Here is a 72089-nt window from a genome sequence, read left to right as displayed (position 1 = left end):
AGCTTCTGAATAGATAAGTTGGTGGACAAATATTGGTGGACAAATATTGACAAATATTGTGCTGTATTGCTTGATTCTCAAAAAAAAAAAAAAAAAAAAAACCATGTTTACACACTATTTTTTTTTCTAATTGGGGGTGTTTGTATTTTTTGTTTCTAAAAAAACCAACCAAACGGATTTTTGAGAATTTTTTTTGAAAAGTGATCTTGGAAAAAGACAACCAAACACATTTCTGAGATTTTTTTTGGGAAAATCTGTTTGGTTTGATTACTCCTAGAAATGTGTTTGTAGAGAATATTTTAGAAAATTGTTTCTGAAACACAAACCAAACAAGCCCTAAGTTTCCTTGGAATGATTAAAATGTGGGGGGTGCTTGGAGGATTTTACCAAAGTAACTGTCACGACCCAAACCCGCCTCTAAAAGTTTGGTCCATGACCGGCCTGTACATAGGCCTCAAAACAGAATTTGAGAATCATATTTAATCACATATGGGGCCTTAAGCAGAAGCAATGTCAATAAAAGATAATATCCATTGAGCTTGTGCATACATGTTGGTTTAATTGAATTTAAGCATTTAAATACATTCCCATAGTTACATATACAATCACAAAATTATGCAGATCTCACATACACTTATATAAGACTCCAAAAATTGCATAACTCTCAGTAATCAAAATTAAGGCCTCAATATGGAGGCGTACCCCAGGCGGCTTGGCAAATAGGTTGACCCCAATACAATTCTAGTGGCAATCCCCGATGGCTCACCTACATAAACATACATAAAAACAGAGTGAGCAAGGCTCAGTGAATAATAGTACGTGATAATCCAATAAATAACTTGAATCACAAGGTATATAAATGCAGAGAACTTATCGTTAATCTTATCTTGTGGTTGCTTTCAGAACGGGCATAGGCCCAGTTTTTAATCAGAACGACTTTAGCCCTTGAATAGAGTGGCGTTGAGCCCTTATCAGAATGGCATATAGCCCTTATCCTTTTACGTATGTATGAACTTAAGAGGTGGCTCGTCCGGATTCTAGAGATGACTTGTATGGCAACACTTAGTTCCGTGCAGCACTTTGTTTTATACTAACAGATCATACAGAATGGCCACAGGCCCAAATGTCACAAATTGGCCATAGGCCTTACAGATGTTACAGAACGGCTATCAGCCTCATAACTTTCACAGAACGGCCATAGGCCTCATAACTTTCACATCGGCTTTAAGCCTGGTTCACGTATGTATGGACTCAAGAGGTGGCTCGTACGGATTCTAGAGGTAACTCGCATCGCAGCACTTAGTTCTGTACAACACTTTGTTCCATACCAGGAAACAATTATATCATTAGGTCTTAATCATCCATATATTGTCATAACATAGCATAACTGGAACGGATGAACAGAAACAGAAACAGAAATAATCTCAGATTCTTAAGAATACCATTATGCAATAGTACACATAAGTTTCCCATGGTTTGGTTACAAATTGATACAGGTGTCTTGCGTGTAACAGAATAATAATAATAATAACCATTAACAGAGGGCACATATATCATTACGGTACGCTTAATAAGAACAGAACAATTCACATTCTAACGTGGGTCACATAGTGATGTTAAACATTTGCATTCATGTCATAGGTTCTTAACGACCTTGGGTCCATATGTAACACAACAGAATAATCTCATATTCATACAGATACCTTGGCTCAAGGAAAAACATAAGTTTCATTTATTCGTTAAGAAACGACGTAGTTTGCTTACGAGTAACAAAATGTTAATATCAATTATTAATAGCACACCTAATGTACTACACAGTACTACTACTCACAGTGGTAGGTCTTTGATAGCGGTGGAACGATGTCCTCGTCTTGACCTACAAACACAATGCACATAGCAGATTATGAGGATAAAACCAATCTCTTTCTTATTCCTTAATCAATAGCCATGGTGGTTCTAAACTCATTAGTCCTCCATAGGTTATAATCCATGCCTCAGAAGATAGGAGGAATAGATAGGCAAATAGTTTAAGTGAAGAAATGGTACAAAACTGGTAGATAGAAAGTGAGCAACTCTCACTAATTTGGGCATAACTATTTCTGTACTTAGAATTTGGGAGTGAGATTACTACCAATGGAAACTAGACTTCCGGGGCTCGATTTAGGCTCAAGAATCACTCAAAACGGAGTCCGGATACAAAAGATATGCTTGTTCAAAGTTATCTAATAAATGCTGAAACAGGGGTGGCCGCTCGTGCGGCCCAATTCCGCTCGAGTGGAAGAACCCGGCCGCTCGAGCACCTAAAAGAAGAATGAAAACCCCTTTTTTCCCTTCATGTCCGCTCGTGCGGTTTGGGCAAAAACAAACAGTCCGAAAATGATTTTTGCTCCAACACTTGATCTATCCATTTTTTTAGCTTGATTTCAAGTCTAATTACTCAAAAACATGTATAATTCCTTCCAAAACATAATCAACTAACATCATCAAATAGAATCTTATCTTTTCTACATATACAACCTTCCATTATATATGCCCAAATCATGTAAATATAATCCTTCTATTCAACCCAATCCATTCCTTACATATCAAATTTCCACATTAAACCTTGATTTCATGTAGTAGATGGATTCTCTACAAGGATAGTAGTTAGAGCCACATACCTTACCCCAAATCCTTGTTCTTCCCTTTAAGCTCTTCAACTTTCCCAAGCTTCTTGGTTGATCTCTTCCCTCTCTCTTCTATTTTCTTCAATAATCTTCAAATCCCCCATGGGTGTTGAGTTGCCTCTCCTTCTCTCTCTCACGACTCACTCTTTCTCTCCCTTAGATATTTTTTGACCCAAAGTGATGAGTTCAACAACTCATATATCTATGCATATATAATACACACATAAGTTCACCATAAAGGAGGAAACCAAACGTGCCCTTACGAATCGCACAAAATCAATTTTCAATTAAACTTCTTAGATTACTCTAAAAATCATGCTGATCATAAATATGTTCTCTGTTCTAGTTTCTGAAGCCTCTAAGGCCTTCAATTTGCGGTATAAAGTTAACCACCCAAACGTGCATTAACGAATCAGACAAATTAGATTTTCAAAAATTCCCGTTAACATATCCAAGTACTCAATTTTGATTTCTAAACCTATATAGGTCGGTAATTTCAATTTTAAATCCGTAACTCAACAGATAATGCTTCAATTCCAAAAGATATAATTAATTAAAACGCCTCATCCCATAGTTAAATACAGATGATTTCTTTTATGCATTTTGGGGTCATTACATTCTCTCCACCTTAAGAAGTTTGGTCCTCCAAACTTGATTTACCTTAACACAAGTCAAGATTCATCCTGGATATACAACATTTCAATAATTTAGGCATTCACAATCCTATATAGTTAATTTCAATGGAGTTTGCTCCCAAAATCACAAGTAATTCATTGTTCTGACTAATTGGTAACCCAATTGATAATAATACCTAATAACATCAAAACATTGTCTCATTATTCATAATCCTGGTACATTTCAATTTATTGATTCAAAGGTCATACCTTCCAAATACTATAACAACTTAAGGACATTGAGAAATGGGTTCACTCAAGTCTTCGATTACCTGTGAGTCATAAACTCTCATACATAGTTCAAACTTTTTAGGTTCATAAACATTTCTTAAAGGTTAACTATCCTAATTCCTCAAAGGTTAAGGAAACATTTCCTACATAATCATGTTTCAAAGGCACACGCTTCTTACAATAATTAAACCTAGAATAACAAATAAGTTCTAAATCAACGACTTCGTGGCTCTTTACTCATTATCAGAATTAGACTTATCCGTTCAAATCAGATTTCTACCAGACTCTAACTAACAACTCAAATCCCATATCAAGGAACTACATGTTAGAGTAAATTAGTAGTAAAATCAAATACGGATCACACCTTAATGGTCACAATTCCCAAATTACAGTAAGTCATAATCATTTAAAATCATGTTTGCTTGGAAGATCTAAAGCCAGCATTATGACATCAAGCACATAATACATTTACCATAAAGCTATTATATTCTTGTTCCATATTTAGTAAAATGTTCCTATCATGGACAAAAACATTTTCCAAAAATATATAATACATAGTTCTTCAAACCTTTCATAATTACACACAATACGTTGTTTAGAGACATGACTCAGAAACTTATCAGACCGTTCAAAGATTATCAGAGGATGGTATAATTCCCAATAGTATTGAACTTATTTAAACTTTGACAGAACAATCTTATATTAGATAAGACAGAATGACTTCAGGTTCAACATATTATTCACAGAGAATTCTTTAAGCATGCCACAACAAATTATCGTCCATGTATAGCAAAATATCTTTTTCAAAAAACTTGTCATATCCTGAACAATCGGAGTTTCATAGTATCTCTAGCCATTTTGGGTGAAATTATTCGGAAAACTCATCATATCATAAACGTGACGGAGGTTCATAGCATATTTTAGCATTTCAGAAAATACTTATCATATAGCATAACCATTTTCAAAATCATTCATACAGAAGTATCTTTACAAAGACATTACTCACTTAGGTCCATGGTCAACTCGCACAAAGTCACACTTTATTCGTCTATGTCGGAAATACTGAATTTAATTGATGGTATGACATCTCTAAATAACACAGATCACATAAGTTTCATTCCAACGAGCACTTATTTTCATATCACAATAAAGGGACAAGCCTTGAATTAATTCTCATACAAATATTTCATCCTTATTCAATAATAGTGAGGTTATGATAACAATACGTTAGGTTCAGAACGAAAACGCATTAGAACAAAGCTAAGTTTTTCAGACAAATGACAGCCCACAAAAGAAACACAATTTTCCTTTTATTCACATTCATTCGCAAGAATATATATATATTCAATCTAAAAGGAGGAACAAAACCTCACTTATCATCCCATAGAAAGATTCACAACACAACCTACTTTTCGCCAATGATCCACTTCAATAACTCAGCAACATATCATCTCACTACGTTAACAATATCCATTCATATTCTTACTCGTGGTAGGGCAACATAAGCAACACCCCATTCTTACTACCTTTCCCTCAAGGCAGTAAATAGAAATTGGCTTAATACATAATATCATACCAAGTCATTTACCTCTATGATTCGAGATTTCAGATAATATTTGCCTTCGCCAGTATACATATCTCAAGTTCCTTAACATACACTCTATCTCTACAAATTAACATAGTCAACACCACCAACATTCTAGTCAAAATTCCAATTTCCCTGCATCACTAAACTTCTATAAAATTCCACCGAATACTATGTGATCACAGATCATAATACTTATATTTATTAACATTCCATTTCATCCCTAAGGGTCATAAGATGCAGATGGTTAACACATTGCATATCATTCATTAATTACTCCATAACACATAGTTTCACATTTTTAATCATAACACACACAAGTATACAAAAAAAAAAAAAAAAAAATGCGGATGGGGCAGTTCCTTTATTTCTGCTTCTTATATCAAGTCATTCTCTAATTCTCAAATCCCATACTCGTTATTGATCATCGCATTTCTCAATTGTCACAATTCCATACACTTTATTCATCAACCACACCTCAGTTTCCCTAAAATTTCTTATGGTTAATTTCATATATAATCCATATCGAAACTACATTTAGACTTTATTCACATCATGTTTCCACAAACATGCTTATACTGACCAATTTTAACGTCCTAGGCACATCAATAGTCCACATCTTTCATCGCTTTAGCCTCAACGTCATACTCATTACACAAACTCATTTTCATTTCATAACAACGATCAAATCCTCTTTAGTGACAAAACTCAGTCTATGAAATAACACATGGATTTCCTTCTATTACTTAAAGTCTCTAAGAATTCTTATTCTAAATCTCAATACTTAACTTACTGCACGAGCACACACATATCTTCTAAAATGCACATCACATCCTTTCGTTACTAGATGCATGCAACTTAAATGCATTCTAGACACTCTAATGCTCAATGGACACGTGTGTGAGATCTTAACTCGTGCTCTGATACCACCTGTCACGACCCAAACCCGCCCCTAAAAGTTTGGTCCATGATCAGCCTGTACATAGGCCTCAAAACAGAATTTGAGAATCATATTTAATCACATATGGGGCCTTAAGCGGAAGCAATATCAATAAAAAATAACATCCATTGAGCTTGTGCATACATGATGGTTTAATTGAATTTAAGCATTTAAATACATTCCCATAGTTACATATACAATCACAAAATTATGCAGATCTCACACACACTTATATAAGACTCCAAAAATTGCATAACTCTCAGTAATCAAATTAAGGCCTCAATACGAAGGCATACCCCAGACGGCTTGGCAAATAGGTTGACCCCAATACAATTCTAGTGTCAATCCTCGATGGCTCACCTACATAAACATACATAAAAACAGAGTGAGCAAGGCTCAGTGAATAATAGTACGTGATAATCCAATAAATAACTTGAATCACAAGGTATATAAATGCAGAGAACTTATCGTTAATCTTATCTTGTGGTTGCTTTCAGAACGGGCATAGGCCCAGTTTTTAATCAGAACGGCTTTAGCCCTTGAACAGAGTGGCATTGAGCCCTTATCAAAATGGCATATAGCCCTTATCAGAATGGCATTAAGCCCTTATCAGAATGGCATTAAGTCCTTTTACGTATGTATGAACTCAAGAGGTGGCTCGCCCGGATTCTACAGATGACTCGCATGGCAGCACTTAGTTCCGTGCAGCACTTTGTTTCATACTAACAGATCATACAGAATGGCCACAGGCCTAGATGTCACAAATTGGCCATAGGCCTTACAGATGTTACAGAACGGCTATCAGCCTCATAACTTTCACAGAATGGCCATAGGCCTCATAACTTTCACATCGGCTTTAAGCCTGGTTCACGTATGTATGGACTTAAAAGGTGGCTCGTACGGATTCTAGAGGTGACTCGCATTGTAGCACTTAGTTCCGTACAGCACTTTGTTCTATATCAGGAAACAATTATATCATTAGGTCTTAATCATCCATATATTGTCATAACATAGCATAACCGGAACGGATGAACAGAAACAGAAATAGAAATAATCTCAGATTCTTAAGAATACCATTATGCAATAATGCACATAAGTTTCCCATGGTTTGGTTACAAATTGATACAGGTGTCATGCGTGTAACAGAATAATAATAATAATAACCATTAACAGAGGGCACATATATCATTACGGTACGCTTAATAAGAACAGAACAATTCACATTCTAACGTGGGTCACCTAGTGATGTTAAACATTTGCATTCATGTCATAGGTTCTTAACGACCTTGGGTCCATATGTAACACAACAGAATAATCTCAGATTCATACAAATACCTTGGCTCAAGGAAAAACATAAGTTTCATTTATTCGTTAAGAAACGACGTAGTTTGCTTACGAGTAACAAAATGTTAATATCAATTATTAATAGCACACCCAATGTACTACACAGTACTACTACTCACAGTGGTAGGTCTCTGATAGCGGTGGAACGATGTCCTCGTCTTGACCTACAAACACAATGCACATAGCAGATTATGAGGATAAAACCAATCTCTTTCTTATTTCTTAATCAATAGACATGGTGGTTCTAAACTCATTAGTCCTCCATAGGTTATAATCCATGACTCAGAAGATAGGATGAATCGATAGGAAAATAGTTTAAGTGAAGAAATGGTACAAAACTGGTAGATAGAAAGTGAGAAACTCTCACTAATTTGGGCATAACTATTTTTGTACTTAGAATTTGGGAGTGAGACCACTACCAATGGAAACTAGACTTCCGGGGCTCTATTTTAGGCTTAAGAATCACTCAAAACGGAGTCCGAATGCAAAAGATATGCTTGTTCAAAGTTACCTAATAAATGTTGAAACATGGGTGGCCGCTCGTGCGCCGGCCCAATTCCGCTCGAGCGGAAGAACCCGGCCGCTTGAGCGCCCAAAAGCAGAATGAAAACCCCTTTTTCCCCTTCATGTCCGCTCGTGCGGTGCCCATGGCTGCTCGTGCGGTCTGGGCAAAAACAAACAGTTCGAAAATGGTTTTTGCTCCAACACTTGATCTATCCATTTTTTTAGCTTGATTTCAAGTCTAATTACTCAAAAACATGTATAATTCCTTCCAAAACATAATCAACTAACATCATCAAATAGAATCTCATCTTTTCTACATATAAAACCTTCCATTATATATGCCCAAATCATGTAAATATAATCCTTCTATTCAACCCAATCCATTCCTTACATATCAAATTTCCACATTAAAACTTGATTTCATGTAGTAGATGGATTCTCTACAAGGATAGTAGTTAAAGCCACATACCTTACCCCAAATCCTTGTTCTTCCCTTTAAGCTCTTTAACTTTCCCAAGCTTCTTGGTTGATCTCTTCCCTCTCTCTTCTATTTTCTTCAATAATCTTCAAATCCCCCATGGGTGTTGAGTTGCCTCTCCTTCTCTCTTTCACGATTCACTCTTTCTCTCCCTTAGATATTTTTTGACCCAAAGTGATGAGTTCAACAACTCATATATCTATGCATATATAATACACACATAAGTTCACCATAAAGGGGGAAACCAAACGTGCCCTTACGAATCGCACAAAATCAATTTTCAATTAAACTTCTTAGATTACTCTAAAAATTATGCTGATCATAAATATGTTCTCTGTTCTGCTTTCTGAAGCCTCTAAGGCCTTCAATTTGCGGTATAAAGTTAACCATCCAAATGTGCATTAACGAATCAGACAAATTAGATTTCCAAAAATTCCTGTTAACATATCCAAGTACTCAATTTTGATTTCTAAACCCATATAGGTCGGTAATTTCAATTTTAAATCCGTAACTCAATAGATAATGCTTCAATTCCAAAAGATATAATTAATTAAAACGCCTCATCCCATAGTTAAATACAAATGATTTCTTTGACGCATTTTGGGGTCATTACATTCTCTCCACCTTAAGAAGTTTGGTCCTCCAAACTTGATTTACCTTAACACGAGTCAAGATTCATCCTGGATATACAACATTTCAATAATTTAGGCATTCACAATCCTATATAGTTAATTTCAATGGAGTTTGCTCCCAAAATCACAAGTAATTCATCGTTACTGACTAATTGGTAACCCAATTGATAATAATACCTAATAACATCAAAGTATTGCCCCATTATTCACAATCTTGGTACATTTCAATTTATTGATTCAAAGGTCATACCTTCCAAATACTATAACAACTTAAGGACATTGAGAAATGGGTTCACTCAAGTCTTCGATTACCTGTGAGTTATAAACTCTCATACATAGTTCAAACTTTTTAGGTTCACAAACATTTCTCAAAGGTTAACTATCCTAATTCCTCAAAGGTTAAGGAAACATTTCCTACATAATCATGTTTCAAAGGCACATGCTTCTTACAACAATTAAACCTAGAACAACAAATAAGTTCTAAATCAACGACTTCAATGCGCCTGGGTCGAAGAGGATGAGGATTGGCGGGAGGTTACCCCCATGGCGGAGGAGTCCGGGGAGAAGGGAGTGGGGGTGACCTCAGAAATGGTGGTTGCCCCAGAAGTGCAAGGGGACGAAGGTCATGGGGCCAAGAGGAAGAAACGCACATGAGTGCTATGCCCAAGATACAAGTGGAGAGTGGGTCAGCCGACCTTGAGGAGGTGATGGTGCAACAGCCTAAGGGGGGACCTGCGCCCTAAAGAGAGGTGGTCAGGCTGAAGCATGCCATCTATTACGCCCCCGCAGTGGCTCGGCGACTGGAGGGAGAAGAAGGCCCCGCTAGGACAGCGGCGGATCTTCTCTTGAGGGTAGTGGACGAAGCAGCCGTGCGTTCTTCCACCAGGTTTAATGAGGCTGAGCTGCTAAGGGGGCTGTGCTCTGCCCAAATGGAGGTGACCACTTTAGCAGGGGCTTTGCTGAGAAAGGCGGCGGCTGCAAAAGGTGAAGTGAAGCCTCTGAAGGCCAAGTTGGAGGAGGCGAAGGCCCAACTTGAGAGTTTGAGGAGTGAAACTGTGGAGTGGAGAAGCACCGCACGAAGCGTTTGCGATAGGGGGTTGGAAGATGCTCAAAAGGCGAAGAAGATGGAGGTGTTGGCGATCGTGCAGCGCAATGTTGCCGCTCGAGTCCATGCTGAGCTGCTCGCGGTTAAGTTGGAGCTAGAGGACGAACTCCTCAAGGTAGTGTCGCTCGAGTTCCAGCTGGCTGGCGAGCAGAAGAAGCTGGGGGATGCTCAAAATTCTTGCACGGTCACCATCGAGCGGTTTGAAGAGGCTATGACCAGCAATGAAGAATTACGTGCCCAGCAAATCAAAGAAAATGATGAAGCAGACCTGAAGATTACTGGGCTGCAGAAGGAGCTAGAAGATGAGCGCGTTAGGGCAATGGAGGAGAAGGCGAGGTTGGAGAAGTAGTTGGAGGAAGAAAAAACTAAGGTAGCCTCTAAAAGGGCAGCATACCCCGACCTGTACGTCGTAGCAGTGGAGCAGTTCAAGGGGTCTGCTGACTTCCAGATGGCGATCGATGCCGCGGTCGCCAGCAACTTGGCGAGAGAGGGAACTGGGGAGGTTGGCCCGTCGGGAGCGACTGCTGGGGGCAGGAGTGAAGCAGAAGTGATCCAGAGCTTCCAGCGGTCGGACTTCTACAAGCACGAAATGACTGAGTTCTGGGACAGCGGGTGGAAGATGTTCAAGTGTAAAGCAGAAGAGCTATTCCCAGACTTAGACTTGAGCAGTGTCAAGATTGACGATGATGACGTGGCCCAGACCCCCCTAGATGAGGGCGTTGAAGAAGAAGACCTTGTATCAAGTGAGGAGGAATGATGGGCGCAGACAAAATTTGTACTTAGAGTTTTTTTTTTTTTTTTTTTGAATGACTGTAATAAACTTATGTACAAGTTTGTGAATAAATAAAATTTTGAGTCTCGTTTTCATGCTATTGCTTTTGTTTGTGCATCTGAAATGAATGAGAATGGTGACTTGTATAAAGCTTGTGTATAAATCATTGTGAAGTGCAAAATGTGAGGAAAACTCAATGTAAAGTAAAGTTTAAATGTAAGGCAACCTGAAGAATGTTAAAAATGAAGGTCAGCTTGTAAGAATGTTAAAAATTTAAAGTTTCAAATCATGACCCAAAAGTGGAGTCAGTCTGGCTTGTAAGGGTCCCCAAGAGTGAAGTTTTTAAATGATGGTGTAAGGGTGTTGATAAATGAAAGATTAGTTTGGAATTTGACTAAGTAAAGAATGTTGTAAAAACATAGACTTGGAATTTTGACTAAGTGTGGCCAGTATGCCATAACCGTGAAGTTTGCATGACTGGCCTTGACCGAGCTTTACATCCGTGCGCAGTTTGGGAGAAGTTTTGATTAACTGACCCTCCTAGTAATTCAGTAGCTTTAAGTAACTCAGTCTGGCCGAGCTCTTCGGGCTCAGTCTAGCTGAGGCCTTAAGGAACTCAAGCTGGCTGAGCTCATCATGCTTGGTCTGGCTGAGGCTTGTTATGCTCAGTCTAGCTAAGGCTTTGCATGCTCGGTCTGACCGAGGCTTTTATGCTCAGTCTGGCTGAGGCTTGTCATGGTCAGTCTGGCTGATTCTTTGCATACTCGGTCTGGTCGAGGCTTTTATGCTCAGTCTGGCTGAGGCTTGTCATGCTCAGTTTGGCTGAGGCTTTTATGCTCAGTCTGATTAAGGCTTGTCATGCTCAGTCTGGCCGAGGCTTTGTATGCTCGGTCTGGCCGAGCTCTTCGTGCTCAGTCTGGCTGAGGCTTTTTGTTACTCAGTCTGGCTGAGGCTGCAATCAAAGTGCTATTGGAATACCATAGGTAACAGAGATACAAGCTTGCTGTCATACAAAATGTAGCCCATTGGATCATAAATTTACACCATATGAGGAGAAAATGAGAACATTCAAGTGTGCAGATTGTCAAAAAGAACATACAACAATTGGACAATACAAAAGTATAGCTTTTATTCAAAATAGCGCTTCAAATGCTCAGCGTTCCAAGGATGGGGGAGGTCTCGACGTTCCATGTCCTGAAGTCGGTAAGTGCTCGAACGTGGTCTGGCTTTCACAATATAAGGCCCCTCCCACTTGGCTGCCAGTTTGCCCTTAGTTGGATTTTTGGTGGCAAGGGTTACTTCTCGCAAAACAAGGTCCCCCACGGTAAATTCCCTCGGTCTGACCTTGCGATTGTAGTTTGTTTTCATTTTTTGTTGGTAGGAGGCCCGTCTGACAGCGGTGGTTTCTCAGAGTTCTTCGATCAGATCTAGGTTTGCCCGACGCAGCTCTTCAGTTAGTTCTGGATCTGGATGTAGAACCTTTGGAGTGGGCAGACCGATTTCCACTGGGATGACTGCCTTAGCGCCATATGTTAAGCGAAAGAGGGTCTCCCCAGTGGGAGTTCGGGCAGTAGTGCGGTAGGCCCAAAGCACATTCGGTAATTTCTCAGCCCAGAGTCCCTTAGGGGCTTCCAGTTAGTTTTGATGATCTTCAGAAGAGAACGGTTGGTGACCTCAACTTGGCCATTGGCTTGGGGATGGCCTGGAGAGGAGAAGCATGGATGGATTTGGAGTTCTGCGCAAAATTTCCTGAACTTGGCATTGTCAAATTGTTTACCGTTGTCGGAGACGATGGCTTGAGGAATGCCAAATCTGCAGACGATTGACTGCCAGATGAATCTGGTTGTGTTTCGCTCGGTAATTGTGGCAAGGGGTTCTGCTTTCACCTATTTAGTGAAGTAATCGATGGCGACAATGGCGAATTTGGTTTGGCCTCGGCCAGTGGGCAATGGGCCGACTAGGTCGATTCCCTATTTGGCGAATGGGTAGGGACTGCAGAGTGTGATCAATTCTGTAGGAGGACCATGGGGGATGTTGGCAAAGCGTTGGCACTTATCACATTTGAGCACGAAGTCTGTCGCATCTTGATTGAGAGTGGGCCAGAAATAGCCAGTGCGAAGTATTTTGTGGGCTAAGGACTTGCCACCCGAATGATTGCCACATACGCCCTCATGGATTTCTCTCATCACGTAAGTCGCCTGAGCAGGGTTGAGGCATCTGAGGTATGGGCATGAAAAGCCCCTTTTGTACAAAAGACCACCGACAAGAATGTAATTGGACGACCGGACCCTGACTTTGGCGGCCTGCTATTTGTCATCTGGTAGTTCTTCCGTTGTCAGAAATAGAAAGATGTCGGATGCCCAGGGGATAGGTTCATTTTGGAGGAAGCAGACCACTTGCTGGTCGGGGGATATGGCAGGGTGGGTCAGGTATTCGAGGCGAACACTATGGTTGAGATCTGACTGGTCTGCAGAGGCTAATTGAGCCATCTCATCTGCCTTGGAGTTTTTTGCCCGAGGGATATGTTGGATATGGAAAGTATTGAAGAGGCGAGCAAGGGGGAGTGCAAGATCCCTCCCGTAATTTGTCCGACAATAAGCTCGGAGTCACTAAACACTCGGATATGGTTGACACCAATGTCTCTGGCTAGACGGAGACCTGCTATCAATGCCTCATACTCGACCTCATTATTGCTCGCATCGAACAGGAAGCGGAGAGCACATTTGAAATAACCACCATTAGGGGCAGTGAGGATGAGACTAGCCCCACTGCCTTCTTTGCGGGATGATCCGTCGACGTTGAGGGTCCAAGAGTGGGGTTCTTCTAGCTCGGTAGGGGTCGGTGGGGGTGGAGCAGTTGTGGTTAGGGTGAGGTTAGTGAATTCCAGGATGAAGTTGGCAACAGTCTGTCCCTTAATTGATGTCCGAGTCCGGTAGGAGATATCAAACTAACTGAGTTCGACGGACCATTGCATAAGCCTGTCGGAAAGCTCTGGTTGCTGCATTATCTTCTTCAACGGTTGGTCAATGAGGACCACTATGGAATGGGCTTGGAAGTAAGGGCGGAGTCGTCTAGACGCGGTGACTAAGGCCAAGAACATTTTTTCTAACAATGAGTATTCTGTTCTGCCCCCCGAAGAGCTCGACTGATGTAGTAGACCAGTCGCTAGATAGATCTGTCTTCCCTGACGAGTGCTGCATTGACTGCAGTGTGTGACACGGCTAGATAGAGGAAAAGGGGTTTACCCGTGATGGCTTGAGAAAGTAGAGGGGGTTAGCCATACACTGTTTTAATTGTTGAAAGGCCTCTTCAGATTCTGCCGTCCACTCAAAAGTGTGCCGAAGGACTTTGAAGAAGGGGAGGCACTTGTTCGTTGCTCGGGAAATGAAGCGGTTGAGGGCGACAACTCAGCCAGTAAGCCTCTGAACCTCCTTAACTGTTCTGGGTGACTGCATTTCGATTAGGGCCTTGATCTTTGCGGGGTTAGCTCGATGCCCCGCTGACTGACCATGAACCCAAAAACTTTCCAGATCCTACGCCGAAGGCACATTTTTCCGGATTGAGCTTCATCTGGTACTTGCATAGAGTGGCAAAGGTTTCTCGCAAGTCAGCCAGATGATCGGTGGAGAGCTTGCTCTTGACCAGCATGTCATCGACATATACTTCCATGTTCCGGCCTATCTAATGATGGAAGACGGCATTGACCAACCGTTGGTAAGTGGCCCCGACATTCTTTAACCCAAATGGCATTACACGGTAATGGTAGGTGCCTCAGTCAGTGATGGAGGAAGTGTGCTCCTAGTCAGATGGGTGCATCAAGATTTGGTTGTATCTAAAGAAGGCATCCATGAAACTGAGCATTTGATGACCGACCGTGGCGTCGACCAGCAGATCTATGCGAGGGAGAGGGTAGCTGTCCTTGGGGCAAGCTCGGTTAAGGTCAGAGTAGTCGACACAGAGTCGCCATTTACCATTGTTTTTATGAACCAGAACCACATTCGACAGCCATCTGGGGTAGTCCACATTAGTGATAAACTGTGCCTCAAGGAGTTTGTCTACTTCAAAAGCAATAAGGTTATTGCGTTTCGGGTGAAAAATGCGCTGCTTCTGGCGGATAGGTCAGAAATGGGGCTCAACATTGAGACGGTAGCTGATGGAGGAGGGATCAATACCCGGCATATCAGAGTGAGTCTGGGTAAACACGTCGTTGTGCTCAATCAGGAGGGCGGTGAGGTCGGTCTTGGCCTGGGAGGGCAATTGGCTGCCAATCTTGGCCGTTTTTGTCGGATTGGTGGGGTCGATGGAGACCTCGATAAGCTCTTTCACTAGTTCCCCTCTAACCAGCTCATCCTCGTCCCTGACGCCAAGTCCTTCAATGATCATGGTTTCCTTAAGCTTAACTTCTTTAAGTGAGGCCACATAGCATTCTCTGGCTACAATTTGCTCTCCTCTGACTGTGTCGACTCCCAGATCAATAGGGAACTTGACGGTAAGATGAAAGGTGGAGGTGATGGCTTGGAAGGTGTTTAGGGCGGTGCGGCCAATGATAATGTTGTAAGCAGAGGGGCAGTCGACAACGAGGAAGGTGAGCAGCGTTGTGGTCTGCCTGGGGTACTCGCCAATTGTGATAGGAAGATCGATGGAGTTGATGGAGGTCACCCGGTCGCCAGTGAAACTGACCAAAGGGGTTTGGAGGGGAGACAGATTTTCTTCCCCAATCTTGAGCTGGTGGAAGCAATTGAGGAAGATGATGTCTGAAGAACTACCGTTGTCGACGAGAACCTGTCTGGCCTTGTAATTGGAGAGGAGGGCGGAAATGACGAGAGGGTCGTCATGAGGATAATGGAAGCCTGTGCAGTCGGCGTCCGTAAAGGTGATAGGCTCGGTCCACTGCCTGGGGTGTTTGAAGGGTCAATCCAATGTGACAACTTCTTTGTTTGAGCCTTGCCTTATTTTCCTGAGTTCTACCCGCTGAGCTGAGCGGGATGGTCCTCCGAACGCAAGCTCGCCGGAAATAACTTTGATTTCTCCAACAGGTAGGGCGGGATTACCTTGTGCCCGAGGTTGCTGTGGAGGTGATCATGGCCTTGGTTAGGTTGGGCTAGCTGCTGGGGAGGGGTGCGTCGGCGGTTGTTTCTGATGGGCTCAGCCCTTTGCCTCTGCTGAGGACGGGTATCCGTGAACCAGCTAAGACATCCCTGACGTATTAAGGTCTCGACCTGATCTTTGAGGTTAACACAGTCATCGGTATTATGGCCATGGTCTTGATGAAAACGGCAATATTTGGGCTGGTCTTTCTGATTAGAGGGGGTTCGTGATGGTTGGGGCCATTTGAGAGGGTAATCCCGCTGGATCTGATTGATGACTTGTTCCATGGGGAAATTAAGGGGTGTGTACCGCTCGAACCGAACGGGCGATCGAGCTGGTGCCGACCGGTCAGCTCGGGGGGGTCGGTTAGTATAATGCGGAGTTTGTACAATGCGGAGTTTGGTTATTGTACAGGGTGTTTCTGGCTTCTGAGTCTTTTCGCTTTTCTCGGGAGGTCGGGTTTTTTGTTATAGGGTCTTGGCGAGCAGCTAGGGAATCTTCTGCGTTCATGTAATTTTGGGCTTTGGAGAGTAGGGCTGCCATGGAGGTTGGGGGGTTTTTTGAAAGGGAGAAAAGAAAATCAGATGACCGTAGGCCAGCCATGAAAGCCGTAAGATGACTTTGTCATCATTTTTTGCTACCTGCAAGGCTTCGGTGTTGAAGCGGGTAACGAAACTGCGCAGCGACTCCCTCTCGGTCTGGCGGATATTGAGGAGTTGGGTTGCTGGACGTCGCTGGCGCTGGGCTCCTATGAAATGGCTGAGGATGGAGTCACTAAGGTGTTAGAAAGTGGAGATGGAGTCTGCTGAGAGTTGACTAAACCAAAGTCGAGCCGACCCCTTGAATGTTACGGGGAAAGCCTGACACATGATTTCGCCAGGGAATTCATGGAGGATCATGAGGGTTCTGTAGGTCTCCAAGTGATCGATTGGATTTGTTGTACCGTCGAAAGAGTCGATGATGGGCATTTTGAACTTAAGAGGGGGAGGTTTATCTCTGATGGAGGCAACAAACGGGGAGTTGGTTGTGGTAGATGGTTTATGTTGTATGTTCTGCATGACCCCTTGGAGTTGGAGCTTCATGGCTCGGAGTTCCACGTCCCAGAGAGGGATGTTGTCACCACCGGAGGGCAGCGGGGGCTGGACGCTGCTGGTCTCTCCTTCAGGGATTGGTTCTGGGATCGATGGTGGTGGGCCCCGGGGTGGCCGGTTTATACCTGGGGGAGGGGGTTACAAGCCTTCCCAGTTGGGTGGATTAGGCTGCCGGATAGTATGGCTCAGGGCTCGTTCTTGGTTGGGAGGAATATCTGGAGGTGGTGGAGGGGGCACAAGAAGGTTTCTTTGGAGTAGAGCATTAATCGGGGCTTGGTTTTGCTCGGCCATGCAGTTAATGCTGTTGGTAAGCTCGATGAAATATTATGGTGGGTTATTTGGATTGGGGGGGTCAGTCTGATGGTCGACAGCATTATGGTGAGAAACCATGGATCTAGTCGTGACCATACACTTTGATGGGTAGTAGGAAAGTGTTATTGGGACAGGGTCTCCGGCGACAATGAGCACAACTGGCGCGCGGAGCAAAGCTTTCCCACAGACGGCGCCAACTTGTGATATAGTTTGTGATGGTAGAACGGGCCGGACTGATCCACGCTCCTTAAGCGTATGTCCGAATGACCAAGTCCACCTGAAGACCTGTACAAGAGTTCAACGGGGAACGGAGAGTCCCCCAGCGAACCCTCCGACGAGTAAGTTAGAGAGAAAAGTGGAGTGTAGAGATGGAATAGAGATAGAAAAGGTTAACCTTCTACATGTCTTCGACGTCTGCTTATATCCTTTGGTAATCATTACGTTGTCTCTTCTGACTTGTCACCTTGGCCGAAAGTCTATGCTGTAGCTTACCTTGTTTAGGGTGAGGGCGTGTTGTCCAGACGGAGAGGGGTTATCGTAATAAATGCTGTAAGAGGGGCCTCATTAATGGCGATGTGCAGCGGCAATAACTTTACAGATCTTTGTCTGTTGATGTGGCTTGCCCTTTTCTCCCTATGTGTCTTGATGTCATTGGTTCTAATTGCTACATGAAGCTTCGACAGTGCTAGGCTTCAGCATTTGAGATATGTGTTGGGCCCTAAATGATGGGCTCTAATCATTATGGGCTTACCCATGTCAGTTTGTAACCGTACATTATTTAAGTTATTTTGACTACGTATTATTACTTTAATGTTGGAGGTATTGGTTATTTATGAAATTACGGTGGATGATTTGGTTGGTGTTTAGTTTTTTTGTTTCACTCATAGGATTTGGATAATGGAATATTGATTGGGGTTTAGTCCTAATTTAATATTTAATTGCTCGAATTTTGGGGCGTGACACAAACGGCAGAACAGTTCAAGGCATCACGTCCACTGATTAGCTAGTAAGCCCGATAGGCTTTCACTAAGGAAGGTTCAAAACCGAAAGCTACCTATCCCGATGCAGGGTATTTCCTTAATGTACTCTTTCTTTGTTTGCATGTTGTTGCATGTCCCTTCCGTAAATTTCATACATGTGGGGGATTGTTGGAAAATTTGAATTACAATTTACTTCAATGGTTGTGTCTCTTGACATGGAAAGGTGTGTCCTTTTGAAGGGTCACAACCTTTCTAAAGAGTCATGAAAGAATCTATAAATTCTATCCCCCTCACTTCAATTTGAGATAAAGAATTGCTATTTTCCTCTTCACTTTGCATCAATTCTTCATATTTTCTAAGTCTAATTTTCCTATAAAGAGAGTACATGCATAACAAAGTTCGCTAGGCTTGCAATAGTAGTGCTGCTAGTCCAAGACATTAATCATTGTATCCTGGGAGATAGACGTCCATTGAATCCTAAGCACCGGTGGGAGGACGAATCTGTCTTAAGGAAAGAGTGTCACACACTCGACTCGATTAGGTTTTATCGATTTATATGCTGTAAGTTTTGTTACCCTTTATGTCAATTTATTTCATTTTTGGTTTTGCCAAAAAAAATCGTTTACATATTTTTAAATTATATTTTTCATATAGTTTGGTACTATTTTTCTAACATAAATTACATTCACTCTTATATGCTGTTTGTTTGAGTGAAAAATATTTTTTAAAAAATACATTTTATATTTTTGGTATTTGATACAATAGAAAACAAAAGTCAATGGAAAACAAGGAGATTTGAATAGAAAATATTTTTTACTTTTAAAATGCGAAAAATATTTTTTGAACTAAAATTTTACTAATGTGATACTATCATCGACACTCTCACCTCCATTAACACATCACCATCATCACCATCACCGTTGCTACCGCCCTACCACCATGTTACCATCTCCATCTCCACCTCCACCTCCACCTCCACCTCCACCTCTACCTCCATCTTCGTTTCTTCACCACTGCCACTAAACAGAGAAAAATATTTTTTGAAAAACAAAACTTGTAAAAAAATAAACGGAGCCTTAGTATAAACTCGACTATATAAAAGTTAGAATTTGAATCACATTTTTTTTTCTATATATATATATATATATTTGGTTTGTATCATTTTTTCAACCCACAATTCACAGAAATTAATTGGGTGGGTGGTTAAGCTTTGAATGGGGTTACTAGCTAGCCGTTTGCAGAGCACCTACCCCATAACCACACCCGGGTTGGTTCGGTTTTTTTATTTTTTAATTATTTTAATTTGATTAAAAAAAATTTATATTTTAGATGATAGTTTTAATTTTTTTTATAATTAATTTGATAATTATGAGAGAAAGAATAAAATAATTAAGATATAAATATAACATTTTAACTTATTAATTTTTTAAACTTATTTTATCTTTATTAATTATTTTAACTAAAAAAACCACCCACTCAACTTCAAACATCGGCAACAGAACAGACATCCCAATGAAGAATGTTGTGCAGAAAGTAAAATGGAGTTTTCAATTCATAGCCAAGCCAAGCCAAGCAGATGAAGCAATGAACTCTCTTAAGCAGGGTCGACCCTACCTTTACAAAATACTATAGACTATTTGTATCTCATCATAAATTACAAATGGTTGGTGATATTTATTGCATGAATAATACTATAGGTACTAATTAGTATATTAACTAGTATATTAATTGATGATGTGTCATAATTTAAAAGATTTTTGATATTTATAATGTGATTAATGAGTATGGTTAATAATAATGTCATAATTAGTGTTGGTATACTAATTAGTATACTAATTGGTGCATATAGCACCATCATTATTGTTGGAACAATCTTTTGTGTAAATAAAATAAATTGAAATAATTCAAACACAATAAAATAAAACTTACAGAATTTATTTTGTTGAACCGAATTTAAAAATCAAAAGACCAAGTCGAGTGTGTGACATTCTGTCCTTAAGACAGATTCACCCCGCTACGGTGCTTACGGTTGTGTGGTGTCTATCTCCCAAGATACAATGATCTTAACCAATTTGTAGTAGCACTCCAAAACAAATTGTTCGACTAACCAAACCTGTGTTCTAACTCTCTGAATATTTATTCTAAAACTAAAATGAAGAATAATGCACCAAAGATAAAAACTAGACAGCAAGAAAATATTTTAGACTAAATTTTTCTGGGCCGCAAGACTGCTGGAAAATGGCTGGTATTAATTGGCAAATAAATTTGTCCGATCAGGTGTGTAAACAGCCTGTACAGATATGAAACTGTTCTGTACAGATTCAAAATGTAAACTGGACAGATCTTGAATCTGTCCGAATTTCTTCATACCTCTAGACAGAATTATGGATGTTTTTATCAACCCCAATCTGTAGAATCAAGTCTACAATATATAGACCCGAATAGGTACAAATTTGAAGTGAACATGTGTGTTTTGAATTGAACAGATATAAGTTTAAATTCAAACAGATTTGCAAACTGTTTCAACAGATTAATTGCTGGACAGTTACACCCGGAACTGCTGGGCAGTTTCTGGACGTTAACTAACTGAAAAAACAGTTTTAATCTGTTGAGGAATTTCGGACAGAAGTTAGACAAAAATTAGAATTCAAATTTGAATTAAATTCCCGCAATATTTTTTTGAAAAAAATTCAAATGAATTTTGTCCAAAAAATTAATACAAGAACTGACCCGACCCACAACTGTGCCTGGATGGTGGTGGTGGCGCGCGCGTGTGGTGGTTTTGGCTAAGGTTTACTTTGTCCATAACTCCTCCCTTCTACAAACTTGGGGTGTCCCTTGGGGCCCACCCAAGTGTTGTAGGCTAGAGCTTATAAACTCAACAAAACTCTCTTAAAGTTTCAATGTGGGACAAGCCTCACAAGGAAACCCACATTACAAACTTTAAATGTTCATTCCACGAACCCGAAAACGACGTCATGTTCTCATTCACTCATAAATGGTTTTGACGAACCGTCTTCACTGTGTGACTTGCCACGCGGCAAGGAACACTTCACCTCTTCGGACCTACACCAAAAGACGTTTAGGGCCCACTCAATTTTAGGCTCAAAATTAACTCAAAATAAGCCTTATAAACACTATTTTTCCAACAGCTATATCATATTGTTTAAAATTGTTAAAGATGTGCATGATTCATTTGTTCTTTTGTAATTTTTTTTATTACGAAGTGACATAATTAACTTTATATAATGATGCAATAATTGTTGCAGTGCAGTCCTTTTTAGGGTTGGTGCAATTTAGATATGCCCCAACCAGGAAGAAGTCCGATTCCTTTGAACCAATAAACATGCAAAGTATTAGTGAACGCTCATAAAGCATCACAAATTTGTTCATACTGGCAACTTTAGTTGGAAGACTTTTTTTTTTTAAACAAATCAACAATTAATTCATATCATTGTAGATGATGTTAAAGAGTGAGGAGTCTTAAGGCTTATTTTAAGAAGTTAGTTAAAAGTTGATTTTTTTTTTATTTTATTTAATTTTTTTAAAAAAAAAATGTATAAAAAAATAAAAAAATAATGTAGGAAAAAATAATCTAAGGCCCTTCTCCCATTTTTAGTAATAGAAGAGATCTACAATAATATTTTGTGATGTGTAAAGTCCCTTAACCCCACACCTTTATATCACAAAGAAATTTGACTCTCACAACCATGACACTCAATTTCCGACAAAGATAGACCGGTATTTCTCTCAACATGAACAATACAGGAAGGGAGCCATAAAAGGTGGAGATTGGTCATCCATGGCGAGTGTGGGCATCATCCTCTGCAACTACTCATGAACCACTACTCCCACTCTCCATTTTCAAACCCCCAAACCAATATCAACCCCATTCCAACAACTTGTACTCAACTCTCCTTCTATACCCATATCGCTTCGGAAGATGACCGGAGGCTTGTCTGTGGTGACCCGAGTAGGTCCTGGCACTGGCACCTATATTTTTGCATTCGTCCTCCCTCTCGCTCTCTCTCGTCGTCGTCGTCACTGTCATCACTACCTTCTGAATCGCCGATAAGCTCGATCGCGATTTCCTCCAGGAGGTTTTTTTATTCTTTTTCTTCTTCTTCCTCCTATCCATTTCATATCCTTTTTTTTGTGTGTGTTTATTTCAACAATTAGAATGTTCTCCTTGGTTTTTTTGTTAATTGGTTCAAATAAATTTTGAATACTTTGGTTGATTTAATGGTCAATTGACGAGTGTCGCTATGTTGTTGATTTAATGGTCATCAGTTTGTGCCCTTTGTAGAATAAAGGATGAATCTTTAAATCACATAATGTTACATTGCTCATTTGTTTGGAAACTCTGGTCTAGCATCATCAAATGGTGGGAAGTGCAATAGGTTGTACCAGGTACAGTGGAAAGCTTGCTTCATTGGTGAAGTGGATGGAAGTTTAAAAAATGGGAACTGTAAAAATGGAAAGCTATACCAGCAGCAACTTTTTGGTCTGTGTGGAAACACAAAAATGAAGTTATTTTCAGTGAGGTCCAGCCTAATCTTGAAGAACTTTGTGACCTCATTAAGGTAAGAGTGCCCATGTGGATGAAGTCAAATTTGATGGGAAAAGATTATTTAATTAACTAGTTTGTATCAAATTTGGAGAGTGAGAAGTCCAGAGAAATTTGGAGAGAATTTATCTAGAGAGTGGGATGTCCAGAGAAATTTGGAGAGAATTTCTTTGGGGAGTGGGAAATTCAGAGAAATTTGGGGAGAATTTCTCTGGAGAGTGGGATGTCTAGAGAAATTTGGAGAGAATTTCTCTAGACCACTATAATGGTGAATTTCTCTGGTTTGAACCAGAATATCTAGCATTGTATACACCTTAGAACCATACAAAGACTGCAAACATAATGACTCTTGTACTTAGCTTGTAGAAACCATATATTGTAATAAGCAGGGCACATTTGGTTGCTGCAGATTCTTCTTACCATAACATGTATGGGAACTCATTGAAAAAGGTAATTTGTTCTTAATGTCGTCACTGTCTCTTTTTATTGAAAATTCTTGTTATGATTTTTAACAAATTGAGATAATTACATGCTTTAACAAGTGAAACTTTAGGGGAATTTGAGCTTGCCCTTTTGATAATCCAACAGTGTGCACATAATCCTGCAAAGTACTTTGCAAAGGTATTCATCCAATCTTAAGTTTTTCTTTTCTTATTAATGTAATTAGGACTTCTTAGGATGCATATATATATGGCTGTATGTAATAGTTTTAGGGACTAGACTATCATTTGAGTCTTGAACAATTGGTTTTTGAGATATTGACTTGAGATTGTGACTTCCTAATTTCTTTGTTCTTCAACAATACTTCTATGCAACGCCATTACTACATAATGTTTTATCAATTTCTCTGATTTAAACAAAATTTCTCTGGTTTGGACAAAATTTCTCTAAAACCAGAATTTCTTTGGTATGAACAGAATTTCTCTGGAACCAGAATTTCTCTAGAACCAAAATTTCTCTATGGAAGTCCAGAGAAATTCTTTGGATCAAATTTTCTCTAGTTTAATTTGAGGGACCTTAGACATTATGAAATTATTGAATGTCCTTTATGCTATAAAATCTTAATACTAGGGACCCTAAAAAAAATTCCCAATAATGTTACTCAAAATAAGTTAAAAATCAAAATTAAATTTTACCTAAATTTCTAAATTAGGCCTAAATATTTTTCAAATATGCATAAAGAATTATTAAAAATATTTTGATAACAAAACTAACACAAAATGGTAAACTTGTATATTTTCCAAAATAGTACACAAAATGGACAGGTTCATCTGAAAGCTTTTAATGGGGGGTTTTAATGGTGTACTATGTCTGGGCGGTGCACCTACCCCTCACTTCTGTCTCATTGGCTGCCAGCATCAACTCTTAAATTAGGAAAGAGAAGCAGAGGCAATGAACCCTCAAAGCAACATTAAAAATATTAGGAGAATTGAGACGATGAGTCACATTAAAAATTAGAAGTCTACATTCTCATTTCTTAAAACACAATTTCAGTTGATTTTAGTTGTGGGTGCACTATCCCACCTTCACTATATAAATGGATTAAATGAACCACTCACTCAACTTCATTTTGTAATGTTTAATAAATTAATTTTTATCTTTTCAAATTTGATTATTTTTCCATATTTTTTGACATGTTATTACTGGATTCATAGAATGAATTTTTTTTTTTGTTCAACAGTAAAAGGTATCCAAATTAATCCATTTTCTGATCCGATCAAAAGCAGGCTATTCATGCCAAAACTAAAAAGTTCACAATAATTTTTTTTCTTATGACCTGACCCAAGAGTTGAATTATGAACAATTATACAGAGAGTATAACCGCCAACCATTCAAGACAAACCTTACTGTTAGATTGAATTCTATTTTGTACAAAAATTATTCTTCCTTTTGTTATGCACTTTTACCTCACTGCCATCTACATATATTCTTAAGACTTATTAGATCCATCCAAATCTATTTCGTTAATTTAAATCATTAATTTTGTAAAATTAAAAAAACAGAACATTTATATAAACAAATAAGTTGATCAAATATATACAATTATATTTATATTTTTAAAAATAAATATGATCTAATCAAATAACTATCAATTTTGAATTGATCTGATTTTTTTATATAGATTATGTGCTTGGCAAATTCGCAAAATAAATTATTTGGCAAAATAAGTTTACAATAGACCCATCAAACCTCAACAACATCTTTTATTGGATTATCAAGCGAAACCAACTGGAGAAGTTCAACTTTAATTATAATTGTTGAACTCATTACAAACATGATGACAATGATGGTCTAGTCAAAAGCAAAGAAACATGTAGATATCTCTACTAAATTATTTTATTTATTTATTTATTATTAATCAATCGGTAGATTTGTGGGAATTTGTGAAGGCCCATATTATTTGGGCTACATCATACTGCAATCATCGGCGATAGACTGGTAGGTAGTAAAAGGCCTCATACTTACCCAAAGTCTCAACAAAAAAAATTACAAAATAATACTAAACAAATAAAAAAATTTATGCATAATTTTTATATAAAATAATTTCACTTATTATGAACATTTCACTTAAAAATAGAACACTACTGAAAATTAATTTATTTATAATAATGACATTACTACATTACTTTCATCAAATTTTATGTACGAATACAATTTTTCAACAGAGGTGTGATTGATAAAAAAAAATTACTAGTAGTGAGTAATTTACCCTAATTTCGGTTTGGCAAATATTTTTTAGTTTTGCTAGTGGGGCTTACTTATTTGGTTATTATTATTATTATTATTTATTTATTTATTCATTTATTTTAGTAATACAACAAAGTGAGAGAGTAAACTGGTCAGATTTAGATCTCATTTGACAATTTGATTTTTTTTTTAGTTAAAACAATTAAGAAATCACTTAAAAAGTGAAAAAAAAAACATTTCAATAATTTATAATTTGCGATACAACTAAAAAAAATCATTCTTAAACACTAAATTTTTTCCATTTCGTAAAAAATTCAAAAAAAAAAACATTAAAAAAGTAATTGCAAAGGAGGCCTTAATATATATATATATATATATTTATTGTCTTCTCAATAATTATTACAAAATTAGTTTATGCATTTTTAACTATTATTAAAAATAACTAAATAAGAATTTACCAAACAGAGAGCAATGAATGATTAATGGCCAAGGACCATAACTTAAGAAGTAGAAAAATTATTAGGTAAATACCACGTGTCTCCTACCTTACCAATCACCAAATGTTACACCTCTTATTATTTTTTCATATTCTAACACAAAATCGTACTTATTTTTTTCACCGATCATAATACTAATATTCTAGATAACACTCCTATTTAAATTTAATCATATATCAGAACCACCTAATAACTTTTTAAAAACGTAATGGTTAGGTGCCGTTTGGTAACACTACGTTTTCAGTTTTCTGTTTATATTTACAAAAATTTTAAAAATTCAAATAAAAACTTGTTTGGTAAAATTTTTGATTTATAAATCAGTGGTCTCAGTTTATAAATTTGGCCAAAAAATGAATACACAAAAAATGTGTTTCCATTTTGAGTTTTCAGTTTTTTTTTTAACCACCCAACACTATCCACCACCCGCCACCATTTTCCACCATCGTCTTCCGCCACCACCACCCACCCCCAACCCCCACCACCACCTGCCACCACCACTTACCGCCCACCTGCCACCACCACCCACCTGCCATCCACTCGCCACCACCACCCACCTACCCACTCCTTGTCACCACCACCACCACCATCCACCTGCCATCCACCACCCACCACCCGCTACTACCATCCACCGCCCGCCACCACCAGCCGCTACCTACTTGCCATCACCACTCACTACCCACCTGCCATCACCATCCACCACCTACCACCACCAGCTACCCACCACCACCAGCCACCTGTCACCCACTCACTCGCCCCCACTACCCACCCGCCACCTACCTGCCACCACCACTCACCACCACCACTCACTCGCTACCACCTACCACCCACCACCATCACCCACTCACCCACCCACCCACCACCACCCCCACCACCCGCCACCCACTTGCCACCATCACCAACCACCTGCCGCCACCACCACCCACCACCACCCGCTATCTGCCACCAACCACCCGCCGCCGTCGTCACCACCACCAACCACCCGCCGCCACCACCACCACCATTACCCACTCGCTACCACCCACCACCCGCCACCGTCACCCACCCAACCACCATCACCACCCGCCACCACCCACCACCACCAGGTATCCACCACCCACCGTCACCACTTTCCACCACCCGCCACCGCCACCACCCACCCGCCACCACCAGCTACCCACCACCCATCGTCTTTCGCCGCCACTTGCCACCACCGTCTTTCACCGCCATTTGCCACTACTTGCCATTTTTCACTCTTTTTTATATTTTTTAAATTTTGTAAACATTTTGTCAATTACCAAACGCGTTTGTAGTTTATGTTTTTTTAAAAATAAACAAAAAATAAACAAAAACCAATTTATAAAATTTTTATAAATATAAACTGAATATGTAAACGTTACCAAACACACTCTTATTGATTCTTTTAAAGTGATGGAGGAAGTGTTGAGTGGAAAATGTTGCTTTAAAGTTGTCTTCTGAACCAATTAAGTTGATGGTAAGTAATAAGACTGTTAGAAACTTTATTACTCTATTTTTTTAGTAAGTAGAGGACAGACTGTTAGGTGGTTTTAAAAAAAAAAAATTAAAAAAAAAAAAAACTATATTAGTTGAAACGAAAATGTTGAAATGAACGGGTTGGGTTACCCAAAAAAAAAAAAAAATTGAAATACGTAACATATAAACCGATTATGGAGAGTTTAACCTTAGATAACTGCTCTTGCGATCATTTTCATTCAAAATAAAATAAAATAAAATAAATAATTTTAATTTTATTAATTTAAACTTTATATTTCTAATTATATTTCAATGTGACTGTTCTATCAGGAGCCATTAACATTTTGGATGGGAAAAAAGATCACATCCCTATAGTTTTACCTACCTTTCACATTTGTCTCTCTAATTTCGAGGAACGCTTTTGTATGTGAAATATTAAGTGATTGCAACATTTGCCCTATACTAAAACAAAATAAAAAATATTAGTTGGAATTATGAAAATCAAAATAAAATTTTGCTAAACCTATAAAGATCAATGGTGCCTTTCAAAAACTTAAAAAATAATTAATTAGAGAAAATCAAAATTTTGATCAAGAATAGAAAAATAAAATAAAATAAAGAAGGATATATAATTAATTCCCCTCTCATGTTGCAGGCTCACATCACTCGTAGCCATCTTATATGATCCACTCAAATTGTTGTTGTGGCTGCCTCTTGGTGTTTGTTCAGGCACGTTATTCCCAACTACCCCTTCTTTTGGTCACATATATATAGACACACCTTACCAATAATTTTATTTCAAGCTCAAATATCTACTACTCCTCTTCCTAGCTAGCACATACCACACTAGCATCAGCCACCACCCTAAACATTTTTCTGGCAAAAAATGGTCACTGTCGAGGATGTTTGGAGGGCACAACGGGCCCGAGGCCCGGCGACAGTTTTGGCGATTGGAACGGCAACCCCACCAAACTGCGTTGATCAGAGTACGTACCCGGATTACTACTTTCGGATTACTAATAGCGAGCATAAGGTGGAGTTGAAAGAAAAGTTCAAGCGCATGTGTAAGAAATTTTTTATCTATATGCTTTTGGTCAATTTTTATTTTTCATGCTGATTATTAGAGTTGTACATAACAGCACATGATGTTAATTTGATTATGTGCATGAAAAGGATTTAGAAAGTTCATAATGGTGTCTTACATCATTGCTTGGTCTGTAATTGAATGGTGATTTTAATTTAACAGAAGATCTAGGAGTTAATTAAAAATGTTGTAAATCAAGTTCCTATGGTTTATTTTTAATCACTTAAATCTAACAACATTATCAAGAAATAAAAGAGAATACAAGTAAAAAAATCACAAATTTACAATCCAAATATTTTTCCTCTGTTAATTTTTTTTTGATATTTTGTGATGTCTATTTTACAGGCGACAAATCAATGATTAAAAAACGTTACATGTACTTAACAGAGGAAATTTTGAAAGAAAATCCTCTAGTGTGCGAGTACATGGCACCTTCGCTTGATGCTAGGCAGGACATGGTTGTGGTTGAAGTGCCAAAGCTAGGAAAAGAGGCTGCAACTAAGGCAATCAAAGAATGGGGTCAACCAAAATCCAAAATTACCCATTTGGTCTTTTGCACCACCAGTGGTGTGGACATGCCCGGTGCCGACTACCAGCTCACCAAGCTCCTCGGCCTTCGCCCATCAGTCAAGCGACTCATGATGTATCAACAAGGTTGCTTTGCTGGTGGCACGGTTCTTCGCTTAGCCAAGGATTTGGCCGAGAACAACAAAGGTGCCCGCGTTTTAGTCGTGTGCTCTGAGATCACTGCGGTCACCTTCCGTGGGCCTAGTGATACCCATCTCGATAGCCTCGTAGGCCAATCCCTATTTGGTGATGGAGCAGCCGCCATTATTATTGGGTCAGACCCAATTCCAGAGGTTGAGAAACCACTGTTTGAGTTGGTTTCAGCGGCCCAAACCATTCTCCCTAGTAGTGACGGTGCCATCGACGGACACCTCCGTGAAGTGGGCCTTACATTTCATCTCCTCAAGGATGTTCCAAGGCTCATCTCTATGAACGTTGAAAAGAGCCTGGTGGAAGCATTCCAGCCTTTGGGCATTTCTGATTGGAATTCCCTTTTTTGGATTGCACACCCTGGTGGGCCTGCTATTTTGGACCAGGTAGAGTTAAAATTGGGCCTTAAGGAAGAGAAGCTACGGGCCACAAGGCACGTGCTAAGCGAGTATGGTAACATGTCAAGCGCGTGCGTGCTATTCATACTAGATGAGATGAGGAAGAAATCAGCTGAAGAAGGGCTCAAGACCACTGGCGAAGGGCTTGAGTGGGGTGTGCTATTTGGGTTCGGACCTGGGCTCACCGTTGAGACTGTGGTGCTCCACAGTTTGTGCACTTAAAACTTAAAAGGGCTACTTAAAGTATAAGCATTGTTTCTTGTTTTTCTTTTAATTTGTGGTTGTGTTGTTGAATGGCTTTGTTTGGTCATACTCTGTTTGCATTTTAAAGTAAGAAATGCGAATGAAAGTTATGTAGTGACTTTTAAAAGAAATAAAATTTTCTTTATCAAAGAATTTTGGGTGTTGGTAATATTTTTGTTTTCTCTTTTTGTTTTTGTTTTTTTTTAATAGCCTTTTTGGTAATTTGCATCAATGTTTTGAAAAACGGACTGGTAAGCGAATCGGAAAAAAAAGGGGTGCACGGGTCACCGGTTCAATCGTTAGGTCAAAGCGACCGAGCCGTGACGTTATAATTAATATTATATAATTAAAAATATAATTTTAAATTATAAACAAATAAAAATATATATAAATACTCAAATAAAAATAAAAATTGTTACATAGTATTTATTAATAATATTTAATAAAGTCATAATTGATAAGAAAAAGTCACTTGTTTTAAATAAATTAATTTTTTTTAATATTCCTCCAAACAAATTGATTGAACGCTAGATTTAATTTTGGAAGGAAATGAAATTTTCAACTCTCTCTCCAATCAATATGATTCAAATAATTTGATTGAATCCCATATAGAATTTTGTAGGTTCTTTTGGAAAAATATTTTCTTATAAATAGCAATAGACTTTTATAATTTCTTCAAGTTTCAATGGGATTCCTTCTCATAAGAGGAGACTCTTGAAATAAGGATTTTTAGTCAAAATTTTGAAATATATATAAGAAAGAAAGAAAAGAAGAAAAATAAACTGGTTGAACAAGCGGTTCTACCAGTTTTGACAATCTAGGCCGGTTTTTAGCATTGTTCGGTTTTAAGGGTTCTTCCGGACCGGAACTAGGCTCGGGTCTCGGTTCAACCGGCCCGACCGGCTGGTCCAGTCCAGGTTTTAAATCATTGATCTGCATTTGTGTTTTTGATTCTTCTAAATTCAAAGATGATGAATTGGGTCGACAAAATCAAATGATATATAATAATAGTTTCTGGTTTGAGTGATTGTGTATTCTTTCTTGAAATATTTAGTTTTCTTTATTACACAATTGACTTCTGTAATGGAAGAAAGAGGGGTAAAAAAAAAATGAAATAGAGAGGCGGAGAGTCGGCTAATGTTTTAGAGAAAGAAATAGAGAATTAATCCATTTAAGGACAATTTTGTCTTGTGTTTGTATATAAAAGATTCTTGTACTAAAAAATGGGCAGACTCGGCAGACTCTTCCCCAGAAAATATGTGTATAGTTAAGATTGAATTCATGCATTCTGAATTTGGATTATATATTGATAATTTTGAGTAAAATTTTAAATCAAAATTCTGAATTTGTCTTGAAGCAACCATTCAATTTGTGGCAGTAACACTAGGACAAAAATAAAATAGAAAATGAAAGGAGTTGACTCACATGATTTGACTAGAGGATATTGTTTGAATTTGTAGAGTTCGTCATAAATCACGCTTTAATGATTCAAATCGTTTATTTATTAGGTCCTTTGTGTATATACTCTATAAAATAAAAAGAAATACGTCGATCTCATAATCGTAATTTTTCAAATTGAATAGCTTACAATTACTAAATAGACTAAATTTTTGTGTGTAAATAATAAGGTATTACAAAATAAACGATTCAAATTATTAAAATAAAACTCGTGGTGGGTTTCCCAAGTCTAGACAACACCCTCCCATCTAGGTCATGGACCAAAGGGAAGCCTAGCTCAAAATGAAAAAAATACATTTCAATTGGATGATGGAAAAATAATTTTGTTTTTATAGTGGTACAAGTTATTAATGTATTACTATATGGTATAATTTATTTATTTATTTTTTTATATTTGGTGTAATTTTTTTTATGTGTCAGACTTACACAAATAAAAATTCTTACATGTTCTACAATTATTTCAATCTGTCCCACTTACTAATAAATTTTCCAAAAAAACAAAAAATGTCATTTACATTTTCGTTGTTTGTGGGTCAGTGATAGATCCTCTCAAACACCTCACATTCAAAATGGTTGATTTATATTAGAGAGGGTCTACAAATTTTATAAAAAATAATTAAACATTTGTAAATATTTCTCATCCAATGGTAAGATTTATTCATACTATAAGTTCACAATAATTTTTTTAAATATACATTATTGATTTGATAGTGTAGTCGCTTTCTGATTTTGTTTTTCTATTAAGGGCCTATACATAATTTTGTTACAAGCCCACATATCTACTAGTACTTAGGCCTTATTTGTCATCTCTTAAAACATTCAGAAAGTCAAAAAATCACTATCCTATTTAAGTCACATCACATCTGTATCACATCACTTCAAACTCAACCCATATTTTATAAAAAGTCAAAAAGTACACTTATTTAGAACATCTCAAACAACCCCTTAGTAGTCCTTGCTAGCACATAACATACCACATAAGCTCCGGCCACCATCCTACATTTTTTGCTAGCAAAATGGTCACCATTCACGACATCCAGAGGGCAGTGGGCTGAGGGCACAGCGACAGGTATGGCGATGGAACCGTGACTCCACCAAGCTACATTGATCAGAGCATGTACCCTGATTACTACTATCGGATCAGGAACAGTGAGCATAAGACCAAGCTCACACAAAAGTTCAAGCGCATTTATTTATTTTATTTGCAGGTCCTAAATCATCTCTTGGTCTGTAATTGAATGGTGTATAATTTTAGAGAAGATCTAGAAAGGAATTAATTGATTAAAGATGTTCTAAATCATGCAGCTCATGCATGTTCTTCCAAATATAACCTTGTATATATATGTCAATACTTTACTGTATATTAACTCATTTTATGGGATTTTTTTGGAATTTCTTTTTACATTCCTAGGGACAAATAATTACACTAGGACTCTAAAAATGTCACAAATAATCTACAGTTGAGACAATTGCCAACTAACAGTCCAATGATTGGTTTTCTATGTTAATTTTCCATTATAACAGATGACAAATCTATGATTAAGAAGTGTTACACATGGCACCTTCACTTGATGTTAGGCAGGACATGGCTGTGGTTGAAGTAACAAAGCTAGGAAAAGAGGCTGCAACTAAGAAAATGGAAGAATGGGGTCAACCAAAGTCCAAAATTACCCACTTGGTCTTTTGCACCACCAGTGTTGTTGACATGCCCAGTGCTGACTACCAGCTCACACTATTAAAAAAAGTACTTTTTGTGACAGCTACAAGCCGTCGCAAACAATAAAAAAAAGTCGCAAAAGACTTTTTGCGATAGCCTATGCGACGGCAAATGAGGGTCGCAAATGTGGGGGTAACAAATACTTTTTGCGACCGCAAAACAACAGTCGCAAACTATTTGCGACCACCTAACATACTTATAGCGACAAATATTTTGCCGTCGTTAAAGAGTTTAAAAAATGCCTACAATGTATTAGTGACCATCTTCTTTCTGTCGCCAAAAAAAAAAAAAACCTACAATCATATATATATATAGATATATATTCAAATATTATATACAATAAATGTAAAGACATTTGCAAAAATCTCAACATTCATGCATTATTTTTCATTTCTTCCTTTAATAAAATCTCAACATTCATGCATTAACACTTCTTCTACACTTTCCTCGAAACTATCACAAACCTCAAAATATACTTTCCATTAAACCAAAGAACTAAACAATAAAAAAGAATTGAAAGTGAATTAAATACACATCCATGCTTCCTAGGTCCACACAATATTCTTTTCTTTTTTTAACCTAAATGATGTGTAAAAAAAAAAAAAAAAGAACTATTCTACTCTTACTTGCGTGTCTTCTTCTTTTCCATGTAACACATAACAGTGCTGCTCCTACTAGTTGGGAATGAACTTTTAGGACACAATGGAGGCGGCTCTCCCATGAGAACCATTCGAGAAGCACCAGCCTTAATGATCTGCAGCACTACTCTCCACGCTAAGACCAGAAAATGAGATGCTGGAATGGGCATGCGTTGCAAAGCAAAGATTTGGATCAGTTTTAGAGCTTATCACGGAATCAGCAGATGCCGGATTGCTGATAGCTGGCTGCATTGACTTAACTAGTCCAATTGATGACCTCTGGGGAAAACAAGCAACATTTGATGATAAGTGCATTTTAAATCAGATGTAAACTCACAAATAACAAGGGGTTTCAATAGTACTTCAATGAGAGAAAGCATAAGCGTTTATTTAGAAACTCCAGTAGAAACATTTGATGACATACATGCAAGTGTGAAATGTTTGCTAGAACGTGATTAACAGGTGTTGAAAGGAGAGGAGATGTGTTTACGTTAGTTTGGCAAGCAATAATCATGTCAGAAATTCAAGAAGCATGGCTATGATTAAAAACATGTCATATAACATTTCAAGAAGAAAGGTCCAAAGCTCAAAGCCAATGAGTAACGTTGAGAGGGCAAATAATGATGGTACTGTTTGGCTGACTAGAATGATTAAGATTGTCAGGACCAACAAAATATATGAAGAATGGAAGAGCAAAATCTTCACAACTATGCTATAAAACAAAGGTGTTGCAAGAACTATCACTAGATCATATGCAAAAGTCCTACTATGAGAATTCAGAAGAGAATGATAAACTAAGAGCAAGGTATGCAACCATGGAACTATAAAAGCAATTGGGTTACACCAACAAGGTGATCATATTTGTCTACTTGGGTAATTGACACAGGAGCTTAAGAGAAATCGGAAAAGCCCTTGCTTGACATGTATGCTGAATGAAATCACCAAATTAACATCTGATTGCCATAATATAGGAACCCTTTTAGAAAGAGAGACAGTTTGGCTCAGGCCCAATAAACAAAACACACACAATTTGTCTATATATATACATGGCTTTGATGACTCTGTTAATATGCTCAGAGAGACCGACATTATGCATTCCATCCTAAAAACTTCTTTTCACCCCAAATTTATCCTACAAGGAATTTAAATATATCTGGCATATCTAAGTTACTAAATATATCTGGCATGTTTAAATACATCGATGAATTTCAAAGATGAAACAAGATTTAAAACACAAAACAGAAATGATGTCATGTACACCTACCCTATGAGCTTCAAGAACCTTTGTCAGATAAGATAGCAATGAACTAAGAATCCATAAAGTTAGTCCCTTAGAACTGAAAATATCTACACCAGGACACCTGTTATTTGACCCTCACTTCCAAAAGACAGAATTGCAATATCACTATAAATTTGTCAGAGGCTCACGTACAGACTAACTGAAGGTGTAAATCCCAACAACAATTACACTACCCACTAAGAGAAGAGGCTTAATACGGATTCTCCTCACAAGTTACACGTCCAAGGCATGTACCAATCTTCAGACAAGTAGAAAGCAAACAGGTCAGAATTGACTACGAAGCAATATTAGAAAAATTGACCACTGAATTTTTACAAGTTCAGCAAAGTGATAAAATAGGGGGTAAGGTCTAAAAAGATTAATGTTATCAAGGACACAACCAGATTTAAATATATCAGAAGAGGATTAAGCATGCTCAATTTAATAAAGGTAAGTTACAAAGAACAATACTAAGCTGAGAGTATTAAAGGGCCTGTGTATCCCAGCACATGAGAAAGAAATAAAAGATGACTACCATGCTTTGGTCACGCCCACATGAAATTTATGAAATATGAAAAATCAATTTTGCAACTGAACATAATCATGCCCTGAAACAAATGAGGCTTGGACTATGGAGTTACAATTGAAATAAAGAAAAACATTAATAAATTTTAAAAAATTTGTTCAGAATAAAAAGAGATGACAAGTACCAAAAAATAATTGATAATGTAATACCTCTATAGCACTTTTTCCTTTTAGTACTCGTTCTTTATCAATGCCCCAAGATAGGCATTCAGTATTTCTCCTTCCTTCACGGTCTGTAAAAAATATATCTGGATTCTCTTTCCCAATCTCCATTGATTGTCCCTTCCATAGATTAGTTGAGATAAAAAGCAAAAAGGTTAACGAGTCCACATCTAAAAGAGAGATTTTTCAGGGGATTATCATGGATTGCAGTGAAATCATGAAAAATTATAATGTAAAGCATCTTCAAGCTCGATGTACTCCAAATACGAGAAATTGCAGTAAAGTTACATAGTGGCAGGCTTTAGTCATAATAGTAGATTATTAAATCCAAATTTGTATGTTCAAAAATTTGCAAGAATGGAATTCCTCGTACAATAATGAATTCAAACAATGAAGCAAAATCTTGAATGACCTGCAATTTTCAGTTGGAACTCTTGGATCATGGTAAATAGTGACCAAATTGAACTGTAGTAGTAAATTTTACCTAGCAAAAGAAATTGATCCAAATAAAAAATCACTCTACTGAGTGCGGAGGAAAGGACAGAGAAGAGTGCGCAAAGCCCTCACGAATGTATCAACTGAGATAAGAAAATACAAACCAACATCGATCCAAGTAAAAAATTGATGAACAAATTAACTTTTTTGTGTATTTCCTATGCATACTAATATTCAATACTCCATGCATTTAGCTATATGAATCGAATTCAAATTCAAAAGTGAGAAAGATATCAGTAGCAAGTAATTCATCATTTAATTAAGATCTAAATTACTTTTGAGCTTCATCAAACTTAAATTGATATTGAAAACTATAGAGAGAGCTTGAAAATGCATTGCACTAGATCTGGTACATATATACATGTACCAATTAGTTTTGTTTTAGGAGAATTTGATCAAATGATCAAAAATCTAAAATAAATAACAAATAAATGTAGTTGTTTTTTGTTAGCATGACCAATTCAAAAGTCCAAATCTTAGATTTAATTTAACATAGCAAAAAATATGATCAAATTTTCAGCACGTATTAATTCAACTAAACATTTCAAATACATATATATATATATACAAGTTTTCTTCCAATTGAGTATCAGTTGATCTACAAAATCATCAAACGTGTTTTGGCTACCTTAACCTCAATGCAAATGCCAATCTTAAAAACTTCACAAAATCGAAATTGAAAATCAATGTACATTCTTCGTGTGCATCATCAAGCCATTGCAAGTGTAGATCCCAACATCTTGAAGCTTCTTCACATCTGCGGCATTGATTCCATGAGCAATCACTGCAAAATCACATGGATACAAACAAAAATAAATTATAAATTAAACTTCGATTAAGTTAAAACAGAACACACGCCAATCCAATTTCTATACATGTAGAACCATAGAAATCCATCACCGATCATGACTATCGAACTTACAGTAAAGATATATAGATGAAAATTAAAAACAGATCAGAAAAATATGTGAATCTCGATATAAATCAAAGTTACTCAACAATGAATGAACACACACACATATATATATATATATATATATATATATACACACACACATGAAAATATAGCAAAAGGATTGATTCGAACCAAAGCTTCGTAGCTGAGAGAGAGTTAGATCAATCATGAGTTCAAATCACTCCAAAATCTATACACAGGTATTTGAAATAGAAATAAATAAGAGAAGAATAGAATTAAATCAAAGCGATTCAATCAAATAACAAGAGTTTAAACTCATTCAAATTGATTTCACACATAGGGCCAGAGTATAATACCGTGAGATTACAGCTAAACACACAGATTTCCACACACACACACACACACACACACACAGACTAGGCGCGTAGACGGTAATCGGCGCGAGTCATATCACGATCGACATAGAGCATCGCATAGAGAGCGTAAACTATTCCAGGAATGTAGCCTAAGATCGTCAATACCAAGCATATGAAGAACTCTACCTGCAATCCACAATATATATACATATATAAATATACAAATATGTATGTATATATAGAGAGAGAAAGGAGAGAGAGAGAGATTCATACCACTAGAGTTACGACCATGGTGAGCAAAGAGAGCGAGAGAGACAGAGAGCGCGAGAGAGACCTCTCTGTTTATCATCGTCGTGAAAATGACAGTGAAAGGGGCTTAGGCATAGGTGAGTGTAATAAAAGGGCAAAATAAATTGGGGTCAGTGAAGGGAATAAAAAATAGGGGTAAAATATGCCTTTTGGCACAGATCATTTCCGAAAATTCTTTCTTTTTGCGACGGCTAAATAGTGGGTCGCAAAAAACTAGACGCAAAAAGTCATTTTTTTAGTAGTGTCACCAAGCTCCTTGGCCTTAGCCTATCAATCAAGCGGGCTCATGATGTACTGCTATGTCGGTGGCATGGTGCTCCGCCTAGCTAATGACCTTGTTAAGGTGCTCGGGTCTTGGTCGTGTGCTCTAAGATCACTGTAACCACCTTTCATGGGCCTAGTGACATCCATCTCGACAACCTTGTGGGCCAAGCCCTAATTAGTGATGGTGCAGCTGCAGTTATAGTTGGGTCAGGCCCGATGCCTGAGGTTGAGAAACTGTTATTCGAGTTAGCCTCAGTGGCCCAAACCATTCTCCCTCATAGCGTCTGCGCCATCAACAGACAACTTCTAGAAATGGGCATTTCATTTCACATACATAAGGATGTTCCAGGGCTTATCTCTAGGAACATATAGAAGAGCTTCGAGAGGGATTCTATTTAAACCTAAAATATGTTTCCGTACGTCTAATTTAAATTTATAAATTTTAATTTCTATTATATCTTAATATGAATTTACTAATAAAGACAACACATATTAAATCCTAAAATAATTTTTTTTTCCATGATACACCCTAATCAGTTATTCCTATTCAAATCTCTGTATCTTTTTTCCCAAGAGATCAAAGTTATTTCTTCTTCTTCTTCTCCTTCTCCTTCTTCTTCTTCTTCTTTATCCTCCCTCCAAAACTCCAATCCACCCTACCAAAACTCACCGTCATCATCAACATCATTGTTTTTTTATTATTTTGAAATCTTAAACCCTAAACCTTATAAGAAAGTTTGAACAAAATCAAATAATGGATGAGAGTAATAATCAAAATAGTTTTTTGAAGCAACCCATCAAAAATGAGCTAAGTATTCATATAGAGGGGTTTCACAATTTTTATAGAGCATCATCAATTATTTTTTATATCCTTTTTTTTTTTGACAAAAATTAAAGGGCTCAATAGTTAGATTAACAATAACTTATTATTGGAGTTGTTTTTATTTTGTCATTTAAATAGTATATTATTTCAAAACTACTATTTCTTGTTAGTGTCTGATGCTTATGTGCTTATAAGTTTGGTTTTTACTTTTCCAAAAGCATTTTTGTGGATAATTTATAATGTAATTTTTTTCCTGTATCGGAAAGTTTTATAATGCTTATGTAAAAATTTGATTTTTTCTGTATTTATAATGCTTATGTGCTTATAAGTTTGGTTTTTTTTCCCTGCATTTGAGAATTATTTTCTGCATTGAAATTTTTTTGAAATAATTTAGTTTTTTTAGTTTGTTTATTATTTATTATTTAGGTTTACCTTGAGGATAATTTGGAAAAAAAATAATAGGGTATAATGAGAGTAAAATAAAATTTTAAATAATCAAATAAAATACACTTAAAAATTTGGAGTACTTAATAATTTTTTTTGGGTGTAAATAGAATCCCCGCTTCGTGGGAGGCATTCCAATCCCTGGGCATCTCTGATTGGAACTCTATTTTTTGGATTGCACATCTAGCGGGCCTGCTATTTTGGACCAAGTGGAATTGAAGTTGAGCCTTAAGGCCGAGAAACTACGGGCCACGAGGCAGCGAGTAACATGCAAAAGCGCAAGTGTGCTATTCAGACTGGATGGATGACATGAGGAAGAAAGAAGTCAGATGAAGATGGGCTCAAGACCACCGGTGAAGGGCTTGAGTGGGGTATGCTATTTGGGTTGGGGCCTGGGCTCACTGTTGAGATTGTTGTGCTCAACTGTTTGTGCACTTAAAAGTTAAAAAGGTTGCTTAAATTAAAGTAATGATTCATCCACATAATTTTTTTTATCTAAATCACTCTTGAATGGGTTTCTTTCCGGTGAGAGTCTGGTTTATTACCAGTAATAGTCTCATTCAGGAAAATTTGGACGAAAAATTTGTATAAATGAATCATTAATGCTTAAATTATAATCATTGTTTTTCCTTCTTTTTTTCTTTTTTATTGGTGCAAATTTTTGGTTGTGTTATGGAATCCTTTTTTGTTTTTTTTTTTGTTTTTTTTGGGTTTCCTAAGTGGTGTCTGGGGGCAGTTTAACACGTACCTCGACTAATCTCATCTCGCGGTGAGAGCCTGCACCTAGTCACGAGATGTTGCAACTGTCGAGACTCAAATTGAAAAGCAAATTCAATCAAATTCGAGAATCTTATCCAGCGGTGAACAAATCACTAGGCCACAGGCTCGCGGTTTTGTTTGGTTTCACTTTATTGTTTGCATTTTAAAGTAAGAAATGAAATTTGTGCGTTGGGAACCTTAATGATTATTGAAGGTTGATATATTCTTTGCAATTATTGGAGGTTGCAATTTGCGTAAATGTTATGACTTTGATTATGTATATCTAAGTACTGCTTTTTAAAAAATAAAAAATAAAAATTATGTATATATAAGTGCAGATTATTACCAAATAAAAAAAAAAAAGGGATGAGTTGAAGGTTGAGCAAATGAATTATTGTTTTACAAACACAAACTAAGTTATCGAAAAAAAATCAAATTTTTGTCCGGTTGTAGTTTTTAGAAATTATTTTTAGATAGATTTTTGTTTGTCTTTATTGAAATTTTTTTATATTTTAGTAATTTTTTTTTTTTTAGATATATCAAAATTAGATGCATCCAAAAAGTTAAAAAAAAATTACTAAAAATAAACGAAAACTCTAAAAAAATACACACAGATTTTTGTTCGAATTTTTATTTGTTTTAATTAAAAATAACAAGAATTCATTTAAAAATAATTTTAAAAAAAATCAAACTAAGGATTTTAGCAACTTAAAAAAAATATAAATAAAAAATGGTTTGATATGATTTCATGTCATCAAGTGAATTATATTTCTTATTTATGAAAGACGTTTTAGCTCCATACACAAACTTCATATTTCTTTTTATATTTTTTGCCCACTTTGCTTTTCTCTCTCCATTCACTCACTTTTTTTTGTCTTCTCACTTTTCATCTTTTTGCTCTTCACTCCTCTGTTTCTTGATCAGACGACTTGTTTTTTTTTCTTTCAGAGTACAGAAACAATCTTATCAAAATAAACCGACAAATTAAGAAATAATTGCATGATTTCTCAGCCACTAATCTAAATATTCTAAACTAATTAATCTTGGGAAGAAACCAAACTCGATAGTAATCTTAAAAATTTTATTAAAATTAATTACTATCTAAGATTTAACAAGTTTTAAATATATATATACATACATATATATATATATAGCCTCTATCAAAAACAAGAAAAAAGTAGAAGGTTATTTTATTTTATTTGACTTTGGTTATATATTATTGGGCAAATTACATATACCCCTCTAGGCGTAGCAAAATTACAGATACCCTCCGAGGTTTGAGAAATTATAGATATTTTTCTGAAGGTACTATTTGCATAACAAATTAGAGGGCAAATTGTTATGAAAATATAAATCTCTAGGGGCAATTTGTTATGAAAATATAAACTTCAGGGGGATATCTGTAATTTTCAAAACCTCAAGGGTGTCTATAATTTAGGTAAATCTTGAGGGAGATATATGTAATTTGCCCTATATTATACAAGATGATAAAATTTAGTTACTATTTGACATAAATTTAGATAAGTGTATTTATTTGAATCATATTATCTCTTTATTTTTATCTTTTTTGCATATTTTTTCGTAAAAAGTCAAAAAGTATATTTATTTAGATCACTTCAAATAATCCCTTAATAAATTACATTTTTATTTTGATCCTTCTAATTTTGCATATATGATTTTTTGTTTTTGAAATATTAAAAGATTACATTGAAATGGAAATCAAAGTGTATAATTATAATTGATGAAATTATAGTTATGGAGACAAAAAAAAAAAAAAAAAATCACAAAAATTATATAGAGCAATGGTATAATTTAACTTTCAAAAAATTATTTAAATAGTTAATTAGTGAAAATAAATATTTTATCAAGAATAGAAAGAAGAAAAAAAAGGGTGTAACTAATTCCCTCTGTTCCCAGTAGAAATGGCGTGATTGTTGTACAGAAGTTATTTGTAACAACCCTCGCTTCAACTTAGTCGTACTTGCATACATTTAGGTATGATCTTATTTTGTTATGCGCATTTGCAAATCTTGTCTTGTTTTGATTGAGTGTTTCTTGCATACTTTGTTCTTGCCTGGTGTGTTGCTGAGGTCATCTTAAGCCTAGACACCTTGGAACCTTTCTACACTTAGAACTGTCTTGTAACCACTTCGATTGACCTCCATCTTCACCCTGGCATATTGGCCGAGATGTCATTATCTAGGCCGATGTGTTCATCACCAAGGCCGACATGTGTACTATCTAGGCCGAGATGTTACATTTGCACCTAAGTGACCTTGTCCTGGAGTGGTATGACCTAGACCAAGGTGTGGCACATCTAGGCCAAGGTGTGGCACAACTTAGTCAAGTGTTGTCCTTCCTAACCGAGGTCATTGTCACCTTAGTTGCCGAAGCTTTGTCCCTAGCCGATGTCATCACTTGCCGGAGTGCCTTACCGAGTAGCTTGTTAGGTACACTTTGTCATGGTCTTGTCTTGTCAAGTCAGTCACCTTTTTGAGTAGAGTCAATCAGCCGATGCCACGTATCTCAGCAGAGGGTTAAGTTAGTGGCTGTCGAGAAAAACATATCATTTTGTATCAAATCTTGTGTTTTAGAGAGAGAGGCTCTAGGAAGGAGAAGGAGAAGTTTGAGTGAGAAAGAAAGAACTCCCAAGCTTGATCATTGGAGCTTGAACCGTTAGATTCGAGTTTTGAGGTTAGAATCTTAACCTACTCTTGTTGTTCTTATTGATCATCTAGCTGCATTGCACGATCAAACCTGTTCTGCACGCCATGCATTGATTTAAAGTTGGTTTAGAAAGAGAAGATGGTTTTCATGTGTTCTTGAAGAAAAGCCTTGTTTGATCCGAAAGTTGCATTAAGGTTTATGTTTTTGTGTTTGTTTTCATAAAGATCTTTGAATATGGGTACCCAGGTCCATGATTCCGGATTCTTAGCATGAAATCTCAGATTTTGTAATGGCAAGTTTAATCTTTGCATTCATCTTCCTCATGTTCATGATCATCATGTTCGTCATGTTCTTCAAGGGAGGGAAACCCAGATTTTCCCGACTTCATTTCCTTGACTGTGGCCATCGAGGCCACACCTCGGCAAGGAAGTGTAGGACCTCGGCCTAGACCTGGTAGTTGCCCAGCTTGTTTTCCAGCGATAAGAAACTGTGTTTTGATTTGATTCGACTTAGTTTTTGAAGAATGCCGAGGTCATTTGCATGCATGCTGTTTTGAGAAGTGCATTCAATAGACTTTGCCATGTGTTTGTAGGACTGGGACTTGCCTTGACCCCGACGTTTGAAGAACTATGTGAGTGGTATTTTTAATAAAGCTATGTTATCAATGTTTTGATGAACCTTGCTTTGCTTTGTTTTGATAAGTATTTGCTAAGCATGAATGATTGTCCCTATTTTGTATATCAAGCATTATCTTGTTTCGATGATCTTTCCGAAAAATCCCTTGTGCTGGAGGACTCTAAACTTTCGCAGCACATCTTGTTTTGAAAGTCCCTTGTGCTGGAGGACTCTAAACTTTTGTAGCACATCTTGTTTTGAAAGTCTCTTATGCTAGAGGACTATAAACTTTCGTAGTACTCTCGTGTTAGGAGGCTACGAGCCTTTGTAACATAGGTCCTTTGTGCTAGAGGACTCTAAACTTTTGTAGCACCCTTGTTTGAGGTATCTCCTTTGCTTTGTTTTGTTTTGCCACTGACGGTTTACCGCGTGGGTTTGTTTGTCCGGAAGGTTAGCACTTGTAATATGTTGATGCTAGTAAGCATCCCTTGAAGCTTTAAAGATTTGTTAGATGGACGAGATCCATCTCTTGTTATATAGAGTTTTGATATGTATTGTTTTGAAAGGACTTCGGCTATTATTCATGCAAACCCCTTTATTATTCATACCATTCACTGAGTATCCAAGCTCACCCTCTCTATATATATGTAGGTGATGAGCAAGACGGCGGTGACGCCTAGATGTGATTCGCGAGCTTGTTTTGGATTTTTGTCATGCCGGCTTGACTTGTAACTATGTCGGCAGTCTTGAAAATCATGCTTCTCGGCTTGTAATATTTGTATTTCGTACACGTCGGCTTGAGAAGCCTTTTGATCAAGATGTGTGTTTTGTATGCATGTTACGTCGGCAACGAGGATGTCGGCAATCTGGCAGATTGTGTTCCTTGACCTGTAGTCGTATATTTCGTTTATGTCGGCTTGTGAAGCCCTTTGTTAAGATGTAATATGAATTTTTGCACCTTGCTTTAATTGTATTCAAGTTGTATGCCATTCCATTGGACCTATGCACTTCCATTGGACCTATGCACTGCTCTTATGGACCACTTGTATTTGTAAATTATTGCTTCCGCACTGGTTAACCCCATATGTAACACTCTGATTGTGTGTGAATTTTGAAAGTTGGCCTTCGGTAATCTCGGATTACTGGCTATCACGGCACCAAACTACTAGGGGCGGTTTGGGGTCGTGACATTATTGGTTCGGTGGGACTCATTTCATATCTTAATTCGATAATTTGATTTCGTTTATTTTTTATAACACATTAAATATCAATAATTTTTTTATATATTTAATTAACAATAATCACACTTAACAATTAATATTTATCTTTTTAAATACATGATTTGATGATAAAAAAAAAAGAGAAAAAGAATCAACTTAATTTTTATAAATATATTATATTTGGTGTATTTAAACAAATAAATGACTTCAATTATGAAAAAAAAAAATATTGGGATCTCTAAATATTTTAATGGCCAAGGACCATAAATAAATTAAGAAGTAGAAAAATTATTTGGTAGATACTACGTGTCTCCTGCTTTACCAATGACCAAATGCTATACTTCTTTTATTTTCTTATATTCTAAACACAAAGTTGTACCTATTTTTTTCACCGATCATAATACTCTTAGATAACACTCCTTTTTAAATTTAATCATACCTCATAATCACCTAATAACTTTTTAAAAACGTAATAGTTATTGATGCTTTTAAAGTGATGGAGGAAGTGTTGAGTTCAAAATATTGATTTAAATTTGTCTTCTGAACCAATTAAGTTGATGGCAAGCAATAGGACTGTTAGAAACCTTACTATGCCTCCGTTTGGTATATATTTTTTTAGTAAGTAGAGGATGAACTGTTAGGTGGTTTTTTAAAATATAAATGGAAAAAAAAAAAAACTATATTAGTTGAAACGAACGGGTTGGTTTACAAAAAAAAAATTGAAATAGGTAACATAGAAATTGGTTATGGAGAACTTAGATCACTACTCTTGCGATCATTCTCATTCAAAAAAATAAATTAAATTAAATTAAACTGTTGATCTCTCTATTTTAGTGCGTTTTCACTTTGATAATAATAATTTTAATTTTATTAATTCAAATGTTAATGTGTATGTGGTATTCCTAAATATATTAGGTATTGATTTCCTAAATATATTTAGGAATGACTATAGTTAGGTTTTTAGTAAGATACTCTTTCTCATAATTAGATTTCTAGTAGGATACTATTTCTCAGTTTATATATACAGGCCTTCTATTATATATAAAATATTCAACTCTACAATTCATTCAATATAATACATATTGTTTTCTATCTCTCTTTATTATTCTAACATTAAAATCTAGATTTCTAAATATATTTCAATGTGATTGTTCCATCAAGAGTCATTAACATTTTGCATGGAAAAAAGATCACATGCAACTCATTGAGCAATTTAGCAATTCTTGCTAAAAACGAAAAAAAAAAAGATTAATAAATTACACTGATGATTCTTATAGCAACAAAGTTTTGATCGAGAATAGAAAAATAAAATAAAATAAAAAAGAATAATTAATTCCCCTCTCATGTTGCAGGCTCACATCACACGTAGCCATTTTATATGATCCACTAAATTGTTGTTGTGGCTGCCTCTTAGTGTTTGTTCAGGCACGTTATTCCCAACTACCCCTTCTTTTGGTCACATATATATAAACACACCCCGCCGTAATTTTATTTCAAGCTCAAATATCTGCTACTCCTCTTCCTAGCTAGCACATGCCACACTAGCTCCAGCCACCACCCTAAACATTTTTCCAACAAGAATGGTCACTGTCGAGGATGTTTGGAGGGCACAACGGGCCCAAGGCCCGGCGACAGTTTTGGCGATTGGAACGGCAACCCCATCAAACTGCGTTGATCAGAGCACGTACCCGGATTACTACTTTCGGATTACGAATAGTGAGCATAAGGTGGAGTTGAGAGAAAAGTTCAAGCGCATGTGTAAGAATTTTTTTATCTATATGCTTTTGGTCAATTTTTAATTTTCATGCTGATTATTAGAGTTGTACATAGCAACACACGATGTTGTTTTGATTATGTGCATGAAAAGGATTTAGAAAGTTCATAATGGTGTCTTACATCATTGCTTGGTCTGTAATTGAATGGTGATTTTAATTTTACAGAAGATCAAGGAGTTAATTAAAAATGTTGCAAATCAAGTTCCTACGGTTTATTTTTAATCACTTAAATCTAAAAACAAAATTAAGAAATAAAAGAGAATACAAGTAAAAAAATCACAAATTGACAATCCAAATATTTTTCCTCCGTTAATTTTCTTTTGATATTTTGTGATGTCTATTTTACAGGCAACAAATCTATGATTAAAAAACGTTACATGTACTTAACAGAGGAAATTTTGAAAGAAAATCCTCAAGTGTGTGAGTGCATGGCACCTTCACTTGATGCTAGGCAGGACTTGGTTGTGGTTGAAGTGCCAAAGCTAGGAAAAGAGGCTGCAACTAAGGCAATCAAAGAATGGGGTCAACCAAAATCCAAAATTACCCACTTGGTCTTTTGCACCAGCACTGGTGTGGACATGCCCGGTGCCGACTACCAGCTCACCAAGCTCCTCGACCTTCGCCCATCGGTCAAGAGGCTCATGATATACCAACAAGGTTGCTTTGCCGGTGGCACGGTTCTTCGCCTAGCCAAGGATTTGGCCGAGAACAATAAAGGTGCCCGGGTTTTAGTTGTGTGCTCTGAGATCACTGCGGTCACATTCCGTGGGCCTAGTGATGCCCATCTCGATAGCCTCGTAGGCCAAGCCCTAACTGGTGATGGAGCAGCCGCCATTATAATTGGGTCAGACCCAATTCCAGATGTTGAGAAACCGTTATTTGAGTTGGTCTCAACGGCCCAAACCATTCTCCCTGATAGTGACGGTGCCATCAACGGACACCTCCGTGAAGCGGGCCTTACATTTCATCTAGTCAAGGATGTTCCAGGGCTTATCTCCAAGAACATTGAAAAGAGCCTGGTGGAAGCATTCCAGCCTTTGGGCATTTATGATTGGAATTCCCTTTTTTGGATTGCACACCCTGGTGGGCCTGCTATTTTGGACCAAGTAGAGTTAAAATTGGGCCTTAAGGAAGAGAAGCTACGGGCCACGAGGCACGTGCTAAGCGAGTACGGTAACATGTCAAGCCCATGCGTGCTATTCATACTAGATGAGATAAGGAAGAAATCAACTGAAGAAGGGCTCAAGACCACTGGTGAAGGGCTCGAGTGGGGTGTGCTATTTGGGTTCGGTCCTGGGCTCACTGTTGAGACTGTGGTGCTCCATAGTGTGTGCACTTAAAACTTAAAAGGGTTGCTTAAAGTGTAAGCATTGTTTCTTGTTTTTCTTTTAATTCGTGGTTGTGTTGTTGAATGGCTTTGTTTGGTCCTACTCTATTGTTTGCATTTTAGAGTAAGAAATGCGAATGAAAGTTATGTAGTGACTTGTAATATAAATAAACGTTTTTTATCAAAGAATTTTGGGTGTTGGTAATATTTTTGTTTTTTCTAAAGGGATCAAGTCACTGCTGGTTATATAAGCAAGGCACCCTCGTGGGTCGAAGGTAAGTTCTTTCTTGTGAGTTTAAGCATAATTTGCTATATTTGAGAGATATTGATTATTGACTTGATCGTCAGAGTGCCCCCGGGTGGATGAACTATCGTCGGATTCTCATCTTCTTGTTGCAAGTTATTGGGCTTAATTTATTCTTTCGGTACTCTCCAGCTGAGTTTCCCGTTTGGTTGTGTGGTCAAAAATCAACACCCACAATTTGGCACCATCTGTGGGAACTTAAGGAGAACAAATGGCCAACAACGGGTAGAAAGAAAAGATTGGGGATGACATCCACAGCGAGAGTGGTGAACATACAAATCCTAACATCGGGGGGGGGGGGGAGGGAACCATGATGAAGGATCACAGGATCTGAATCCTGGCGAGAAGGACGTCGACAAAGAGGGTAATGTCCAGAAAAAAGTTAACTGAGATGAGTATTACAACGAAAACGATCTCCAAGTTTGGAAGAATAGATGGTTGAGGAAAGATGGCGAGATGAAAGGAATGGTAAACAAGTTGGCAGATCTACAGTCGGTTGTCAACTTCATGATGCAAAACAACGTGATGTAATCCCGTTACAGGACACGCCGGTACTAGCAGCCAAGACTGACGCCCAGAAAGGGGGACAAAAAACAGTCCCAGTAGTCCCACAGTATGGTAAGGAAAAAGAGCGCTCATATCGGCCTTCACGAGATGTCAAGCAAACAGAGTCAGTGAGAGGTAGTCGTAGAAGACAGCACGAACCAAGGGCACCTATGTCAAAGAACCTCGGCATATCCAGGGGAAGGGCCTCTGCTTTGATATAATGAATAAAGAGAAGTCCAAGAGGACGCACAATGACGCCGGGAGCAGTGCGCCGAAAAGGCTAAAATCTGTCGATACCCAAGCCCCAGGCCAAACGAAAGAGGATTTGAGAGACTACCTTCAGAGGAAGCGACTCAACGTCAAGCTCACATCCTCCGTTAAGCCGAGAACTCTATTCTCAATGGAGTTAGATAGGTTTGAGGCCCTAAAGAGATTTCACATGATGGTAAGTCTGATCTGAACTTTCATGTCGGCTTATATTTAAATTCAATGGCTTTGTATAGCGGGAATGAGTAGTTGCTGTGCAAAATGTCCCCTCATCCTTTGGAAAAATTACATCAGATTGGTTTCGCAAGTTGCCAAAAGGAACTGTGAAGAGTTGGGAAGGCCTAGCCAAGATGTTTGTGGCCAGGTTTATTACCAACAAGTTGCAGCTACTAAGGGTAGACTCTCTGCTAGCTTTGAGCATTAGCGAGGGTGAAAGCCTTAGGGCTTACACCAAGAGATATTACGAGGTGTTCAACCGAATTCCTACTTGTAACCAGGAGCTAGCGGTCGTGTTTTTTAAGAACGACCTAGATGATGAATGCCCTCTTCAGAAATCATTGGCAAAAACTTTACCAAAAAATATGGATGGCACAGATCGAGAAGTATGCTAGAGTAGAAAAGGACACGTAGGGGGCAAAGACACCAAAGCAGGAGAAGATAAACAGCTCGCCGAAGCAAGGCCGAGGTAACACTGGTTTTAACAAGTAAGAGATAGGGTTGAGGGCTGCACAAGTAGTCACCACTATATTCAAGATCCCAGTCTACAAAATTCTAGAAAGGATCAAGAACCAATCGGTATTACAGAGTGCCGGAATAGATCCTTGGCTTGTTTATAAGAAGGAGCCTTGGGAAGCATTGTGCTTACCATAATTAGGATGGGCACTTAACTCAAGGATGTTGGGCTCTGAAGACACACTTGGAGGATTTGGTCAGACAAGGTCACCTAAGAGACCTAGTAGATGAGGCCAGAACAAGGGAAGAGCAAGCAAGGCTACCCCAAGCACAGACAGCTCCACCTCTACCACCGCCACTACAGCAAGCAGATAGACCTTGAGTGATCAATGTGATTCACACAAAGGTCAATGAGAATGATGTATATGGGAAAACTTAGAGGGTAAGACACCTACAGAATGTGTATCAGGTCCAGCAAAAGAAGCCTAGGACAAATGAGTACTAGGGACCAATGGTTTCTTTTACTGAGGTAGACCTGGATATGGTGTAGCATCCACACAACAATGCCTTGGTGATAACACTGAAGATTGGAGAGTGCCAGGTGAGGCGCATACTGGTTGATCAACGTAGATTTTGTGACATCATGTATGTGAGATATTACAAGGAGCTTGGCCTTCACCCAGATGATCTGGAACAATCCAACAGTCCAATGGTTGGATACAACAGAACGCCGACATGGCTGCTAGGAGTCACGAATTTAGAGATGCAGGCAGGCACCAAGAAGGTAAGCATGGAATTTACACTAATTGGCACCCCTTCCCCTTACAATGTTATCTTAGGTAGGCCATGGTTACATGCAATGAGGGTTATTCCCTTAACATTGCATCAGCTGTTGCGATTCCTAACCGAACATAAGATTGAGGAGATCAGGTGCAGGCCAAAAATTGCTCCATGGCAGCAATGAAGTCAACCTGTAATGTGTGAGAAGCAGAGACAATAGAAATTGACAACAAAGACATGAAAGTCCTAGATGATGTCGGCAAAGAACCAGCCGATAAGAGTGAGGAAACTTTGAAGAAGATTTTGGTCCAAGAAGATAATAGGAAGCGCTTCTTCCTTCTCGGCTTAGACTTAGCTGAGGAGAAGAAAAGGGAGTTAGAAGCTTTCTTGTGAGCAAACATAGAGGTCTTTGCATGGACGCATACGAGATGTCCAGCATTGACCCTGAGGTCACCTGCCACAGGCTCAATGTAGACAAGTCAACTAAACCTGTCATCCAACGGGCAAGGAGGCCGATATTGATGCATGTAGAGGCAGTCGAAGAGGAAGTGGACAAGCTACTGGAAGCCCAGACCATTCGAGAAGTGCACTACTCAACCTGGTTGTCCAACACAGTGGTAGTGAAAAAGAAGAACGGCAAGTGGAGGGTTTGTGTGGACTTCACCAGCCTGAATAAGGCTTGCCCCAAGGATAGTTTCCCAGTGCCTAAGATTGACCAATAATTGGATACCACTTCAGGACATGGAAGGATGAGTTTTCTGGATGCATACAGAGACTACCACCAGATAGCAATGTATGTCCAGATGAAGAGAAGACGGTATTCATCACCCCGAAAGGACTCTACTGTTACAAAGTGATGCCTTTCGGATTGAAGAATGCAAGAGCAACTTACCAGAGGTTAGTAACCAAGATGTTCAAGCACCTAATTGGGAAGACAGAAAAGGCCTTTATCGATGACATGGTCGTGAAGACCAAAGAACCTGAGAACCATCTGGCCGACTTACAGACAGTTTTTGATATCCTGAAAGCATATCGGCTTCAGCTCAATGCCTCTAAATGTGCATTTGGAGTCTGATTCGGTAAGTTCCTGGGATACTTGGTGACTAGGAAGGGTATTAAAGCAAGCCCAGATCAAATCAAGGCCATCCTTGACTTGAAGAGCCCAACATCAGCCACGCAGGTCCAGATGTTGACTAAAAGAGCAGCGGCCTTGAATAGGTTCATTAGCCTAAGTTCAGACAAATGTAAACCATTTTTTCAATTGTTAAAGAAGGCCACAGATTTTTTGTGGACAAAGGAATGCGAAGTCGCTTTAGCTAACTTGAAAAAGTATCTAACAACAACTCTAGTTCTATCAAATCCAATACTTAGAGAAGAATTGTTCCTATACTTGGCAGTTTCAGACCACGTAGTAAGTGCAGTGGTAATCCGAGAAGAGGAAGGAGAGAAAAAGGCAGTATACTAAGTAAGTAAAACCCTAGCAAGTACAGAAATCAGGTACTTGCCCCTAGAAAAATTGACACTAGCCCCAGTGATGGCTTCCAAAAAGCTGAATCACTATTTTTAAGCCCACAAGATTGTGGTGTTGACTGAGCATCCCCTAAAGTCCCTGTTGCAGCATGGGATTTGACAGGGAGAATAACCAGATGGGCAGTAGTACTTGGCCAATACGATTTGGAGTTTAGGCCTAGAACAGTAATCAAGGGCCAGATGCTAGCCAATTTTGTGGCCGAGTTCACTCCTGGCACAATTCCAAGGCAAGCTCTAGTGGGCCACGGCTTAGGATGTCCAGGAGAGCAAGAAAAAACCCAACTGGTCCAAAAAACCCCACATCAGCAGCGCAAAAGAAGGAAGAGAAGCCAAACCTTGCAATATCTACATCAGAGACTCCTTCCGGCTCTTTGTTGATGGAAGCTCAAATTGGTGGGGAGTAGGGACAAGAGTGGTGTTGGTGTCACCAGATGGGTGAATGATTGAGCAATCTATTCGTTTGGGGTTCAAGGCCTCAAAAAACGAAACAGAGTATGAGGTGCTGATTGCAGGACTAAAACTAACAACAGCCACGGAAGCTGATGAGGTAGTAGTCTTCTGTGACTCCCAGCTTATTGTGAATCAAGCAACGAGCGAGTATGCAACTCGAGATGAAATGATAATAGCCTATGTCAAGGAGGTTGTCTATGAGAACCCGAATATAAAAATAAAGTAAATAATTAAATAATAATAATTTTACATTCTCAAATATTTTGATGGTGAATCCTAAGGTGTAAATTAAATATTTGGAGGGTTTTTAATTAATTTTAAACCTATAATAAATTTATGGTGGAAGTCTTTAATTTAGAGATAAGTTTTATTATTAAAAAAAAAATAGGGGACAAATTAGTTAGTTTATTTTGATATAATAATAGTTATATTTATTTAAATTAATGGTGAAAGAAAAAAAATATAAAACAAAGGATAATTATTTAGAGTTTTATTTAGATATATATATATATATATATATAACAACCCTAGGGTTCCTAACAACACTATAGCGGCAACAGCTAATAGCAAAATGAGAGAGGAAGAGAGAGCAAGAGATAGAAATAGTTATGGTGCATGTGAGTTGTTGGAAGAAAAAGGAATGGATTAGCTGATTGGGATAGTAATCTGTGTATATTATTATCATGCAAAATTTTAAAGCGAATTAAGGAGCGAAAGTCGTTAGATAAGAATTCTGCACAGAACCGTAAACTTTAAATATTGAGAAATCATATCAAACAGATGAATTTTGAACTGAAATTTTTATAGTAGATTAATTACATATTGAATTGCATATAAGAATTTTCTCATAATTTTTAGGAGTCAAAATCCATATTAACTGGTGTGTTCAAATTTGTCCAGAAAACTGGTGTTAAACAGTAATTTCGAAAGTGTTGTTCTCTTTGGGTATAAATTCGAAAAATTATCAAATCAGCGTCATTAGAACCGGTTATAAGTTTAGTTTCTTACATTTTTGGCCTTGCGTTGATTGCTTGTATATACTAAGAGAACCATTAATTTCTTTAAAGTGCTGCAGAAAACAACCTATTTGGATATAATTAATTATAAATAATTATTTTGATAAGCAAATCAAGTAAAACCAATTGGGTTTGAAATTTAGGATATATTAGTTGATATCTAGAGGGTTTTGGAATTTTTCAAATAGCGTGGAGTGGGTTTTCTAATTTTCAAAGTTAGAGAACAGATTGGGAAAACTTGTTTGAAACTTTGTTTTATCTTAAAGTTACTTTTAATTAAGTTTCGATCTGAACCTATGTCTTGGGTAATTTTAGACCTTGAAGAACATGAGTTTAGGTAATATTTAAGAGTAACGGTGAGTTGGGTTGAGCCGTGTTAGTGCGCTTTAATTTGGGGTTACTTAGTGTAGACATCCCATTTTTGACCGACCATGAGACTCAGACGTCATCAATTGAGTGCTTGGTGATTGTGCATGTTGTGCACGTTCTGAGGTTTCGGAGTTTTTGGCTAAGAGTCTTGCCTCTGGGCCTCTGAACTCTGTGCTTTGGCTCGGTTTGTGGACCGAATCTTGTTTTCTCTTCCCGGAGAGAGGGAGTGGTCTTGTAGACCATCTCTTTGTGGTCGTAGACCACTTTTTGTGGTCGTAGGCCACTTTTCCCGTTTGGAGACTAGTTTTCAGTTTTTGGAGCCTTCGGCCGCGCGCCTTGTCTCAGGACCGTTTAACGTTCTCCGTTTGGCGTAGTTTTTGAACCACACATTGTTACCTCTGCCTAGAGGGACACTGTCATCCGGGAGACCACTTTTGTGGTCGCATACCACTTTTGGCGCTCGTCAGCTAGTTTTTGGGGCTTTCGGCCACGTGCTTTGCCTCCCGATCTCTCATCTTGCATCCGCTATGGTTTGTTTTTGGTACAAACCTTGTTTTCCTTGTTTGGAAGGTGGTACAAGGGTGGGAGACCACTTTTTCTCCTTGGAGACCACTTTTCCTTCTGCCAACCAATTTTCTGGTCGGATAACTGGCTTTCTTGGTCTTTGGACCATCTTTTTTGGTCGGCCACCATACCACCACCTTGCATTAAGTGTGTAGACCACTCCCACCTATGGCCGACCAGTTGTCTTCTTGGGAGACCACTTGAAGTGGTCGGCCGACCACTTTAAGTAGCTGGCCGACCACTTCAAGTGGTCGGCTGCTTTTTGTCACCTTTTTGGAGATATTTTCCTCCAGCTGTAGCTGGAGGGCACCAGAGCCATCCTCCATATGTATGAAGGGATTCCCTTGGCCCTTAGCTTCTTGGAGAAGCTTTGCCTTTTGTTCTCTATAAGAGGGAGGCTCCTCTTCCCTCCTCTAAGGTCAGAAAAATTAGGGTTTGAGTTATACATATAGCTTTGTATCTATCTTGCCTTGGTTCTTCATTTTTGTGCCTTAAAGTGTCATTTTGTCTTACTTTAACACACACTCAAACACCATCCTTTTGTTGCTGAGGTGCTTAGGAGCTGATTTTGGTGTTCTTGGGTTGGTTTGAGCTTGAAAAACTTGCTGGAGTTACAGTTGTAAATGTGGTCTTCAAGGGTGAGTTTCTAACCCTCAAGTCCCCCATTTTTTCTTAAGCTTTTAGCCCTTCTTGCATGCTGTTTTAAGCTTAACTCTTAACTGGAAAAAATTTTGTTTTTGCATGCTTAAGATTTTTGTTTAAGGTCACTTTTTCATTGGGGGTGATCTACCCCCTCTTAGGCCTTGTTAGGCCTTGTTTTGAGCTATCCCTTTAGGCTCTTGTTGTAGCCTTTGCATGACCTTTCTACCATTGAAATCCAGAGGATTTTCAGTGGTGGAAAGGTGGTTTTGGTGTCTTAAATAGGAGAGGGTCATCCCATCTCCTTGTATTTTGAATACTTGCCATATATGCCTCATGTTTGAGCATGTGTTTTAAGCTTGTGTTGGCTTGTTCTTAGCATGTATTTGGGGTTATTTCAGCATGCCTTAGATCATTTTTTGGTTTTCTTGATCATCCCTTGCATGCATAATACACTTGTAGTGTAAATCTCACAAACTAGTCCTGTATGCTTCACGAAGTAGCATGCCATTCTAGCTTGTTTTGTTTTCATTTTAGCATGTTTTTGGTGATGTTTTGCCATGTCATACCTCTGTTAGGGTTTGGTTTGGTCACCTCTTGCATGCTCCATGCACTTGTAGTGCATTTCCATGAAATAGCCTAACATGCATCATGCTTTAACATGTCATTCTAGCATGCTTTTGGCCTAACTTCAAGAAGCTTTTGTCCATGTTTTAGCATACTCAAGGTCTGATTTGTGTTGTCTTAGTCATGCATGACTTGCTTTGTATAGCCATAGTGCATTCTAGCCTGTTAGCTTTGTGTGTCAAGTCCACTAGCATGCTTTGCTTGGACTATGTGAATGATTTGGCATCATTTGTAATGTGATTTCAGTGTGTGTTTCATGGCCACGCACTCACATCTGTCACTCATTCAATGCGTTGGAGGGTTTGCCCCTTTATGTCTTAACACGAACCATTGCGTATGCCTTCATGCGTAAGCTTGCGAGTTATCATTTCAATGTGTTTTTGGGGTTATTTTGCCATGATATAACTCTGATTTTTGTTACTTAAGTCATTCCATGCTTGGTCTTAATAGGTGTAGTGTAATCCACCTTATTTGCCTTACATTCATCATGCCTTATGCCCTCCATGCTAGCTCATTTTGGCTTCCTCCCATACATGTTTTAGTATCATTTTGACATGTTGTAGGACTGTTTTGGGTTGCCTTTGCCATATGCTTCATGTTTTGCATAGTTATGGTGTAAGTGCTCTTGCTAGCTTCAAGCTTTGGGCACCATAGCATGCTTTATTTGCATCATGTATATGATTTGGCATCATTCATCATGTTATTTCAGAGTGTGTAGCATTGCCATGTTCCCACTTCATTCACTCTTTAAGTGTCTTTGAGTGTTGTGCATTGTTGCCTAGTTTATGGCTTAGCTTGTATGCTTGCATGCCTAGGTTCTTGAGCCCCCATCTTAGCATGTTTTGGTCTTTGTTAAGACCTACTTAAACTCTGTTTGTGGTTGGTTCATGCTTTTGTGCCATGTATTGCATGCTTCCTTTGTAATCCTCTTTGCTAGCTTTAATGCTTAAGGACCATTGCATGTCATACTTGTGTTGTTTGAATGATTTGGCATCATTTCTTACTTAGGCCTCGTTTGGCAAGGGGTTTTTTTAGCCAAAAAGCCAAAAAGTTACTAAAAAAACCAAAAAGCCAACAATCCATACCAAAAAGTCAAAGATTTCCTTTTCTCTCTACTTTTTGCACATCTTTTCGTAAAAAGTCAAAAAGTCATCCCAAACATACTAGTTTTTTTTACATCACATTTAGTCAAAAAACCAAAAAGTTACTAAAAAAGTTTGTTCCCAAACGAAGCCTTAATTTCAGTGCTTATAGTGTTGTTACACTCTCATGTTTATCGTTTCTTGAGCACTCTTGAGAGTTGTGCTCTAAAGCCTACTTGGTTGGCCAATGCATTGTGCATGCATGCTTTGTATTTTGTGCCTTTATTTTGGTGTTATGGCCACTGATTTGGACATGGCTGAGGTCTATCCATTTCGGTTTAAGTCCATTGAGCATTGTGTATGCCGGTTACATCGCATTGTGCATGTTATGTTGTTGTTTGCATTGAGTATGCCATTATATATGCCAGGTTGTTTGCATGTCGATTCATTGCATTGTGTATGCCGTGTAGTTGCATGTTTGCATGCTTAAGTTACATTGCATGATTTCCATGTTGCTTGTTGCATTGTGTTTGGAATAGGTGTTAGTCCAAACACGGGAAACGAGAGACGTTTTATACTTAAAGTGATGAAATGTGCCTCAATTCCCGGTCGTCGACGCTCTTGATCCTACATGATAGAGTTTTAGGCTTTATGTGTTTACTTGTGCATTCATTTTCACATTGAATTGTGCAACTTTGCCTCTCGGCCATCATGCATTGAAATGCGCGATTGGTGGCCCGAGGGTCGAGAACTACACTCCCTTGAGTTCATGACATGATAGGGAGGGTGGTTGTGCACACATATCTTGCAAATACATTGCCATGCCCTTTCTTGCTCTCTGTTGCAGAAAAGTGAAGTCCAGCAACAACAACTGGTCGGCCAGCCAGAAAAACTAGCTGGCCGACCACTTTTTCTAGCTTTCAGCAAAGATAGGTGGTCGGCAGTGGCTGGTGGCACCCAAAAGTGGTCGGCCACCCTTCCACAGGTTTCCCAAGGTGAAGTTTAAGCTTTCTGGAGCTTGGTGCAGTGTTCTGAGGACAAATGAAAACAGAGGCAAATCGGGGCATCGCATTGGATTTCCAAATGACGCGACCGGGCTTGCATGCATTCCTCTCCCTCTGAGGCTCCTGATTTACTGCTTTATTTAGCTGATGTGTTTAGCTAGTTTACGCTTTGATTTGTACCTTTAATAGTTAATGCGTTTAGCTATTTAAATTTGTTTTGTAATAAATAGTTAACTAGGATTAGTTAATTAATTTGTGTGTAATAATTAGTTTAATTAGCTTATATTAGCTAGTTAGCTTATTATTCGGTCTCTCCTTCGAAAGGGCCAATTGTTGTAATAAGCATGTGTGTGTGTGATGCATGTCTTCCAACCCCCATTTCTTTCTCCATTTTACTTACCTGCTTATGATGGTTAGTTTTAGGGCATATTTTGTTTAAGCATACCTTATGCTTGCATGCATGCATCATTCATCTGTCTTGCATGCACCGGGCTCGGCGTATCATACTAACTTCATTGTATTTCAATTTCTATTTGAATACATGTATCAAGTTGCATTTCATATGTCATTCTAGAATAGCCGAGCCTATTTTAGTTGCATTTTCGCAAGTGTTGCATTAGCCATCTTAACATGAACTAGGATCATGCATGATTTCTAACTAGTTCTCTATTTTGGCTCGGAGTACACTGTGAGTGTTTACGCTTTAGCATACTGCATGTGTGTTAATGTTGCCATGAAAGCATGCTTACCATAAGGCTAATTGCTTATGTGATTAACTGCCTCAATGCCTGTGGGTGAAGGTTGGATTGCTTGAATTGGAACAATTCATCAAGTCCCTGTTTTAGCCTACTTGCGAGAAGCAAACTTCAAACTATTTCCAAACAAACAAACATGCAATGTTTTGTTCCAAATTAGGCGATCTAGTCTATACTTGTTTGCTGTGCACATCACGTAGTAAGATTATCTAATTAATCGGAATAAGAACACATGTGTTTTCAAAAATAAAATATCATGCTTAGTACAGGCCGATCTTTGATCGGGCGAGCGGGGGTGCTCATTGCATGACCTTCCCCTCTCGTACCCAAGTTCCCGAGCCGAGGCAACTTTGGTGATGACGGACACGTGGCCTTAGGCACGAGTCAGGGTTTCCTAAATTCTCCCAAAATAAAATATGTAGGTGGCGACTCTGTATCTGGTAAAGCAGTCCATATTTGACACTTCTTTATTAAAATCAGTTTTCCAAAACAGTTTGCCGGATTTGGACTATTTGGTGATTTGTTGGTCTCACATCGCACATTGTGAGATTAGATTTAGAACCGTGACATTGAGTCCGAACTGTAGTAGCTCAGAGAACAAAACGAGCATTCGCGCCCCTCGCAGGCGCGCGGATATTTGGAGAGTTCCCGGGAGTGCGTCTACACTTAGTTCTTATTCTTTAGTATTTTTAAATTAGTAGTGACGTGTAGTTTTCATACTTAGTTCAGGGCACTAGTTGGAATTTTATACTTTATTTGAGGATTACATTATTCCGTTTCTAGGTGAGTAGTTGTATGCTACATATTTTTATAAATGTTCCCTTACCCTGAACTGTTATAAACTTGGCATACTGTAAACTATTTGTTTTTGGTCTCATACTTATAATGGTGAACTACCATCTTTTGCGAAACTAATGTGTATTGATTATTGGGACCATCTGTATACTTTAGTCTAGGGAAATTATTCCACTGTGTGTGGTGACTCTAGCCACTAGAGAACAGATCCGGGTTGGGCCGTAATGACTCTAGTACTCAATGATTGTAAGGAAAAGACCTAGGTTAGGCTAGGTGACTTTCAATTGGATTGTCTTAGAGAAAAGGATTGGGTTGCCACCCTGAGGATGACTCTTGGTTCGATATTAGATCCAACGGGCTTATTGCCTTGAGAACTGTGTGGCATGTTACTTGTTATTCTTGGTACCCAGAAATTTTTTTATGTTCATGTTGTAATCTGTTTTAAGTGGAAAATGTCATTTATCATGTTCTTAACAGACATGAGTATTTTAATTGTTGAACTGTGAAAACTTATTTTTGAAACAGATTATTTTTATCAAGACTGTATGCCAATCTAATTTCTGTGATATATATCTTATTTTGGAATCGAACCCTGTTTTCAAAACTGTATTTACTATCCATGTTGCTACTCACTGAGCTATCATTTGACTTAGTTGTTTATCATTTCCTGGTGTTAGAAGGACTTAGAGTGGACTCATGGCGTAGTAGGGACTCAATTTCATAGACCTTTAGGACATTCATTATTTTGTTTTAACTTGTTATGTCGGGTTTTGTGCATACATTGTGGTTAGATTGTATTTAGAATTATTTTATTTTGTGGGTGGTTTGTGTTCCGTTTAGTATATATTTTTGGAAGTTGGTTATGGCTGGTTTTACCATTTATACTTGTGACATGTCACTGGATTGGGTTTTGATTTATTTATTTCTAGGCTATCGTCACATTTATTCTTTGTGGTTTTGGGTTCATGTTTAGGTTTACGTGTGCCTTGGGTTAAGTCCTGTGAGCCACGGTCGGTCATGCCTGGGTTTGGAGTGTGACATTGTCAAGCTACTAACACAGTTTGAAAATTACCGGCTACAACAGATTAGCCAAGATGACAATAGCCACGCTGATGCCTTGGCTAACCTGGCCAGCGCTATAAAATCAGGTGAGGCTAGGATAATAATGGTTGATTATTTGCTAGGCCCAAGTGTAGAGCCTCTGATAACGGAGTACGAAACAATGTGTGTGGAAATGGGTCCCAACTGGATGGATGCCATAGTTGTGTTCCTCAAAGAAGGCAAACTACCAGAGGACAGAAATGAGGCACACAAGACTAGGTTGAAGTCGGCCAGGTTCTGCTTATCAGCAAAAGGCCATTTGTATAGAAGATCCTTCACTGGACCTCTACTTCGGTGTATGCATCCCTCTCAGGTAGAGGACTTTTATATGAGATCCATAAAGGAGTTTTTGGAAGCCATGCAGGGGGTAGGTTACTTGTCCATAAAACCATTTTCCTGGGATACTAGTGGCCATACATGCAAAAGGATGCTGAAGCCTATATCAGGAAGTATGAGAAATGTCAAAGGTTTGCGCCTTTAATACATCAACCAGCAGCAGACCTAAACCCAGTGTCCAGTCCTTGGCCGTTTGCCTAGTGGGGCATGGACTTGGTAGGACCATTGCCCCAAGCAACTGGATAGAGAAAGTTCTTATTAACAACCACAGACTACTTTACAAAGTGGGTAAAGGCTGAACCTCTTGCGAAGATTCGAGGTATTGATGTGAAGAACTTCATCTAGAAGAACATAATAACCAGGTTCGGGATACCAATGATGATTATAATAGACAATGGTACTCAGTTTGACAATAAGCTGATTAAGAGCTTTTATGCAAAATACAAGGTTAAAAACTATTACTCTACTCTTAGTTTCCCTCAGAGTAATGGTCAAACAAAAGTATCCAATAAAAACATCTTGGATGGGATCAAGAGGAGGCTGGAAACAGCCAAAGGAAAATGGGTAGAAGAATTGCCCAATTTTCTGTGGGCATATCGGACTATGCCAAGAAGATCAACTAGTGAGTCTCTTTTTGCCATGGTTTATGGCATTAAAGTAGCCATCCCACTGGAGGTCGACATCCCTAGCATTAGAACCCAGGGAATGGAGAATGGAACCAACGAGGCATTCCTCGCCCGAGATTTGGATATATTGGAAAAAAGAAGGGAGAGAGCAACAATTCGGCTGGGGGCATACCAGCAGCAGCTTGCTAAGGCTTACAACAATAAGGTCAAACCAAGAGAGTTTAAGGTCGAGGACCTCTTCCTGATGAAAGTTGTCGGCAATAAGAAAGATCCTAGGGAGGGAAAACTTGGCCCAAACTGGAAGGGGTCTTATCGAATCATCTTGGTTGCCGGCAACGAAGCATATCGGTTGGAAGATAGTGATGGTAAGGAGTTGCTAAGACCTGGGAACACTTTCAATTTGAAGTTTTTCTTTCATTAGTTTTTTTTTTTTTTTTTTTTGAGATTTATGTAATTAGTCGAAGTTTTAATAAAGCATTAGCTTGATATTGTTTTCATATATTACTGTTGACACTTGTGTGATAGGACTAAAATAGTCTTATGAAGATGTTCCCATAGTGAGAATGACAAATGACGAATAACTTACACTTATCATATGGTAGAGTTGAATGATACTTTCCATATGATGGAGTTGAACTAAGTTTGCGATGTTTCCGAATGAAACATGACGAATAATTTAGACTTATCATATGGCAGAGTTGAATTATACTTATCATATGATAGAGTTGAACTAAGTTAGCGATGTTTCTGATTGAAACATGACGAATAACTTAGACTTGCCATATGGTAGAGTTGAACTAAGTTTGCAATGTTTCCGAATGAGACATGAAGAGTAACTTAGACTTACCATATGGTAGAGTTGAATTAACACTTGTTATATGGAAGAGTTAAACTAAGTTTGATCTAGTCAAATTAATAGAAACACCGAGGTAAAAAACCTTGGCTAAGAGTTGTTTGAACCAGACTTCGGAAAAAGTTGAAGATGCATGCTTAATGCGAACATAAGTGGTACTTAGATTCACATTAGGGGGCAGGAAGCAAGAATGAGGAATAGGCTTGACACTTGTTGAAATTTTTGAGAAATTTACAAGTTGGAGTTAGCCGAGGTAACCAGATAAGGGGATAATCGAGGTATTTGTTACTCGAGGTAGACAAAACAGTTGTCAAGCCTGGAAGGTTTGAAAGGGTGAAGTCTTGATTAAAGACAACAAACACAAGTAAAGAAATGACACTTGTTGAAAGTTACCCAGAGAAAATTTTATAAAGTGCTCGTTGGCCGAGATCACAGTAAAAGGTGAAACTCCGAGGTAGGTTGGTTTAAGGTGACCAACTAAGGGTGCACCCAAGATGAAGTGTATCTGAGGTGATACATGTCGGATGTGTTCCAACCTGAAGTGATTACACAATTAAGGTATACTTGGAAAGCTTGCAAAATTATTCTAAGTATGGAAGCGTACAAGACAGTAAAGACAAAGACAAGTATTCAACACTGAGAAGGAAATATAAAACTTGCATTCAGAAGATGGAACTTGTTCAAATACAAAAAGGCACTTCGACCTAGAAAAGAAGATACCTTGTTCGAATATAAAAGAAAACACATCGGCCAAAATGAAACTAACATTTGTTCAAACGACAAAACAAGTTACAACTGTTCAAAAGTACAAACAGAAAGAAAAAAATCTAAGTGCTGAAGTATTTGGCAGTGGTATTGGAGTGGTCAACCTTTGTCATTGGTGGGGTCTCGACCTCGAGCGCCAATGTTACACTTTTCTCCACTGCTATCTTGGTATCAATCTCCAGCAATGTTTCGTTTAAACTCTTCCCGGCGGTTTTAGCCTCGGTCTCAGGACTGGCCTTGGGAGAGGTACTTTTGGAGACCTCCACCTTCTCATCCTGAGTCAAGTCTAGGACTTGATCATTTAGAATGGGAGACTTATCCCCATCGGTGACCTCGACTTCAATCTCTTCTTCAACCTCGGCATCTTCTTCGTCATTCTTCCTCGGAATCTGTTGGAGAGGAACAGAATGGAACGGCAAGCTGACTGATGTCGCGGAGGGGGGAGTACTCAGGGACAAACAACTTTTTCAAGGCTGCCATCCAACCGAGGTCGGCAACCCCCTAGGCATATGTCTTTTCATCAGCAGCCTTTATCTCGACTTCTTTTAAGGCAATGGCCTACTTCAGATCAGCCTTTGCTTGGGCCGCCTTAGCTTCAGCTTCTTTGGCCTTAGCATTAACAACCTTAGCAACAGCTTCGACGGCTTCGGCCTTATCCTCGGCTAGATTTTGAGTAGCCTCTGCAGCCTTTGCCTTGTTCATAAATTGGCGGACACGTGTCTCGGCCCGATTCAGTGAAAAAAGGAGTTTGTCAGACTCTTTAGTCTTGCGCGTTAGCTCATTCTTCACCTCCTTGGCTTTAACCGCAAAGAAGTGAGCATCTTGAATGGCCTGCAGAGGAAAAAACAAGTTAGAGAAACCTTTTGACTAAGTACAAATGAAGAAACCAAATGGGAAACACCTAAGTTAAGGACTTACCAGAACAGAGTGTTGCATCATGAGCGTGAAGTTCTCGTACTCGGTGATCTCGACCATTCTATTCATGTCGGATAGAAGGAGAATGGCTATAGACAATGCAACGCCGACTTGAATGCTATCGATGGCACTGTCTTTGGCCGACATAGGCTAGTCCCCAACCATGAGGGCAGAGGGCCAAGGCTCATGAGAGTGAGAAGCACTTAGGCCCTCTGCACCCTCCGACCTCGGTTTCTTTTGCGAAGGCATGTCAGATGCTTCGGCCTCGACAGTCATCTTCTTGGTATTGACAAGTTTCGATATGGGGACTGAGTCCTCTGGGTCTTTTTCAGAGTCAGATAGGGCCTGGGTGATGGTGGCCTTGGCTTTGACCTTCCTTACTCTTTTTGGTTTCTGCCTTGGTTGGGATTGGGAAGAAGACTGGATAGTGATCATGCCAGGAATATCGGCAAGAAGGTCATCGGTAACAACCTTTTGTCGGCCCATCTCCTCGGTTGTAGCGGTAACAATTACTCGAGTGCCGGAATGAATCGCTGGTAGGGCAAAATGAGGGTTAAAAGGGTCCATGGCTGAGGAGACTCAACTTCAGCATTTGCGGTTACGAGTTCGTAAGGTTGAAGCGTTAGGGGAATCTTGGCGTCGGCACTAGCGTTGTGATGAAGGAATCAACTGGGGAGTAGAGGTGGATGGCTGCTCTGTTGGATCAGATGTGGAGGCCTGATCTGACCTTGGTGATGAAGTGGCTGGTGGAGTTGTGGCAAACAGAGGAAACTTGCTTTTGTGGGGAACATCGGGCAGATGGCTTCGGTAAGTTGGGACGTAGTTGAGAAGGATTGGAGCCTTACGAAGTTCAATTGGCAAGCTAAGAAGTTGGACCAAGTCTTTGCTCGACACGTAAGACTGGCAGAAGTTCTTTTCTGGCTGAGGGAGAGCTGCAAAGGCAAAAAGGAGAACATTAGAACAAAAAAAACAGAGAGATTGTTAAATAAGACAGTAAAGAAGGGACTTCGGGGAGGGGGGGAACTAAATCCTTACCCTTGTCATCCCTAAAAACTTCACAGCGCAATGGAAAAATGTGAAGCTCATCGTCTAGCGCAAACTCCCAATTGCCCGAGACAATTAGGTAGTTGTCTGCCACGCCCTTATTGAAGTTTGGAATGTCGGCTATCAACTTGTACTGCATTGATCTCGGCTTGAGGTAGGTGTTGGTCTTGAGGTCATACATAGTGTAGTAGTACTTAACTTCGGATAGGGTAATTCTAGCATTCTGTCAACGTGCCAACTCGACTATGTAGTTGATGATCTTAAAGGAGTTTACGATCAATTGCATGGGATTGAGCTTGTAGTAATGGAGGACTTCCCTGAAGAGGATGTCTAGGGAAAACCAGACTCTACCCTTGATAATGGAGACTATGGGAAAGGTTGTGTAGTCCTTCCCAGGCATGATAGAGTCATCCTCTCTAGCCAACCGAAGTTGAACGTCGATTTCAATGGAAAATTCATGCCTAAAGTATTCTAGTTTGGAAGGGATGTCTATTCTCCACCTGAACATATCCGTTATCTTGGCTAAAGTGGGTTCAATAGCAGATTTTTGGTAATAGGCTTGGTAAGGGTTCAGAGACCTCGACTAAACCCCGGAAAACACTAACGTAAGGATTTTTTGAAGATCTAAAAGGAAATTTGTCTCAGTTTTCCTAAAGGATATGGGTTCTAAAGCAAATCCCAAACCTAAAACTACAAAAACAAAAGTGCAAGGACAAGAATCTAGAAAATAGGCCAAGAAAACAAAGAGGAACATGATTCAGAATCAAGAAAGCAACATTCAAGAAATATGGAAAGTTACAAATTCCTAAACAAGCAAGACAAATGGGCATTCTAGAAACACAATGATGAAACCTCGAAGTATGGAACAGATTCAAGAACAAGGTTGATTTGCAATATGGAGAATGGCAACCAAAATCAGGAAATAAATGAAGAAATATAGAGTATAACTACGAATACAGATTCAATGGCAACAGATATAATATAAACATATGGCAGATTCAAAGAAAAAACATACTAAGAGAATAGTGGAAGACTGAAATTAAAGAGAGAAATTGTGAACTTACTGAAAATGGGGCTGAGAACGAGGATGCTGGAGTGAGATTTGCCGGAGTCAGTCAAAAGGTAGAATGACGACGGTATGTGAACTGCCGAAGGAGGCAAGTAGAGCAATTGCAGAGCTTTGATGGTATGAAAATGGCAAATTTTAGAGAGAGAAAATCTGAGTAGAATAAGGAAATGCGAAAATGAAAAGTGAAGAGGCAAGGAGAGAGAGAAAAGGAGTTTTGTTAAAAATTGAAAAGGCAGCAAAAATGAAATGAAGTGCCTTGGATAACGTGCCTGTCAAGCGGCATGAGCAGAGTCAACATGACTTGATGGCGCGTGCCAGGTACGAGCTAGTAGGAATACGTCACGTGTATGAAACGGTTGGAAAAACTGTGCATAACAGCTCTGTGGACGCGCCCTCGGGCCCTGTGCTCTTCCACAATTCGGACTCATTTTGTGTCGGTTCTTAATCTGAGCTCGCAAAGTGCAATGCAAGACTGATAAATCACCAAAGAGTCTAAATCTGAAAAATCGTTTTGGAAAATTGATTTTTTGAAAGAAGTGCCAAACATGGACTGCTTTGCCAGATACAGAGTCGCCACCTTAATATTTTTTATGGGAGAATTTAGGAAACCCTGACTCGTTTGCCTAAGGCCACGTGTCTGTCATCACCAAAGTTGCCTCGGCTCGGGAACTTGGGTATGATTGGGGAAGGTCAGTTATGAGCACTCCCGCTCGCCCGATCAAAGATCGGCCTCTACTAACCATGATATCAAGTTTTGAAAACATTATGTGTTCTTATTCCGATTATTAGCCTAGAATTACTATATGACGCGCACAACACAAAAGTATAGACTAGATTGCCTAATTTGGAACAAAGCATCGCATATTCATTGTTTGGAAATGATTTGAGGTTTGCTACTCGCAAGTAGGCTAAAATACGGATTTCGATGAATTATTCCAATTCAAAGAATCCAACCTTCACCCACAGGCATTCAGACAGTAAATCAACTAAGCAGTTAGCCTCATGGAAAGCATGCTTTTATGTTAACATTCACACTCATGCGAGACGCTAAAGCATAAACACTCACCTAGTACTCCAAGCCAAATCAAGGAACATGTTAGTAATCAAATGTATGATCCAAGTCCATGTTAAGATGGCTAATGCATCGTAGGCAAAATGCAGCTAGAATAGGCTCAGCTAATCTATGGATGGCATGTGAAATGCAACAGATAACATGTATTCAAGTTAGATTTGAAATACTATGCAGTTAGTATGATGCGCCGAGCCCGGTGCATGCAATACTGATGAACGAATGCACACATGCATAGCATAAGGATGCTAATTAAAATATGCCCTAATACTAACCATCAAAGCAGGTAAGTAAAAGGGAGAAAAAAGTGGGGGTTGGAAGACATGCATTACACACTCGTACGTTTATTACAAAATTCGCCCTCTCTCAGAGGGACCAAAAGAATAATACAAATTTAACTAACTAACAAGCTAATTAAATAGTTACAGACCACTTAACTAGTAGAGAAAATTAACTAAGCTAATAAAGCGGTAAAACTGCCTCAGGAAGAGGGTCCAATGCATGCGTGCTCGGCTTCGCTCGGAAATCCACCACCATGCACAAGCTGTCTCTGTTTACCCTGCTCTGTTCCTCTGAAAATTGTGCAAGTCTCAATGATGCTCCAGAATCACTTCTTGGTCACTATGGAAGGTCACCGACCAAGAGGAAACACCACCGGCCAGGGGAAACTGGTCATCGACCATTGGTATGGCTCTCGGCCAAAGATATTTAGTCGGCCGGCACTCAATGTGGTCGGTCAACCATATCTTCCTGCAGAATCCTGTTTTGACAACAGCAGAGGGCAAACTAGGCATGACAATGCATTTTAAAGCAAATGTTTGCACAACCAACCTCCCCATCATGTTATGAACTCAAGGGAGTGTGGCCCTCGACCCTCGAGCCACCAATCGCGCATTTCAATGCGTGATGGCCAAAGAGGCCAAGTGTGCCATTTCAAGGTCAAATGAAATGCACACCAAACAAACAAGGGACCCAACCTCTATCATGGTGATTCAAGAGGCAAGGCATGCATGCAAAATGTAACCTGAGCATGCGAGCTAAGTATGCAATACGAGCATGCAAACAAGCCATGTGTACTAGGCACACAACCTAAGCAAACAAGCATGTGAGACATGTAACAATAATGCTAATAACCAACATGCAACAACATGTGAATGAGACTTAGCATGGGAACATGTAAAGCAACTTAACGAAGAAAATGCATGCCAAATGCAAAGTGATTCAAGCATGCAACAACATGCGATAGGCCAAACATGCAACAACCCGCAAGGCAAGCATGTAACAACATACAAAGAATGGACTTACACCAAGATGGACAGCTCTCTACTAGGTTCAAAACAGTGGCCAAGATGCTAAGAGACAATGGAAAAAGTCACATACAAACATGCATGCACACATGGTCCAACACTTAAGCATAAAGAGGCAACTTTTAAGCACACTTAAAAGGGATGAACATGGGCATATGGCAAGCATAGCAAGCTCTGAAATCATGTTAGAAAAGGTGCCAAACCAATTAAACAAGGCAAGCATAACATGCAACCAAGCCCAAGGCCTAAGGCTAACCTAAGGGATCAAACCATGGCTATGCAAGGCGAGTCCCAAAGGGTCGAGGGGACTCAAAACAGTCCCAATGTAGGTCGACACAAGGCCCAAAACACACTTAGATGGCATCTAAATGGCCTACACATAGAAGCATACACAATGGTCCAAACATGGGGCATAAGACATCAACCTTTTAAAGCATCAAAGGAGTATCAAATGCAAGAATACAAGCATACCATATGGACTGAAATGACATGATAAATGGTGCCAAACCACTGAAATGATGCAAGGCGAGCATGCTAGAGAGGCCAACACTCAAGGCCTATAAGGGAGATTGCATGGTAGCTATACAAAGCAAGTCATGGACGACCCAAATAACCAAAGTCAGACCTCAAGCACACTAAAACATGCATAAAAGCTTCACAAAGATAAGCCAAAATCATGCTAAAAACAAGGCTCAAAGCACAAAGCATGTTAAGGCAATTTCATGGCATTACAAGACAAGTATGCAAAGCATGCATCGTGTGTCTAAACCAACTTGAAACAGAGATATAAGATGGCAAAACAACCACAAATACCAGCTAAGACATGGCCATCGTGAACTTAAACAAGATGCTCACATATAAGGCAAAAATGACAAATATTGAAGGCAACAAGGAGACTCCTTCTTAGGACCTCAAAACATCATCCCCACCACTAAAATCCCTCTGGATTTCAGTGGTGGGAAGACCAATACAAGGTGGTCCCAAAGCTTACAAAAAGAGTCACAAAATGAGACCAAACAAGGCCTAAGAGGGGGTAAACAACCCCAAACACCAAAGAGACCTGAAACAAAGATCAAAAGCAAGTAAAAACAGAACTTTTCTCAGTTATACACTAAGCCTAAAAATAGATGCAAGATAGGTTAAAAACTCGTGCAAAAATAACGAATAAAGGAGTAAGGTTCTTACCCTTGAAGACCTTCTTTAAGAAGAGAGCTCCAGCAGCTTCCTTAGGTCAAAACCAACTCAAAAACTCCAAGAACAACCCTTTGGCACCTCAGCAACCAAGGTATGGTGTAACACTAGGTGCCTTAGTGAAAAACTAAGAACAAACACACCTTATACACACACAAATCAAAAGGAGAGGGAGATATAGAGATAGGATAAATACAAGACTCCTAACCCTAAAACCAAACCTCTGGAACTTCTTGGAACCCTTGAGGAGGGAGGAGAAGCCCTCCCTTTATAGGAATTCAAATCTTGCAAAGCTTACAAAACAAGCTAAGCAAGAGGGAAATTCCTCCATACGCGTGTATGGAGGGGGTTAATTGTGGGTGCCAGCTATCACAGCTGGCACAAAATATCTGCCAAAAGCAAATGAGCAGTGGTCGGCCAGCCAAAAATGACAAATTGACCAAAACACTGGTCGACCGACCAGACAGAGTGCCGACCGGCCAACAAAACAGGGCCGGTGGTTTCGAGCCATGGCTGGTGAGGTATGGGGACGGCCAACAAGCTATTTCCCACCCTCAGAAGCAAAAACACAAGTGTTTGGTGCAAAACCAAACACAAAACAGGCAAATCGAGAGGTCTTGAGGCAAGGCGCGTAGCCGAGACCTCCGAGAACTCAGGACGAACACAAAGATGGATAATCATCGAGTGTTCAAATGATGACGTCCAAGTCTTGAGGACGGTCAAAAATGGGGTGTCTATAGTTGCCCCTCTTTGACAGAACTCGAAAGTCATAACAATGACGTGAGTGAGTGTTAAAGCCCAGAGACGACCCATTTTTGACAAGGCCGAAGACTTAGACAAAGCATACAAGCTACAAACAAAGATATGCGCCCGAAGGCAGGGGCAAGATGCAAGACAATGCACAAAGCTGAGCATAACTTACGATCATGCAAAGAAAGCTGTAACGAAGCATAACAATGAAACAGTTTTAAGCAAGCATAAACCAAACTACACTACAATGCAGAGAGGGTGGTTAGAGAATTATTCAATTCTTGATACGTCTCACGCGGAGAATACAATACTTGTGCGGCTTGTCTAGTCGTGCCAGCTTCAAATGAACCGTACATACAATATCGTGCCTAAAAAAGAAAGAAAACTTAACAAGTACAATATTGTTAGAAACATGCATATCAATGCAATTGAAAGTGCGTGACAACACGAGTGAGAGGGTGCACGACAATGCGGGTGAAAGGGGTGCATAACAACGCGACCCGGGTGTGTGCATAACAATGTGATTTGAAACAAGCATAACAATGCTATGAAGGCACAAACACATATAAGTAAAGTACACGTGACAACGTGTACAATGTGTGAAGGTGAGGAAAAGTATACACATGTAAGTAAAGTATGCGTGACAACGCATGCAATGGGTATAGCAGGAATGTAATGTACACATGTAAGTAAAGCACATGCGACAACATGTACAATGTGTGGAAATGAAGGAACTTGAACACATATAAGTAAAGCATAACGCAACAACGTATGCAATGTGTAAAGTAAGGAATAAAATGTACACATGTAAGTAAAGCACATGCGACAACATGTACAATGTGTGGAAATGAAGGAATTTGAACACATATAAGTAAAGCACACGCGACAACGTGAGCAATGTGTATAGAAACTTGAACACATATAAGTAAAGCAATGCGCGACAACGCATGCAATGTGTATAAAAACTTGAACACATATAAGTAAAGCACGACGCGACAATGCATGCAATGTGTATAAGAGCTTGAACACATATAAGTAAAGCATAATGCGACAACGCATGCAATATGTATAGAAACTTGAACACATATAAGTAAAGCAATACGCGACAACGCATGCAATGTATATAGAAACTTGAACACATATAAGTAAAGCATAACGCGACAACGCATGCAATGTGTGGACGGGAGGATGCAAGACAATGCAACCTAAGAATGCGAAACAACGTGGGTGGACGGGAGGATGCAAGACAATGCAACCTATACGTGACGTATAACAATGCGGAATGGATGCAAAATGATAATGCAACATTTACAAAACTATGTATAAACAATGCAAATGACATGCAATGCATTGGGGATGATCAAACCAAGAGCAGTACAAAACCACACAAATATCATAAAGATGATGGAGATGCAAAATCCGTTTACCATAAAAAAGGTGCCGACGCCCTCAAACCACAATCCCATCAGTTGAATAGGTGCGTACACATGCAGAACTATGTGTGTGTAGACGGAACACAAGATACAAGTAATTAGGTGGGATGATATAAGTGAGGCATGCTTTGCTTAGGAAAGATCATGATCCTAAATGCTGGATGCAACAGATTACACTACAATGCAATGAATGCAATGGATAAGGCGCGTGGCCAAACCGTATCTTGCCTAGGAAAGGCATGGACACAAACAGACCATGTTTAACACGGAAACGGTGCCATCACCGTCAACACTGGGTGCGTACACATAATATCATAATCGTGTTTTAACATAACAAGTATGGGCACATACTAGA

General features: G+C 38.7%; 2 protein-coding genes and 1 pseudogene across 2 annotated transcripts; all 3 read left to right on the top strand.

Moving 5' to 3' along the window:
- The first annotated feature begins 28063 nt into the window (after nt 1–28063).
- On the top strand, nt 28064–30219 carry LOC114270236 (chalcone synthase 3). The gene is made up of 2 exons (XM_028211684.2): nt 28064–28688; nt 29054–30219. The coding sequence occupies exons 1-2, from the start codon at nt 28511–28513 to the stop codon at nt 30043–30045; spliced, it is 1170 nt and encodes a 389-aa protein (XP_028067485.1). The 5' UTR covers nt 28064–28510; the 3' UTR covers nt 30046–30219.
- Nucleotides 30220–32245: 2026 nt separating this feature from the next.
- LOC114322127 (chalcone synthase 1-like) lies at nt 32246–39951 on the top strand (annotated as a pseudogene).
- Nucleotides 39952–46268: 6317 nt separating this feature from the next.
- Nucleotides 46269–48080, top strand: LOC114322151 (chalcone synthase 3-like). The gene is made up of 2 exons (XM_028269414.2): nt 46269–46531; nt 46897–48080. Exons 1-2 carry the CDS (start codon nt 46354–46356, stop codon nt 47886–47888), a joined length of 1170 nt encoding a protein of 389 aa, XP_028125215.2. The 5' UTR covers nt 46269–46353; the 3' UTR covers nt 47889–48080.
- The last annotated feature ends 24009 nt before the right edge of the window (nt 48081–72089 follow it).

This window comes from Camellia sinensis, chromosome 6, assembly GCF_055761805.1.
Source record: "Camellia sinensis isolate YWXY chromosome 6, ASM5576180v1, whole genome shotgun sequence".
Lineage (NCBI taxonomy): Eukaryota > Viridiplantae > Streptophyta > Magnoliopsida > Ericales > Theaceae > Camellia > Camellia sinensis.
Note: the sequence above shows the minus strand (reverse complement) of the source record. Positions and strands in the feature narration are given on the sequence as shown.

Coding starts and splice junctions, on each gene's coding strand:
- LOC114270236 (XM_028211684.2), top strand. CDS start 28,511: ATGGTCACTGTCGAGGATGTTTGGAGGGCACAACGGGCCCGAGGCCCG. Junction 28,689..29,053: donor AGAAAAGTTCAAGCGCATGT/GTAAGAAATTTT, acceptor TCTATTTTACAG/GCGACAAATCAATGATTAAA.
- LOC114322151 (XM_028269414.2), top strand. CDS start 46,354: ATGGTCACTGTCGAGGATGTTTGGAGGGCACAACGGGCCCAAGGCCCG. Junction 46,532..46,896: donor AGAAAAGTTCAAGCGCATGT/GTAAGAATTTTT, acceptor TCTATTTTACAG/GCAACAAATCTATGATTAAA.